This window comes from Myotis nattereri, assembly GCF_964212035.1.
Source record: "Myotis nattereri genome assembly, chromosome: 5".
In the NCBI taxonomy this organism is placed as follows: Eukaryota; Metazoa; Chordata; class Mammalia; order Chiroptera; family Vespertilionidae; genus Myotis; species Myotis nattereri.
In genome coordinates, this window is record NC_138080.1 from 91,344,780 (window position 1) to 91,416,868 (window position 72,089).

Consider the following 72,089-nt stretch of genomic DNA (forward strand, 5'->3'; position numbering starts at 1 on the left):
TGGGAGGTTATCACTATCATGTTTATTTTTTGATATTAGGATAATGCAGATCTTATACAAAAAAATGAAGAATTGTTCCCTTGTCTTCAGATGTTTTCTGGAAACATTCTGTAGAATTGATGTTATCTAGTCTTTTAATATTTGGTAGAATTTACCAGAGAAAACCTTTGGGCTTGGGGATTTATTTTTATGAAAACTTTTAACAATGAATTCAATTTATTTAATATTTCTAGAATTTTTCAGGCTACCTATTCAATTTATCTGGTAGCTTGTGTTTTTTGAGGAATTGGTAAATTTTATTTAAATTGTTAAATTTATATGTATAGTAATGTAATATTCCCTTACTTTAATGTTTGTAGAATCTATGCTGGATTCCCACTTTTTATTCCTGCTACTTAATCTGTCTCTCTGGCTATTTATGTCAGAGGTTTATCAATTATAAATATTTTTTTCAAAGAAGTAGCCTTTGGTATCATCAGTTTTCTCTATTAAGTTTATATATCAGTGACTTCTCTATTTGATCTATAGATTACTTAGAATTGTGTTGTAAATTCAGAAGTGAAAGTGAAGTTAGGTGAAGAATTATCAGTGGGGGAAGGGAGGAATTAAAGGATGTTTCAATAAGAGGATATAATATGAGCTGAGATATGGAGGTATATATATATATATATATATATATATATATATATATATATATATATAGAGAGAGAGAGAGAGAGAGAGAGAGAGAGAGAATGAATATTATATGGAGATTTGAATTTTTGAAGCTTAAAAGAGAAGGCAAGAGTGAGTTTTTCTATGTAGGTGCAGTGCTCAAGTGAGAGATGAAATTGGAAAAGTAGATCAATAGGTATCCAGGGAAGCAAGGCCTCAATGCATCCAGGTTTTCATTTTATGTAAATACCTCTGGGGACCATGTAGGAAAACGGTTAGAAGATAATACCAGAGGCCATGATATCATTAGGAGGCTGTTCCAATGAGGAGTCAGATCCATAAATAAAGCAGCAGTGGAAGCCACTGAGGATTCAGGGATCAGATTCAAGAGTATTTAGAAAAGCCAAGATCAGTAGGATCCATAAGGATTGATTAGCTGAATGATTATATTATATGTAAAGGTGAGAGAAAGATGAGAATTCAGGGATGACCCTCAGACTTACAGCCCTGAGAAGCTGTATTTCAGGCAGCTATGGGAGATCTCAATGATGCCCTTCAACATGCAGTTGAATATTTGTAATCAAAGGGTTAAATAGGAACAAGAGAGCAGCTTCTGGAGGGAATACCACAGTATGTTATTTTCCAAGACGGGAGGAATGAAGGTGAGGATTGGTATAGATATAGGTAAGTTAATGGTTGGGCTTAAAGTAAAATTGTTTCTATCACTGAGGGATAGATTGCAGTTCCCAGAAGTCATGGGGACTGATTCTACATACCTAACACATTTCATTCTAAGAAAACTGTACTTAGTTATGAACCATCATACTGACAAAACAGATATAAAAGAGGAGTACCATTTTTTCTCTTCTTTTTATGTTTTGGAGACATAAATTCATTTTGGCTTTCAGGAAAAGCACCAGAGTTAACAGTGGTTCCCTGGAGTCATTCTAGTGGATGTGTGGGCTTTAGAGTTGTTGGGTCTGGATTTAAATCCCAGCTCCTGCACCAACTATCTGAATCTCAATTTAGGTATTAAACTCACATCCTTTTAAATTGATATGTGGATACTTTCACATAAAATAAATCCCTAGGATTATTGTCAAGATTCAAACTAAGTTTTGTAGATGTTATTCTCTTTACAAATGAGGAAACCAAGATGCTATAGAATCATGCTCTGGAATATCAAGTAGAATTTTTCACTTAGAAAATATTAGTGTCATATGTTTCTCTGGATACTCTTAGTAAGGGTAAACAAAATCTAGAGTTGACTTATAGGTATCATTAAAAACATTTATCTATGCTTGACTGGTGTGTCTCAATGGTTGAGCATCGATCTATGAACCAGGAGGTCATGGTTCAATTCCTGGTCAGGGCATATGCCAGGGTTGCTAGCTTGATCCCCAGTAGGGGGCATGCAGGAGGAAGCCAATCAATGATTCTCTCTTATCTTAAATGTTTCTATCTCTTCCTCTTCCTTCCTCTCTGAAATAAGTAAAAGCGTATTTAAAAACAAACAAAAACATTGATGTATCTAAACTGTTGAGCCAGGTCAAGAAAATTAGAATGGAGTGAGGTTGGCATATTATGCCCTATAGGAAGTTTTATCTGGATATATGTCTCATTCCCCTCTGATTTGAGAGGTTTGTACTCTTGCCAATGTGTGTGCGCACACACACGCGTAACAGCAAGAAGCCAGGGGAAGCCCCATGACTCTAGCCAGGGCCACTATTAAATTCAGTGGCTCTGAGCTGACTCAAATCCATCTTCTTCCTTTGGGTGGGTGGGGTCTCGGTAGAGACCATGGCTCCGAGTCTGTGGCCTCATCTGGTACAAAACTGCTCTCTAATGAAAGGACTAGAGCCAAAGACCTCATTTCCTTTCCCCAGAGTCTTTACAGATGGAAGTTAGGATTTCTATTTCATGCAGCGAAAATCAGAACTACAGTCTGCGTCTCCACTCAATAAAGCAAATTCAAAATCTCATGTCCCCCGTTGCTGACCTTGTTACAGTGGCTGTGTTTTTCAACATGGTTGTGTCTCCTTTGTGACTATGTTTAACTTACTGCAGCGCCAGACATTTGCCTGCCTGCTAAGGACACCACACAGAGTTCAGGGCTGGTGAGCAGCGCCATGAGAGGAAAGGAATCTGCAGAGGGGCTGGGGGAGACTGGTGGCTGTCAGTGTATGGTTTTAGGGACTACTGTTCACCATGCTGGACATCCAGAAATCCATCCATAGCTCCACCGTCTGGCTTTATAAATGAAAAATGTGAGGTCCAGCAGATAACTTGCCTAATTTTATACAGCCACTGATAGAGGTAGCACCCAAATCATCATCTCACCCAAGAGTCTTCTTACAGCCTCAGGTTGTTAGTTTTCATCTCTAATTATCACTTATTTTATTATAAACTAGAGGCCTGGTGCACAGATTTGTGCACTGGTAGGGTCCCTTGGCATGGCCTGCAGGGAACCAGGTAGGAGGCGCTCCCGCTCATCCCAGTCAGCTGAGCGGTGCTCCCACTGTGGGAACACACTGACCACCAGGGGGAAGCTCCTGCATTCAGCGTCTGCCCCCTGGTGGTCAGTGCATGTCATAGTGACTGGTCACTGTAGATATATATATCCTTTAAAGCAGCAGTTGCCAACTGGTGGTCTGTGAGGTCTGAAAGGTTGGCAACAGTTGCTTTAGATCAGGGTTTCTCCAAGTATGATCCCTGAGAAATCTCCATCAGAACCTCCTGTGTGCCTATTGGAATGCAGATTCCTGGACCCTATTCCAGGACCATCATCCCCAGGTCTCTGGAACTGGAGAAATTTACATTTTCAACATGCACTTGAGGTGATTCCCATGGGATATAGGTTTTTATTTTGAAATAACTTTAGATTTGCACAAGAGTTGCAAAGTTAGTACAGAGTGTTCCCATGCACCCTTCACCCAGCTTCTCTTAATGTTATCATCTTTCCTCACCATATACTTCAACTATCAAAACCAAGAAATTAACATTGGAAAATGACTATCAACTAACTATAGACTTTATTCAGATTTTACCAGTTTCTCACTCATTTTTTGTTATTGCTCTGTGATCCAACTTAGGGCCTCATATCGCTTGCAGTTGTTACATATGCCAAGTTTTACTTCTCCAGATCATAATCCTATGTTTCACACTACAGTGGACAAACACTGGCTCTGAAGGCAGTCAGAGGATTAATTCAAATATTGGTATAACTTTATTTCAATTCAGACTAAAATGATAGTACTGTTTAAAAATGCTACAAAGACTCAATTAGAATTGGAGGAGACATAAAAGATCATTCAATCTTGACTCCTCATTTTACTGATGGAGACACTGCATCCCAAGGAAGAAGTGGAAGTGAGTTTGTAGGAAGATTGGAACTCAGTCCCCATCACTCGGCACCAAGTTTCCTGGCTTCAAAGACCTGTCTTTCTTTATATATCTTTTCTTTATTTTCAAAATAAGGATCATGAACAGATTTTTTAAAAAGTTATCCATGAGAGGAACATGGAAAGTCTAGTTTCTCCCAATCTGGGGATCAGAAAATAGGCTCAGAGAAGGTAACTGGGGGCCCCCAGGTCCTATGGCAAGCATACACCTGAGACATGTCCACACCCCTACACTCTGACTCCTGAATTGGTGCTATTCTTTGCTGCATTACATGCCTCTGGCCCTAAGTTTGTGTAGTCTGTGCTGATATGGATATTTTTGTATTCAAATAGAAGAGTTGGAGGAATGGTATTTGTTCACAAATTCGCATAGGGCACTCAAATGGGGGAAACTTTGCGAACCTGGCATATTTAGCAATTATAAATGAGAGATGTGATCATGGGAAGGGAACTGACATGAATCAGTGTGAATTTCTGCACTTGGCAGAAAGGACCAGATAATTCCAAGTTTTTTTTTTGTTTTTAATTAGGCACCTTGTACTTGTCTGTCTTGAGAATGAAATGAATGACTCCTACTGAATTTTGTCACTACTCACAACTTGGCATGCTTCTGGAAAAAAAATTGTTCATGGGAGAATAAGTATAATTTAAGACCCCGTCACTCACAGAGCTACCAGCAAAGTTGTACACAGGAAAGACCAATTCTATTCCTGTTTTTACCTCTAAAACTAGTTTTGTGCCCATAGGCAAATAGCTGTTTTTTCTGCTATGCCTCAGTCACCCCAAATGTAAATGAGAGGGTTAGGGTTGGTGATTTCTTGGGCACAGCCATAGCTAGGATCTTTATGGGAGGGTGGCCTTCGGAAGGAGCCGGCAGGTTGAGCACTCTCTATACTGTTGACTGATGGGGGTGTATTCACATGAACAGGTACCAACATTTTGCTATATTTTCTGTGATTCTCAAGGTCTTGCTTAACACTCTCTCCTCTGATATCTTTTCATCAGGGTATTAGCAAAGGCTATTTCCATGCATGTCTTTATTTTTATTTCTTTAAAGGCATAACTGGGTAAAGTTTCCCTTGCTTCCCATCCAGCCATGCCTCTGCTCTAGGGTCCTGCCCTGAATTCCTGTGCATCTTAAGTTTCTAGCACTGAAGTCTCTCTCAGCAATAGAACCAAGTGGTTTTGCCTTCTGCAAGGCTTCAGATAACAAGAATGTGTTGGTGTGGGAAGTTTCCTGGGAGGCGACAGCCATATGAAATGCACCTCTAGAGGCCTAAGTGTGGGAGGTAACCTTGGCAAATTGTGAAATGTGGCTTTTGTGTCCAACATCTAATTTTGTATTCCTACATCCCTGCCCCTAAATAACAAACAGAGGTTTAAGGGGTTGCCTTGCCAATAGGATTTGCCTTCTAACAGAAGAAAATTCTGTTCTGACCTATTAGCTCAGAATGATCGATCTTTAAATGTAAAATTTCTGAAGGGTATCTGGGATTGTGAAAGATAGTGTTGGTTGGCCTGGACAACCCCCAATTCCAATCGTATGGTGATTTATTTTTCATTATATACTTAAGGTTAGCCCCAGGAGTTGTCTTGGTAAGTTTACTCACACCTCACATACATGCCAAACAAAAACTGTCCATTGCTCTCCTATATTATAGCCTCCATAGTCTCCTATTTTAACCTACATATTTCCAGCCCAGGACCATAGCTACAGAATAGTGATAACACCGAACTCTCTATTGGAAAGTTTTAGATGGGCTAGAAACCTGCCTGGATATTGGCACACTGTTTTGACTCATATACTTATGAGGTATCTGGAGTAGAAAGTCACCTTGCCAAGGAGGAGACAATTAGAGATATTACTTCCTCTGCCCCTTCTTTAAATTGATGAGGACATCAAGGTGAAAGATGGGGAGTTAATTGCCCAGGGAAATAACATAAGACAATAAAAGGTTTGGGCTTGAAAATCAAATCTCAGATATGGAGGGAAACACACTCTTCTCTATAAAATAATTAACTTTGTAGCTTCAAGAGGAGATAATCTGCTTTTTGAGACGAGTAGCCTTTTCCAGGTAGCATTGCAACTGTATTGATTTTTTTTCTTTTTAATTAAATTTATCGGGGTGACATTGGTTAATAGGAACATATAGGTTTCAAGTGTACTTTTCTATGATACAAGATCTGTATATTGCACTATACTAGTATGTCCACTACCCGAAGTCAAATCATCTTCTGTATTGATTTTACAGAATACCCTATGCAATTCTCCAAGGTGTATGAGAGGTTTTCATTTGTTTGTTTTGAAGTTCTTAGCCGATAATATTTTCTAGGTATTCTGATGGGAAGTGTGGTTTCTATTTAGCCTAACAAATATTTTGTGAGTCAGAAAGAAGCAAAAGGCAATAGAGGAAAATTCTGTTCTCAGATTATAGCATTGCAAGGTGTTATGTAAAAGGAAAGGTTAGTGGAACTAGTAGATCAATGAAGACTAATGAGGCAGTCAAGTCTCATCTTAGAAGAGTTAGACTCTCAAGTCAATCTGTGGAGCAAAAATCAAGTTTAGTTAAAACTGTCCTTGAAAATATCCTAGGCAGGTGGCATAATACCTCAAAATTTCAACAGGACCATTTTTCCCCCTCTGGTTACAGAACATATTTCTATTTTTTTAATGAATAAAAAGTGTTCTCAGGGTGGTATTATATGAAAAAAAAGTACAGTGTGTCTTTAAATGTAAATCACATAAATCCTTGTAGGATGCTCAGTCAGTGAGGTGCAGGTGGAGAAGGTGACCTGCTAAGGAAACAGTCACTTTGTCTCCCATCTCACACTCTCCTGGGCACTCTGCTCATTGTGGGAATAGTGTGTGGAATCATGCTCTCCTGATCTCTCACCCTCTCTCACCTTCTCCTTTCATTCTCATCTCCACCTCCACAGAAGGGGTCTAATGGAATTTGCCTAAATGCACATAAGATATAGAAGAACTTAAAACCCAAGTTTCTGATTATTGTTAGGCTGACATTTCTCAATACCCCCACTCCTTCTCTCTTCCCTCCTCCCTTTATTTTTATTTTTTGAAATTTGTGCCAATATGTACCAGGGGCTTTAGAAAGCAGACAGAGTCTCATTCCTATGGAGTTTATAGACATTTATTTATTATTTTTTAAAAATATTTTTATTATTGATTTCAGAGAGAAAGGGAGAGGGAGAGAGAGAGAGAGAAACATCAATGTTGAAAGAGAATTATTGATTGGCTGCTTCCTGCATGCCCCCTACTGGGGATCGGACCCGCAACCTACACATGTGTTCTTTACCAGAATCGAACTCAGGACCCTTCAGTCCGCAGGCCAACGCTCTATCCACTAAGCCAAACCAGCTAGGGCTGGAGTTTATAGACTTTTAAAAGAGAGTAAAAACAAGAAGTAATTGCTGACATATTCATTCTGTGGAGATGAAATAGAAGTCTAGAGTACTGAAAGATCATGTAAATGGACACCTAATGACAGGCTTGGGCGTTGGGGAGCAGGCTCATGCTACTTCACACCTGTGAGACTTGAAGCTCACCATTTAAATGGCTTTAGTTTTCTCAGCAGTGGCATTGATAGGTTCTTGTGAGACTTCAACGGAATAGGGTGCGTATGTTTGGAAACCCAAGTTATGTGTGCTGTTATTGACCATCTATTCTGTGTCTACATTTGTACCAGGTTCTACTGGAAGTACCTGAGAGGCAGAAGGTACAGACTTGTCTTTTTAAACTTGGGAAATCAGATTAGTTCAGGGGAATAATGAAGAAATTGTATTGAAGGACTCAGCTATCTGTTTTATGAGTTCAAAAAAAGGAGGAATTCATGAAGGTGGATGGAAATATCAGGCAGTCTTCAAATAGGTGACTGGATTTCATGAGTTTATCTAGAGGGAATGAATAATTTGGAGTACTACAGGAAGTGTAGGGGAGGAAAATGTTTCTCTTCCAGTTTTGGGTAATTTGGCTGGTCTAATAATTAAATGGACATAAAACAAATTAACAGGTGAAAATCAAATTTAAATTTGTATATATAGTACAGGAGCCCATATAAATGACCAAAGCAGGCAGATTTTATGCCCTTTAGACAAGAAAATAATACACATGTGAAGAATTGACAAGGCAAAGGGATTTGGGTTTGGAGTAACAAATTAGTGAAGAGGTAACAAGATTAGTTTATATAGCCTTTTCATCCCTAAATTCCCTATCTCTCTATCCCTGGTGATAAGGATGCCTTCTACCCTCCTGCTACCTTTCTCATGGGAGATTTACTGGTTTCAGGGGCATAGAGGAGGACTAAAAGTCCTTCTTGTAGTGGCTCTTTTCCCAATGTGGTGTGTGCAGGAGGTAGACAATCAATGATTCTCTCTCATCATTGATGTTTCAATCTCTCTCTCTCCCTCTGCCTTCCTCTCAAATAAAAAAATATATATATTTAAAAAATAAGCTGAAGGAATGATTGAGGTTTGTCAAAAGACATGAAGGGACTCAACATGCCATGATCTTGGATATCTTCATATTGAACTAAAAGAAAGCAGTGATTATCTTTGGGAATGTACCTTTTACCTGTTCTAGAATAAGATAGTATGGATTTGAATCCCAACTCCACCACTTAATAACTGGGATTTTGTTTCTCTCAAAATGTGGACAATAATGGTAACTACCTCATGGAGTAGTGCGGATAAATGAACTGAATATGAAGTAATTTGCACAACTTAGAATATTATTAGCACTAATTATCTCATTATCTCATTCTCATTCTCATTACTTTCAAGAGTCTCATATATGGGATGACTTTATTTTTAATGCCTAATTTGATAGGGGGATTTTTCAACCCCTTATTTTCAGACATAATCATCAATCCATTATGGTTCAATTCAGGCATTTCCCCCTGAGGATCATTACAGTGGAGGACAAGAACTCTGTGGTCTTAATTATTACCTGTCCAGCCCACTTCAGCTAACTTAGAGCATTGCATGGAAATCAGTGAAGGCTCTCAATACCATGCCTTACATTTACAACTGACAGGAAATGGCCTGGAATTCCATGTATTTGGGCAGCTGTCTCCTCCTTATGAGCTGAGGGCTTAATGTTCCCTTGCTAATTGCAGGATGAACCAAGCACTCACTCACTCTGATTCTTTACTTGAATTTCAAGATCTAATCAATCAATATTTGCTGAACAAGAAAGGCAACCACCCTCCCTTGGATCATGGGGCCTAAATTGGTTCCTCCCCTTCAAGTTGTACTTCTTCAATGTGGAAGTCCTCAAGACTAGCCCAATGAAAACCTTTAGACCTATCTGCTTGAAGAAATGTTGTCTTTTAGCTTTTATTTCAGGCTTCAGAGGTATCTGATTGAGAAAACTTTTGGGTCAACTATTGGACAGGAAAAGAAAATAATCTCTATACTCAAAGGGTCTCAATTACTAGCAGCTGTATTCACTGGGGGAGTTGGTGGTTATTTGTTCACTAAGAATCATTACAGGCATGTAGTCACTCAGAAATCCTACTCAAGCATGGTGCTTGTGTTATGGGACACCGGAACACCAGAAAAGATGTTATCAGACTGCCCTTGAGTTCAAAGGGATAGGGCTGTTCCCTTCTCCATTCTTGTCAATCTCATAGGACAGATTTCAAAGGAGCGACACTGGACAGCAGCATTGTAGTAAAGCAAGCAAATTTATTAAGGAAGTGTGGCAAACAACTTTATCAAAATGCACCTGGCATGGAGCACAGGTGGGCACTCAACTAATCTGAGCGCCCTGCCTGGTAGATGTTTATAATTTTATACTTTTCTGTGTATAGGTTTCAAGGTTCCTCTGCATTAAGGTACTCAGTCACCTCTTACCTAATTTCCCCCAAACAATTCTTCTCACAGTAGATAAATGATCTGTAATAACATATATATCTAATAAAAAAATAGTGATGACTATCTTTGATACAGCATTTACTAGACACTAGATCCTGTGTGTTTGTTTAAAAAAACAGCTTTATTGAGATATAATTCACATGTCATAAAATTCACCTGTGGTGTCCTCAAATGATTGTAATGAAATTCTATTGAGTGACACATGCTCTGTGGTGGAGCACACACCGTTCATGTGGCCTTGGGCATCTTAAAGGGAATGGATTTTTCTCTACGGAATTACCTTGGAAATCACTGAAACATCTGTGGAACCATTCTTGCCAATGTTTGTTTTTCTCTCGCCCCCCTGTTAGGGAAGGGGAGCTGGAGGTCTGGCTGGGGAGTCTGTCCCCAGTGAGAATTCTTTACATTTTAAGTAAAGAGAATCCTATGAGTCACTCAGTCTGTTAACATGTGGAAATGCTTCTGTGTCTCAGATCAGCCATTCCTTGAAGGTACAATCTTGATTTTATGCTTAAAAGATATACAGAAAGCAACAGTTTGGAGAGCAGACATATATTTGTTTATTGCTTTAAGGAAAAGGTTTTTTTTAAAAAAAAAAAAAAAGAAAAGAAAAGAAGAGAAAAAGTAGTGCTGTGTTTTTTCAGATTCCATTATTGGGAGGAAACATTGCCCCTAGGCAAATGTTGTGTTCATTTAAAATGTAAATGAACTCAACCATCATTCACTCTGAGCCCTCTCAGCCTCCATTATGTGAAATCAAATGGGTTTTTATATTGAGAAGCTGTTCAGCTCACAGCAGGCTATTCCTTCTCCACACATTTGCCCGGTTTCAAATTCTCTTAGGCTTTCTGTCAAAGAGGAGCCCATTCTGCCTGGTGTAACCAGGGCCAGATCAGTAGGATGGGCACATTTGCACCTGCAAGAGTCACTCACATCAGCATCTTGTCAGTTAATGAGAACCTTCCAGTGCCTCCCTCTGAGGGAACCTAGTGTGCCCAGGGTGAAAAGGTCAGCAAAGAGAATGTCTTAATGAGGGACAAAGGCTTAAAAAGTGATGGTTTCAGAGGCTGTGGCTTCAGAGTAATTCTCATGAGAAACAATGGGTTAGACCTAACAGTGAAGTGAGGGAGGGGGCAGCATAGTAAGAAAGAAAGAGCCGTGAATTGCAAGTCTGAAGACTGGGTGCGAGGCTAGGTTCAGAATGGCCATCTGTGGAATCTTGTGCAAGTCATTCTACTCTTAGATCCTCAGTTGGTTTTCCTGTCTGTAACATGGGTAGTTTGGATGAGCTGACTTCCAAGCCTTCTTCCAGCTGTGATGCTTCATTGAACAGGAAAGGCCATGGATTTCAATTTCCATTTGGTTATGTGTTTGTTACTGTCCAAGGCCTTTGATGGTAGATTTCCGATAACTTGTATGTACAGGAAGTTTGCTGTCTCTGAAAGAACTTTCATACATCTTGGCACCCTTACTTATTTCAATCTGTGGTCTATAAAACAGATACATATATAAGGTAGACTGAGCAGTTATTACCTGAGGCCCGGATGTCCATGTATTTGAACAGCGCTTCAGGGATGAAGCTCTGCCAAGGGAGAACGAGGTGGTTACGTAAATGACCTTGAGAGTACTTCCATCCCTTTCAAATGCACAGAGGTGATGATACTTGCCCTGCCTGAAAGCACAGGATACAACCAGGTTATCATCATCGGGTCTGAAATAGCAAATTCTATGTTGTGGAACACATGTATTGCTAGTTGCTGCAGAGAATTTCACTCCACCGGTGCCTGGATGCCTCTTGCTTTCATTGAAGCCATCCCCATAACTGTCTTTTCAGTCTATCCAAAGAGGCAACATAGTGCAGTGATGGAGGCTAAACCCCCAAGTTTAAATGCACTATGCACCTGCCAGCTCTTTAACTTGCACCGCTTTGGACCCCAGTTTCTATTTTTCTAGAATAGGAGTTTCAATAATAGTAAATGTATGAGTTTTCCTTTCAGTAAACTGAAATCATTCATATAAATTACCCATCTCAGGATCTGATGCAGAGTAAGAACATAGTAAAAAAATATATATATAGTTATTATTCTCATATATTTCAGAGCCAACCTTAGGTGCCACCTTCTCAATTAAGGCACTTTTTATTCCTTTGACCCATAAAGATCTATTCAGTCTTAAATGATAGCAATTAATATTTTACAGCCTAATTCAGCTCTTGCCTACACACTGTCTTGGAATAGTCCTTAGGGGCAAAACTTCCCAATCATATAATAAGCTCCCTAGTGAAAGAGGAGGGGCCTGAGACAAGTTCAGTGTCTAGGTCAAAGTGAAGGAGCTAATGGGTGGCTCCATTCTTATTTTCTGGTTCCAAGGCCACTCTGTCCCCCACTGTTTCTCAGAACACTCCTCTACTTCTTGAAATGAAGTCTGGTTATGTGTTCTCATAGACAGTACTAAGAAGAGGGCACTTTTCGAGGAGTTGGTAACCAGACTTGAGAGATGTCAGTGCTAAATGGACTTTATTCTGGAAATAGGGGCCTGGAGATTTCCTTCTCTGAGCCCCTGCTTCCCTTGAAAATAGGATGCTAGTGGTAGTAACTGGTAAGAGCTCCGGTGCTAGAGCTAAGCAGAACGGGCCCCACCCTGGTGCTGTCTCAGCTGCGTAGCCCTGAGCACATGGCTGGATCTCTCTAAGCTCAATCCTTCTGAGCTTTAGGAAAGATATTGATATCACATCCCATGAAGAGCTATGAGGGTTCAAAGAAGTTGTGTGTAGAAAGCACTTGCCATACTGGTTGTATTTTCTTATTGGTGGTGGTGTTATCCTCAATAGCAATATTATTATCCCCATTAGCTTTTATAGCCCAGTGGGGAAGAACATAGGCTGTGGCGTCAGACTCTACTTGGATTTTAATACCACGTCCATTTCTCACTAGTTGTGTGACCTTGGGTCACTCATTTGTAGAATGAGAGGTGGGATAATGCCTACGTTACAGGGTTGGTAAGAGGCTTCAATGAGGTGTTTTAAGTGTTGTCCACATTACTGAGCTGGTATAAATCACAATGATAATATCTACTCAGCTATAACTTCTTGTGATCTATTAGTTAGAAGTTGAGGCTTTGGGAAGGAGTCGAATTTGTGCTGTAGGACTTGGTAAAGCCATCTGTGGGAGAGCGTGGAGTAAACATCCTCGGATGTAGCTGGCCAGACACCAATCTACAGCCAGTGCAGTGGCCTTTGAAGGGAAACAAATGGGATGTGGCAGATTTTGGCCTCCTTCCCTAGGACCGGCATCTTGGCCCTGCTGCACAGACCTCCGCAGACCAGCTGGCCAAAGGCAGTTCTGCTGACTCTCTCCCCACCCCGCTCCTCGCATGAGCAAATGGAGGAGAATGCACAAGAGGGTATTTGAGAGGAGATGTGATGAAGCCTGGGCCTCTGCTGTCAGTAATGAAATGCAGCATTGAGAAAGACTCTCTGGAGGGAAGAAGGGAGACCAGGAAGCAATGGCCAGTGGAAATATGTTCTTTGCAAAAGGACTTCCCTTTTATTAAAAGAGACTTCTGGTTAGATGAATTTAAAATACACACAAAATACCTCAGGTGGGTCACAGTAATGTTTGGAAAGCACAAGACTAAAGAATTTCTAAGGTCCCTTTCTATTATAACTTTTTAGGATTAAAAGAGCTTAAAAGAGCAAGAAACAAACACAAAACAGCATGGGTGATATTGCCATTTTATTCTCTCTGGGGAAAAAGATGCATGACCGATATCTGTGATATAGATTGCAGTACTCCCTACGGAGGCAGTCAATAGATTTTCTTTTTTGTTAGTTGAAAATTAGGAAGGCAAGTATGTCAAGGGATACAAGATTAGTTATTGTATTTAGTGATCTTGTAGCTCTGTTGTGGTGTCTCGCCATATCCTTTTCTGCTTCCCTGGATCTTCTCATCTGTCAGCCTCTCAAGGTTGCTTTCTAGAATTCTATTAGAAACAAGCTAGGGGAAGGAAGGTGACCTAGCGAAGGCAGTGCAAAGCGGTGCTGAAAATGACAGCAGTAATGGATGGCAACAGTACTCCAGAAAGAGTCCCCAAGTATATGAAGGATTTAGTTAAATGAAGCCTAGACCAGTAAGTGGTGTTCTGAGTGATTTATTGCATGGTTGAATAAATAAGGGGAAGGGAGTTACTTTATTCATATGTTTAAAACATTTCTCCCTCTTGTAGCCCAGTACCTGGACACAATGGGGCCTGTGACTAGTGAATTTATTTTTTCTTTACAAGTGTTTATTGGGCATCTATTAGGTGGCAGGCACTGGGCTGTGAAAAAGAACAGGGACTTAATTCTTTTCATTTTAATAGCTTTATCAAGATATAATTCACATACTATACAATCCACACATTTGAAGTGTAGGATTTGCCTGGCCTGTGTGGCTCAGTGGTTGAGTGTCGACCCATGAAACAAGAAGTCACTGGTTCTATTCCAGTCAGGGCACATGCCCAGGTTTCATGCTCAATCACCAGTAGGGGGTGTGCAGGAGACAGCCCATTGATGCTTCTATCTTTCTAGCCCTCTCCCTCCCCCTCTCTCTAAAATCAATAAAAATATTTTAAAAAATAAAGTGTAGGATTCAATCTTCTTAAATTTGTTGAGGCTAGTTTTGTGTCCCAACATATGGTCTTGAAATCTATATAATCTTATTAACCACTGTCACCCCAATAAATTTAACATTTTTTAAGAAAGAAAGGGTAGAATTTAGTGGTTTTTAGTACATTTAGCAATATATGCAACTATTCCCACAATCAATTTTTGAACACTTTTATCACCTCAAAAAGAAATCAAATACCAGTTATATATTGGTCCTCTGCCCCCCCCCCCCCCACCCCCCAACTCCCAACTCTAAGCAATCACTGATCTATTTTCTGTCTATATAGATTTATCTATTCTGGACATTTCATATTAATGAAATAATATAATATGTGGTCTTTTTGTGACTGGCTCTTTTCTTTTAGCATAATGTTTTCAAGGCTTATTCATGTTATATAACATGCATTAGTACTTCATTTCTTTTTAAGGTAAAAATATTTTCTTTCTCTTTTTTTTGTAAAACTATTTTATTATTTGGATATATCACATTTTGCTCATCCATTCATCAGTGGATGGACATTGGGTTATTTCTATCTTTTGGTTACATGAATAATACATTTGCATACAAGTTTTCTTTGTGGACATATGTTTTCATTTCTCTTGGGTACGTAGCTAGTAGAATTGCTAGGTCCTATGAAAACTCTATGTTTAATCATTTGAAGAACTATCAAACCGTTTTCCAAAGTGACTGCATGAAACTTCACTCTTGGTGAACTTAAAGAAATAGTCATATTGGAGGTGGCAGTGTGTGAGATGTTTGACAATATGTAGTCTGTCTCTCTTCACCCCATTCCCTTCATTCTTCCCACCTCCATCTGTATAGACTCCTTTGACCATCTGTTTTCAAATGTTATTTCGCTACTCAAGAATCTACTATGGAAATCCAATGACTGGTAGGATGAAACCCTCCAGGATGTGATACTTGAGGCCCCCATGTTATGACATAAACAAAGCAGTGCTTTAGACATAATTAACATTAAAAAGACTTAGGTTTTAATTCAGCATTGGAACTTGATTTGCCTTATGTGCTTGGCTATATAATTAATTTTGTTCTGCCTCAATTGCCTTGTCTTGTACATAGATTGCTATAATGATTTCAGCAAAGAACGTTTAGTTCAGTTTCCAGCACATTACAGGTACTCAGTAGTGACAATTAATATCAATATAAAATAATAAGTTGTACTTCTATTTATGAGCTGCAAACACTTGGAAAATAAAATTTTAATATAACATTTACAAGAGCATAAAAGGTACTCATAAAATCTAGGGATTAATTTGAAGACAAGATCTATGAGACCTCTCTACTAACAGCTCTAAAATTATCCTAAGAAATTTAAAGAAGATCTAATTCGATGAACATAATGTGCTAATGAACTGGGAAATTCAATATTGTTTTGATTAAACACAATCTCAAACAAACTTTCACGTAGTCTTTTATGTGGTAACAGATAGTCATCTTCTAAAGTATATATAAAAAGGCAAAGCATATACAACATTCAAAGACATCCTGAACAAGAACAAAGTCAGATGAATTATATTACTTGATATAAAGATTTATAAGCTATAGTAATCAAGACAGTATTGTATTAACAAGTATATACAACTTAATTAATGGGGCAAAGTAGAGTTCAGAAATAGATCAATACACATATAGTTAATACATGTATTAACTATAATACACATATAGTTAATACATGTATTAACTATATGTTTTATTATTCAATAAAAGTTCAAAGGCAATTCAATGAGAAAAGGAAAGTCTTAACAAATGGTGCTGGAATAACTGAATAAACATATGGAAAAAATGAATCCCAGCCACAACTTCACACCAGTCTCAAAATTACTTTAGATAAATTATAGACGTAAGCATAAAAGCTAAAACCTTAAAGCTTTTGAAGTAAACATAGAATAATATATTTATGATCATTGGGTAGGCAAAGGTTTTTAGAGATGAAAGAAAAAGCAGTAACTACAAAAAAGCGATACACAAACCCTGTACTTATTGAAAGAAACTGAAAAATTTAGCTGTAATCTGGGAAAAAAATATTTGCAGAGAATATTTTACAGTGAACTCGATTCAGAATAAATACAGAGCAAGCCAAAAATACAAAGACAAACAATTTTTTTTTTTTACAATTAGGCAAAAGATGTGGACTCTTCACAAAAAAAGATATATGATTGGTGAATATGCACCTGAAAAGTTATTGATTCCAGCAGTTACCAGAGAAATGCAAATTAAAACCACAGTGTAATACCTTTTCATTCTGGCAACAACAAATGGTGGTGAAGAGAGGAAGTGGGGGAACCAGAAACCTCCTATTGCTCAGGGAAGCATTCATGTACTGGAACAGCCCCTTTAGAAAACGGTTTAGTGGTTGCCCCTAAAATTAAACACATACCTATATGTCTACTAACCCAGAAATTCCACTGTTAAGTATTTACCCAAGCGAAATGAACATGTATTTTCACAAAAAGATTTGAACAAGGTTTATAGCAGTTTTACTACTATATAGCCCCCCCCCCAAAAAAAAAACAAAAAAAACAAACAAACAGAAAAACAACAACCCCACTTTACTAATAATAGCCAAATGGCCATAAACAGGACAATGCGTGAACAAATTGTGGCATATTCATACAAAAGAATACTCCTCATTACCTAAAGGCAACAGACTGCTGATACTTGGAAATATATGGATGAATCTCAAAAAAATTATGTTGAGCAAAAATCATGTAAGAAACAAATGAGAGCACACCGTCTGATTTTATTTATATGAAGTTCTAGTTCATGGTGATAGAAATCAGAACCATCATTGCCTATGAGGGGTGGAATGCCTGGAAAGGGGGTATGGGGAGATTTTCTAGGGAACGGGGATTTTCTACATATTGATTGCAGTGTTGGTTATATGGGCTTATCCAGTTGCCACACTCATGTAATTGTACACTGAGATCTATCCATTTCTCTTCATATATATTTTACCTCCAAGAAAAAGACAGATTTTAATTTATCTTTGGAAATTTATTAGCTTTGTGTACTTGGCAATATAATTTATCTCTGCATCAATATAATTTATCTCTGCATCAGTGTCTTTACTTAATGAATTGTTACAGGATATAAAGACAAATGCATGTTAAATGTTTAGCTATTTTTGGCACAGTATAGGTACGAAGAAGATGCATTGCCCCATCACGGCAACTAAACTTCCAGCTAGACCAGCGGTTCTCAACATGTGGGTCGCAACCCCTTTGGGGTTCAAACGACCCTTTCACAGGGGTCGCCTAAGACCATCGGAAAACACATATATAATTACATATTGTTTTTGTGATTAATCACTGTGCTTTAATTATGTTCAATTTGTAACAATGAAATTGGGGGTCACTACAACATGAGGAACTGTATTAAAGGGTCGCGGCATTAGGAAGGTTGAGAACCACTGAGCTAGACAAATATATGCTGTAATCAAATAAGAGTCTCGAAAACTTTTGCACATCCCCCTTTTGACACGTTCCCTGTGCATTTTCTTCAGGGCGTCTTCTAGGGTGGAGCTTAGGCCATTACTCATTGATAATGAAGGCAGCACGTGCCGCCTGCCAAGCGCTGACCATTTGAGCTGAAAGGGTCAGCTCAAATAGGAGTCTACAAGCTGAAGACATTCAAGACTTTGGTTAAGCCACCTTTTTTTATTATTGTTCTTAGTGAGTTTGCTGTCACTGAATTATATTTGCTTAGGCAGGACACGGAATTTCCAACTGGTTACCCGCACTGTGCCTTCTACTGCCTCATCCCCAGACTTTTCACCCATCTGCCTGGACCTTTAAAGTATTAGACTTTCTTATTTGTGGTTTTACGTGTGGTCTTCTAAATATGTTCAGTACCTACTACAAGGAAAAGATATTTTTTCTTTTTTAAGTCATTGTTATTTTTATTGTCCTCTTCTCTGAATGGGAGCCATGATCTTACTCATCTGGACAGGCAGACAGAAGTGATACTGGATTTTGAGTAAATCTCTCATCCTGCATTGCTCAGATGCAGCAAGTTGGCTAGAAAATTGCCCCACACAGCTATTGTGTCTCCTGCTGTATCAGCAAAGTAAGGCAAAGGAAATCTGAGACAAAACCTGAAATGCAGAAAGATTTATTTATTTTTTTAAAATCTGGAAACCGCAGAGCAGATGAAAAAGTAGCTTCATTCTTTTCTTTCCATGTATAATAAGATATTCAACTGTGGTGAGGAAGATGAGGTCACTAGCTACATTACAAATAGCTTGATCATGTGGGCTGATTTTGCAAAGATAATGCTTTAGAATTCATAGAGAATAGAATGGGATACTGGGGTTGCTCCTGAAGCCCCTTTCAATTCAAAGGAGCTGGCTAATGTTCCCCACCTGTGAAAAATGATTTGCTATTGTCCAATTTTTCTGAATGGCTGACAGTATAATCTATAGCTCAGAACCTCAGAAGTTGGTAAGGATGGGGCTTTTTAAAAATTTTTTTTGCTCTTATATAGGGAAAAATGAAAGTAAGTCCTATAATGATTAAAATAGGTGATATCTCATCTTAGCCATTGTAGTCCATTCAGTAAGGCGACATGCTTCCACTTTCCTTAATTTTGATGAAAAAAAAAAATCCTGTGGCTTTTTAAAAAAATTCTAGCCAAGGGGTAAGGATATTTTTTCCATTGATTTTTTTTGAGAGTAGAAGGGAGGGGTGAAGGGGAGAGAGGGAGAGAGGACAGAGAGAAACATGGATTGGTTGCCTCCCACTCACACCCCAACCAGGGCCAGGGATCTAACCTGCAACTGAGGTTCGTGCCCTTCAGTCTGTGTGAAGATGCTCTAACCACTGACCTAACTGGCCAGGTCCCCTTGGGCATTTTTGTAGAAAAACCCTCACTCCTCTTCCTACCTTGTGATGTCTAGTGCTTAGGAAACAAAGCATACCCAGTCTTTCAAACTGGTGCCTAGTTAAGGTGAATGTATATGGTTCTGAGTTGGTTGAATGTATGATTTTTAAAAGTCCCTTCTGGCCACCTGACATTAAGCATTTATAGAGAGATTTGTAAATGTGCTTCTTGAACAGTTCAGATATTAGTGGCACTCACTACTTCATAAGCAGCATTTAAAAATTTTTAGATAGGTTTTGGAACTTCCACCTAGCAGTCCTATGCTGTTCTCTAAAATTACATCAAAAAATCGAATCCCTCTTCAATGTGATAGCACTTTTCAGTCTTAGGTAAAACATGGTAACTGTTTTTCCAGGTCTTAAAATCTTGCTTATCTTGCTTGAAGCAAGACAGGGACTAAATAAATAGCTGTTGTTCTATTCAACACAGACTTGGATTGCATTAGCTTTTTTTGGCAACCTCGTTTTTCCTGTTCAGTGAACTCAGTCTCCGTGGCTGGTTAATTCTGTCAGTTGAGAATGTGATTCAAATGAAGCCAGACTGAGTGCCAAGCCATCTCAGGTTAGGGTCCACACCCTCTTTCTTGCCAGTCATCAGCCCATAGACCGTTGGTTATAAGAGAGATGGAGACATGCTTGGTGCATCCCATCCCTGCAAAGCATGCTCAGGGCCATGGGAAAAATAAGCTGGTTTTTAGCAGTTTGGAATAATAATTCTGGGTCTGCTCAGAATGGCTGGGTGAGCTTGGCTAATTTGATAACAGGGCTTGTGGAAGTTGTTGTAAAGATGACATTGACACAGAGCACTCTCTTTACCCATATCCATGTTCACTATTCTTTTAGGAAGGTGGGCACATGATTACATATTTGGACTGGTAAGACTCAGAAACCTTTTGAGCGTTAAGTGATAAAATTTCAATTGCCCTTTCCTTTTCTTTTCCACTGATTTTGTTTTTTTGAGTATGGAAAGTCACTGTAAGGGTCATGTGACTTTTGGACATGCATTTCATCTCCACTGTATTGTAAGCACACAGGAGAGCTCTATTGGTCATTGCATTATTTTCAGTAATAGGCATGGGGATGAGGAGAGTAAAAAACAAAGGTTGCAGCCGTATAACTGTGTCATAAAATAGAGGATAATTATCTAGAATCTTAGGCTTTTAAGCTGTTCTAATCATTTCGCACTGTCCTAGGAGTTCCTCAACGTGTGTTCAAACCCATAAAAATATTGTCAAGTAGTGACATTATCTTTGATTCCTCACTTTTCGTTTTTGGGCAAGATGACACATGTCGTCAGTGGTTGCTTACCTTCTGGAACTAATGCCCGTGTTGCCAATACTGACTGTGCATGTCTGCACTTCATCCACTAACCCCACTGCTCCTTCGTGTCAAGCCCAGGTACACTAAAGTACTTCTCTATGTGGCATTACAGACAGTTACTACCAGTTGATAGCAGGCATGGTAATGAAAGATCCCCCATCTTAGCTTAATATTCTAGAGTTAGATCACCTGGGTTCAAATTCAAGCTCCGCCTCTTCCTTAGTATACGATTTAGGACATTATGCATAATAGATCCTCAGCATAATTTCTGTTTCCTCATCCACAAAATGGATATAATAATAGTACCTACTTCATAGAGTTGTTGGCAGGATTACATGAGATAATGTGAGGACGTTGGCACAGAGTATACACATAGTTAATTCTTAATAAATGGTAGCTCTCAGGTGAACTCAATGGCCCTTTGCTTTTTGCAGCATCACCTGCAAATATGCAAGTAAAAGCCTATTTAATCCCTTGGAGCTGGATATGGGCAGTGGGAGATATATTTGACAATTACAGATGTTCAAGTGTGTGCCTGTATGTTTGTGTGGCAGTTGATTCCTATGTACGCTTGGGGAGATGAATCTAGCAAGATAGCAATTTCAGTTTCTATAACGTACTATTTTAGCTAGCATTTGAATAGGACCATTTGGTACACATGTCAGTAAAATATCCTTTCTAAAATGGGTACCAATCCAGCTAATGATAGTACTCAGCCATTAACCCCAATTTCTTCCATCCTCAATTCTATTTTTAGAAGTACAAAAAATTACCAGCTGCATCAGGAAGCAGGAGCTGATCATGGTGACCTTTCTATTGGCATTTGGCTAGGTCTTTCTGTGTTTCTGAGTGCCTCTTGGTCAGACAGCCTCTGTCTTTGTGTGTGTCTTTAAAGTATGCATGTGCTCCATTGCTGCACTTATGTCAGACAGCTTTGCTGAGATGCTGTTGCTGCTCTTATGGATGAAAGGAAATATGCAGGGGGGTGTAGTGTGTGTGTGTGTAGGGAGTGGTGGTGACGGTTTCTGACAGTGTATTTATGCTGTGCCTGGACACATGAGTTGTACATACTGAGGAAGATGAGGAGATTGTGTAGTATACAGGGTGGGGCAAAAGTAGGCTTACAGTTGTTCATATGGAAAATCCTATATAATAAAGGGGTAATATGCAAATTTACCATCATGCCCTCGCACAAGATGACCACCCCCATGTGGTCACAAGATGGCCACTACAAGATGGCTGGCAGGGGAGGGCAGTTGTGGGTGATCAGGCCAGCAGGGGAGGGCAGGTAGGGGTGACCAGGCCGGCAGGGGAGGGCAGTAGGGGGGGGGACCAGGCCTACAGGGGAGGGCAGTTAGGGGTGACTAGGCCAGCAGGGGAGCAGTTAGGCGTCAATCAGGCTGGCAGGGGAGTAGTTAGAGGGTGATCAGGCTGGCAGGCAGAAGCAGTTAGGGGCAATCAGTCAGGCAGACAGGCAAGCGGTTGGGAGCCAGCAGTCCCAGATTGTGAGAGGGATGTTCCAGATTGAAGAGGGTGCAGGCTGGGCTGAGAGACATCACCCCTCACCCCCAGTGCATGAATTTTGTGCACTGGGCCTCTAGTAATACAATAATAAGTAAATAATAATAATACAAGAATAAATTGTTTCACCTACTCACAACTGTAAACCTACTTTTACCTGCCCTGTATGCAGTGCCTGTGGGTGGGGGAAACGTGGACCTATGTGTGTCTCCATCTGTATGTTTGCAGGTGTGCACCTTTGGGAGTATAAAGAAAAGCCACTTTTCAAGTTGGTATTTTCTTTAAACTGAACCTGTTCACTGTTATCATATCTCTTCTTTCTTCCTTTCCCTCCTCTTTTCTTAGTTCCTCTCTCTCACTTTTCCTTCCTCATTTCCACAAATGTTACTCTCAGATAGTATCACCACTGAACAACTTGTACTGTACCCTCTTCCTATTAGAGCTGAGAGCCTGCAGAGGCCTCATGTATTGGATCTACCTAGTTTCTCAATGGTTCTGTGCAAGCTAGCTCGTGTTTGCCCAGGCATGCACCACTTTGGGATTTCTTGGGTAAAACATGCCTGAAATCTTGAATTTCAACTTTTCTTTTCTGCTTCTTGGCAGAGCATTCCCTCTCTTCTAGGTCTAGCCATGGAGGGCAGATGCTATAATCATGCCCTGTGATGGAGAGGGATTTGAGGCCCATGGTTGCAAAGTCAGAACTAGCCCCTGATGCTCTTTTCACAAAGTCCTTTCTGTGGAAGTTGGAGGAGGGCGTGTTCAGATCAGACACAAGTAGAGGGATCAATCTATCAATAAACTACTCCCAGAATATTAGTTCACATGCCAACACGGTTGAGTCTTCACCCATCATAGGCCTCAGTAGAGATCTGTAAATCGACTGGCATGATCTCTGGGCTTGAGTGAGATGGGTGTCCTTTCCTTCTTTAGTGGCATTCCTTGCAGAATTAATTTTTGAGCAAAGGAGTCTTTCTTACTTCATGCTTAGTACCCATGTTGACAATGTGCCTGGCAAAATTAATAGTAATATTAATCATTATGGCAGGTTGTGAACAAAATCTGTCAGTAGCATGAAAGACTCAAGCTTTCTGCAGCCCTTATGTTCTGCTTGCAGTTCTAATAATGAAGCATCTCAGAGCTCTGTTAGAGAAATAACAACTGAGTTTATTAATGATAACAAGCATGAATATAAAATTATACAATGTACCATTTACATAATGCAAATAGAGGGATTAATTACAAACCTAGAGAGGGAGAGGGCTACAGCTTGTCAGTGAACTCTAAGCCCACAATGCTGGCATTAGGAAATTTTTTTTTTCTCGTTTTTTCTGGCACCGGCATTGACCTGCCAAGTATCCATGGAAGGTGAACTACAAGTTGTGAATCTAGAGGATATAGGCTTAGATATGATTGCTTTACATCACATTCACAGGGTGACTTAAGTATTCAGCTAGTGCCTGAAAGATGTACAGCCCTTTGCCTCCCACAGTTTTTTTCTCCTGTACGTGGTATCACTTAAGACTTAAACTCACATGACAGAAGATAAGTCAGGTTTGACTGTTGAGGGCATGAAGTTATACAAGCTAACTTTGAAAATATTACCTCAGCTCACAAACAATCCCCCTGCAATGGGAACTGGTCCACCTTCTGTTGGGTCATAGAAATGAGCCAGGCAGAGTATCTGAAGTTGCTGTATCCTCTCCGCATGCTTGTGGGGCCTTGCGGAGAAAGCTCACACTAACTATCAGGTCATTGGCTGGGAATTTAACATGGAAACAAGCGTGAGAACTGGGGATCAGTCTTTCCTGGTGGTTGGACCTATACCATGAAACCATGGGTGATCTTGTCTCCCATCAGGCAGAATGGGAGGAAAAAATCTGAGAGAAGAGAAAGAAGCAGATTGACAGAAAGAAGCAATAATGAAAGAAATCAAGTACTCTCTTCCAGGCCTGCAGTGCATTTTTAGCTCCTTTATCCACAACCTTGAGACCCTGTTGTGTTCCTGCCCTTGGCTCCCATGAAATGCCTGTGGATCCTGGAAATATCCTGCTTGTATTATGTTTTTGATTAAGGTAGCTTTACTGTGTGTTTATTATTAATAAACAGAGTCTCAACTATGATAAATAATTCACCTAAGTCACAAAGCTAGTGAGGAGCACAGAGTGAGAGAGCACTCGGGTTTCCTAACTACTTCTCTGCAGCGTTTCTATAGCTCTGCAGCTGCTGCGCTGCTTTCCAGCCCCCATCCTGTAGTCCGGACCCTCCAGGCCTGTCACGAGAGTGGAGCCCTCTTCAGGGTCCTCAGCTCTCAGAGTCTGGGATGAGAGCATTCTGCTTGGCTTCTAGCATGTACAGATGTTCTCTATCAGGATGTTTCTTGATTCATCAAAAATCTACAGGACGGAAATGCAGCCAGCTGCCATTCTCCTTGCTCATCATCTTCCCTGGTGTCACTCACACCTCACTGCATGTGGCAATGCTCTTGTCATGAGTGACATTAGCCAGAGCACAAATCAGGCAGTATCTGCTGAGGAATCGGGGTGGGGGATCACAAAGCATTCATAAAAGGGAAAACAAAATCAGGTGACATCCAGGTTGTCTTTCTGATAGTCTGTTTCTGGATTCGTGTTTAGGATAGATGGCTCTGATTTGTAGTGTTCCAGTTGAGCTGTTCCTAAGGCTGGCTCTGCATTTATCGCAGAGGAAACTCAAACATTAAACAGAGAGAGTAGGGTTATAACTAGGATAGCCACATGGTCCAATTTGTCCAGGATGATCTCAATTTATAGCTGTTGTCCTAGCAAAAATTTTAGTAGGGCCCCTTTCCCTCTCAAATAGGTCCTGATTTGGATGACAGATTATTTGATCACCCTGGTCATTGTCCCCATTTGACAAACCACCAACCAATGATATTTACTGAGATCCTGCAAGGCATGACCTAAGGTGGTATGAGTTGTGTGTGTGTGAGTGTAAATGTAAGTATTTCATTAATGAACTTAATTGCAATTTAGGGCTACACAATAACAAAACAGAAGTATAACTACAGGAGGCAAAAATCTTTTTTTTTTTTTTTTTGAGACGAAATATTCTTAGTGGTGGGACTAGAGAGAGTCTGGAGATAGAGAACTCAGGTTCACATACCAACTCTTATATTTGCTAGCGATGTGACTAGGAGAAAATTAACTCATATTCACAAGCCTCTAGTTTCTTAACTATACATGTGGATGATAACAGTATCTTCCTCTTGGGGGTGTTGGGAGGATCATTATATGGGGAAGGTAATTAGCATAGTGCCTGTGGAAATTAAGAACTCTGTAAATGAGGGCTAAGGTGGGATTCACAGCAGCCGGTCCTTACTGGCATAAAAATTTTTGGAATCAGTCCTTGTCTCTGCCATTCCAACTCTGCGACATCTTAGATAGGACTAATCGTAGAATCCCAGTGTTGTAAGACTGTACAGTGACCCAGCCCCATCCCTACCACTCACTGGTGCGTGACTGGTAGGTAAACAACATTCCTCAGAATCATTCATCACATTTCTTCTCTACATTTTCACATAGAGTTGTGACAGCAAGGCAAACTGTGTGCCATGGGCTTAGGACAGATGGTGTCAGAAAAATCTAGCATGTGATGGAAAAACATGGTGCATTCCCATCCAGCATAGGGCAAGGCAGGAACAGTGTGCACTAACTAATTCCTCCTTCCAGGTGCTGGGGGTGGGAAGAGAACGGAGCTAGTGGAGTGCCAATAGCAAATCCCTTCACGGAAAAGTCTAGACTGCTGCTTCTCACGGATTTCCTCCCTGGAACTAGAAAAATACTAAGTTATGTTACATGCTATTTGAACCTATGTTTCTTAGAAATGTACTAGGGACTCTTTTCATGAGTTGACTGAGAAATTTGGGACATCTTAGGACCTTGGCCAAAAAACATGAACCCATTTATAAAAAGGGTTATAAAGCCAAATATGGTGCTAACCGGTTTGGCTCAGTGGATAGAGCGTTGGCCTGCGGACTGAAAGGTCCCAGGTTCGATTCCGGTCAAGGGCATGTACCTTGGTTGCGGTCACATCCCCAGTTGGGGGTGTGCAGGAGGCAGCTGATTGATTTTTCTCTCTCATCGATGTTTCTAACTCTCTATCCCTTTCCCTTCCTCATTGTAAAAAATCAATAAAAAATATATTAAAAAAAGCCAAATATGTTATTATTTAAATGAACAATTAGCATTCATTGAGCCCTATATGCCAGATCTAAGAGCTTTACAAGCATTATTTCATTAAATGTTTACAAATAGATTCTATCACAGGTGCTATGCTAATTCCCATTTTGCTTATGAAGAAACTGGTTTGGAGAGGCTAAGGGTCATGCAGTCACTAGGAGGAGAGACTACTTACCTGGGTCAATCTGACTCCAAACTTTGTGTCTGACTATTATGCCTTTTGCTATGATGAACTTGTCCTGACAATAATAGGTTATGAACTAGGCAAGCAAAATGTCTTTGATGATCATTGTATTCAAGTATGGAACACTAGTGAACAGAAGAAGAGGAATTAAAATACTGAGAGCTAAAAGGGCATTTCTGGTTTAGTTGAGTCTCCCTCCTGCTCCCAATCCTAGCTTACAACCTCTGGCCTTACATTGGGTGGCCAGTCTTGTTTCACAAGGAAGCTCTTTTATTTCTTCTTTGGAAAATATTCCAAGATTTTAGGAATACCAAAATGAGAGAAAGGTCTTCCAGATTTTGAACCTAAGGTGGTGGTGTGTAGTCTACCTAAATGATACGAGGTAGGAATTGGAACACGAGCTCTTTTTGCTATATTGGGTAACACACTGATTTCTTAATTTTTCTTTATTTGTATTTTTTAGTTTTGTAAATATTTATGATATGATTTCTGTATGCCAGGCTCTGTGGAGTCATACAGAAGACACAAAGGCAAGGGAAATAGACACAATGCTTATCCTCCTAAGTTTATCTTGCCTTTTGCTTGGAAAGCGCAGATTATGAAACTCTGTCAGATCCAATAGTGGAATGTATTAATTGCATTTTGCCAATAATCTATCTTTAAAATTCTTTGCTTGCATGTGTTTCTAAATGCACCCACATGCTGTCTCACACAGAAACATCAGTAATAGCATATTTAATGGTTAATTGCTTTGCTTCAGAAAGATAAGGGGGTCACAGCTTTGCTAAGTAACCCAGAATAAATTGTTACATTTCTCCAAGCTTATTTACTAATTTAGACAATGATCTTCTGCCCTCCTTTCTCTACAGGCAAGCCAACAATTTCACACAAAGGGGCACCTGTTCCAGAGTTGAACAAGCACCCGGATGGAGCCGGAGAACTCTGGAAGGCTGGTCATATAGAATAAGCTTCGACTCCTTTTCAAATGTCTGCTTTTGGGTAAGTCTCTTCATCTTTTTGTAAGTGGTAGTACTGTTCCTTGTTCTGCCTACCTTGATGAGGGTAGGATCAAGGGAGATGGATGCAAGGGTTTCTAGTGAAATGGAGCTTGAATCTGAGCCATTTAATTGATAGGCGCGAAACAATTCCCAACTGCATGCTTGTGTATCTTGCAATATTAGATGACTTCTTTGGGGGTTGCATGGGACAAGGAGATGGCAATGTGAATTATCCTCTGAACTCAGATGCCCCTGTAAACAGAATACCTCCTGTAATGCAATGTCTGAAGATGACCATGTGGAAATGCAGGCAAAGTCATCTATCAGTGCAGGAAAGAGTCTGAGGAATACGAGTCGGTCCTCAAAAACTTCCATTCCTCCTCTCTGTTGAGGAGAGATGTCTAGAGTTCCTAGCACCAAGTCCCCAAAGCAGCCTCCAGATTATAGCGTATGCTCAGCAAGGAGTTGTTCCCTTGTCAACAATGAGCCTTAGTGCAGCAGTTGGACTGGAAGGAAAAGCCTTTGTCTATTCGAAAGCCTGCAGAGCTTGGTTGCTAAGCAACCCAGTCTGGAGGCAGCAACCAGCGTGCAGCACAAGGGAATCCAAGGAGGTGGGCCTGGGAAATGGGAGAAGTAATTCTTAGAGTCAGCTGGGGCAGAAGAAGGAAAAACACTGCCTACTAACTACGTAAAGAACTGGTGCATACCCTGAATTAAGTTGTGCATGTTAGCACCAATGTGCTAAGTGCCAACACTCCCTAGGAACTACATGGTCTGCTGGAAAACTGTGTGACCTTGAGTAGGTGACTTTCTCCAGCCTTAGGTTGTCTGGCAAAAGCAGAAAGCTAAGGAGCCTGGTATCACTATTTCTTCCTATCCTTGCCAATGCAGCCACAGCTCCCCTGCACCGCCCCCCCCCCCCCCGCCCGCATCCCCCACACACCACCTTAAAGCAGAGAACCATGATTCTAACTCTTTATATACTGTACTTGCATGAAAGGATGGAAAGAGAAGGATATCATACTAAAAGCCCTGAGTAAATGGTCTTTGGGATTCCTTAAGCTTGAGGTTATAAATAAAGTGACTACTTCTTATTTACAATACTTATAACTAAGTATTTACACAGGACAGAATATGCCAAAATACAGATATGGGGGAAGTTATTGTTCATATAGCCAAGCTCTTATAGCTCCTCTATCTTAAAATATATTCCTGAGTATTCTGCCAGCAGATTTGAAAAAAAAAAATGCCAAGATTAGATACTTTGGGTGAAGGTAAGGCAGGATCTATTCCTAAGTTACTTGGGAGGTCTGACATGTCAAATAAACATTCAGTAATTCTTAGTTTAGGCCTGACAATGAATTCAAACTTAAAAGAATGAGGCACCTTCCAGTGAAAATTGCTATAAAGTTGTATCCAGGGTTGAGGGCTTATGGAGAGAAGGCAGCAGATTTTAATATTTGCAGATTGGCATATAGAGAGTTGAAGCAGAACTCCTTCCCTGATTTTTTGCTGTTAACCTTGGACATGTTACCTAAATGATTTGATGCATAGGTTATTCACTGGTATAATGGGAATAAGAATAGTATTTGCCTGTAAGAGGTGCTATGACCTTTAAATAAAATAATTCTTGGAAACCATTAGCACAGGGCCTGACGTATTGCAAACACTGAACAGAGACTGGTGAGCTGGCCATGTAGATACTTGGATCAGTGTCACAGAGTAAAACTGGGTGATATTATGTTTCTTTTGTTTTGTTTTGTTTTGTTTTTTAAAGAAAATGCATTCACAGTTCAGGGGCAGGGTGTTGGCATGGAAAAGTACTATAGTAGGAGTTGGAGGACCAGGATTCTGTGTAGGTCTAGGTCTAGGTCACTGCCAGGCATTTAGAATCTAGATGTGCAATAGTGACAGCTCAGAGGTTGCCCACAAAAAGCAGGCCTATGCCCCTGACCACATTTCCGAGCACCACTGAGCTCTAGTTCAGTGGAGTTCAGGAAAGCAGCTCCGCATGCAGGTGCCTCCAGTCTGAAATCTTATTTGCAGATATCACTTGCCTTTGAGTACATTCAGAGTATTTTGTATTCTTGCATCTGGGACTCCTCACACTCTCTGAGTGGTCTGCCTTCCAGAATAGAGCTTCTGCAGATTCGTTCCTTTTGTGCAGGCCTTGATTAAAACAACATGTCCTCTTACTCTCTGGCTTACCATTTCCTCACCATCCTCACCAATAACAAGAAAGATTGGCCTAAATGCGTTTTGAAGTTACTTCAGCTTGTCTTTTATACAGTTTTCCTAAACTTTTCTTAAGAATCTTGGAGCTTTTTATTCATTCATTCACTATATAATTTGTTTTATTTTATTTATTTTTATTTTCAGTCACTGGCATTTATTTTTTTAAATTTTGTTTTATTGCTTAAAGTATTACAAAGAGTATTACATATGTCTCCCCCGCCCCCCTTGACATTCCCCCGGCCTCCCCTACCCCACAGTGTCTTGTGTCCATTGGTTATGCTTATATGCATGTATACACGTCCTTCGGTTGATCTCTTACTGCCCCCCCGCTCCAACCCTCCCCGGGCTTCCCGCTGTAGTTTGACAGTCTGTTTAATGCTGCTCTGCCTCTGTATCTATTTTTGTTCATCAGTTTATAATGGTCTTTATTATCCATAAATGAGTGAGATCATGTGGTATTTTTCTTTCATTGACTGGCTTATTTCACTTAGCATAATGCTCTCCAGTTCCATCCATGCTGTTGCAAATGGTAAGAATTCCTTCTTTTTTACAGCAGCATAGTATTCCGCTGTGTAGATGTATCACAGTTTTCTACTGCTGATGGGCACTTAAGCTGTTTCCAAATCTTAGCTATGGTAAATCGTGCTGCTATGAACATAGGGATGCATATATCATTCATTCACTATATAATTTTTATTGAGTGCCTATTAGGTGCCAGGCACTCTCAGAAGCATGGAAGATACAGTGGTAAATAATCAGGCAAAAATTTTTATTATCATGGAGCTTACAATGGCAGAAGATGGGCAATAATCAGGTCAACAGGAATGCCTGGTTATTTCAGATGGTGATAAGTGCTATGAAGTATATTAAAAGAAAAAACTTATCAGTTGCAGTGTGAAAACCAACCTAAAAGTACCATCTTAGAACAGCAATGATTTATTAATTCTCTCGATTCTTGAGTTGACTGGATCAACTGAGTGGTCCTTCTCTTCCATGTGTGATAGCTAAAGTTACTCATGCAATTGCATTCAGCTGGGAGGTCAGTTGGGGCTGGAACATCCCAAGATGACTTCTCACCCTCTAGGGTCTCTTCACTTTGTCGTCATTCCATATTCCTCCCCACGCTTCTTTATAGAATGGCAGCTGGACACTACTAGTAAGCGCACAAGCCCCAATGTATAAGTGCTCTTAAAGCATAGCTGGGTGTCATGTTTTTGGATGTCCCATTGGCCAAATCAAGTCACATGGGCAAGCCCAGAGTCAGTGTGGGAGGGGGTCACACAAGGGCATGAAACAGAGGCATGGTTCATTAGTTGACATTGGAAAATGGATGACTTCTCAGAAGCAGTATAGTGTGAACTGAGACCGGAAGACTATGAGAATGTCAGAAAGAAGAGGGCAAGCACAGAGGTGCTGAGATAAGAAAAGCTTGGCATCTTTGAGGATCAGAGATTAGGCCTGTATGACTGGTACTTCGTGAGAAGAGTAGTTAGAAGGTTAAGTCAGTGAGTTTGGGCAGAGGCCAGATCATAAGGCCTGTAGGCCATAGTAGAAGTTTCAATTTTACTCTAGATACAGTGAGAGGCTCATAATATGTTTAAAAAAGAGGGTCAACTAATCTGATTTACATTTACAGCAACAAATGTCAGACTTCTTTGTGAAGAAAGGATGTTAAGAAAATTGGCTCAGTCTTTTCAGGAAGTCAGAAACATAAGAGAGGGACTATGCTAGGACTATGCTGAGTATGATTAAAGTATGGTGTTGAATTAGGAGAAAAGAAGCTGTAAAGACATTTCAGGATCATTGGAGAAATTTTAGAAATTACTGAAATGCACAGGTGATATTATCAACTAGAAAAAAGTTATAAAAGAGTAGGGGAAATACATTTTCAATTTGGTTAAGAAACAATGTATGTATATTACACATACACTCATAGAAAAGATGTATGAAGACATAGCGTTAACCATGGCGCTGATTTCTGAGTGTAAGATTATAATGTTTTTATTTGCCTAAAAATAATGGATGGCAAGGAGGCTAGAGTAATAATTGGGCGACCAGGGGGAAGCTGTTACGATGAGAGATAATTATTTTGTTTAAAGGCTGATTTGAGTGGAGTTGGTAAGAAGGTGATATAATGGAGATAAAATTTGGAGGTTGAGGGGTTAGGACTCACTGATGTTCTAGGAGAGGCATACATTAATTAATAATGACTTCTAGGCTTTTGGTTTGAGAAATGGAGAGAAGTGGTGATGTTCTGTGATGAGGTAGAACTAAATAAGTCTGGTTTGGGTGTCTTTTTCAGAGGGAGGGTCTGGAGTGACTAGACACCCTGTGGAAGGGTCATCTATAAGGAGATGTGTCATTTTGAGTTTCTCATTTTCTTGGAGGAGTTCCCTTCAGTCCCCAGAGTTGTACTGAGGCCAAACCTTGCCAAGCAGTCACAGGAACATTTAGTTCAGAAGAGGTTGAATGGATGAGGACATGTTTTGAAAAGTCACCTGGGATGCTAGGTGGAATATATTTAATATAGCAGAGGATGCTCTGTGGAACAATGGTTGCCTTAAGCCTCTCCATTTTAGAAAGTCAGTGGCCAGCACTTGAGATGTTCCAGTGAAATGCAACCCAAATGCAGATAAAAATGAGACCATTGAAAAACAGAAAGAGGAGTGAAGACTACTATGTCCAGAAAGTGAAATCGGACATTTTGGAGAGAGATTATTATTGTTTGGAAGAAGGTTTTGAGCCAGCAGTTACCTGAAATCCTCAATTATTCCTAACTCCTATCATCTCTCTGATCATGAGTTTACCGTGATAGTTTCACAACTTTGTACGGTTGCCTGGGAGATTTTCCTCTCTAGGCTGAAGTTAACGCAATGTGGCTTTTCCGTTAATCATAGCAAGACCATGTTAGGTTAGTTATGAAGAAGAGCTTTCCAAGTACTAAGTCAAGACTAGAATGGAGATTCTTTGAAAGGATTTTCACCCATTGAGACTGTTTCCTAACTTATGACTTTATGGCCAAATCTGTAAAGCATGAACAACCAAACTCTTGAAAGGCAACTCCATCCCCTGTATTTTTTTAACCTGGCTCATACCCAATCTACCCAGCTGAACCAACCCAGATGGTTCTTTGAAGCAGCCAAACTGAGCATTTCAGATGTGTCACAAATTTGGATACTGGGATTTCAGACCCTTCACTAAATAGGAAATCTGAGATGCCAATTGCAGATGCTCAGGGGCAACAAGAATGAAAAGGGTAGGGTTAAAATGTCAAGTGATGAGCAGATGTGGATTTTAAAGGGAAAAAAAACTGCCCAGCCTTCAGTTGATTTTGGGTATTCATCCAAGTTCTGTTAGTAATGTTTATTTAATTTTTATTAAAAAAATTTATACTCTCTGAACAATAGAGTCTCTCAAGATACATGCTGTTAGTGTTCTTATTTAAGAAGCAATTTCACAATGGCAAGAGGAGAATGTATGAAACACTGATTGTCTTAGCAGCCTGTGCAAAATATTTGGGTATATAAACTAAAGGTTGGCTTTCTGTAGCAGAGATAAACTATTAAATTATAACTCTTCTAAACATTTGCTCTAAAAAAATACCCACAGAAAGTAATAATTTTCTAAATATATCACTTAGAAAATACCTATCAGATATATCACATTTCATTCCGCAGTTATGAAATATAGGATTGGAAAGGTACAGTTGTGGAACAATAATTCATGGTATTGCATGTGAGCAGAGTCAGATTAATTACTAGAGCTCAAGCGAGTGTCTAAGGTGAATGGAGCACCAAGAAATGTGCCAGAATAAGTTAGAGGCTGTAAATGATGCAGATCTGCCTATCGATGCCGTGTGAAGAAGCCCAGAGATAGGCCATACATAGCCACTGTGCTTGATCATTCCTTGCAGGTAGGTCTGTTTTCAGAAGAGCAAAGAGCAGTGCCAGAGATGAAATGACTCAGGTCACAAAAACTCTCCTGGCAGAATCATCCAGAACTAAGTTCAATCTTTGACTCTATCAATTATATTCAAAGGAGCTCTATCAATTGAACCTAGTGCTTCATTTCTCTAAGTCTGCATATTCTCATCTGTAGAAGGGTTGATTATGAGGATTAAATAAGCTACTTCTATATAAAGTGTTTGTACAGTGTTTGGTATCTAAGAAGTCTCAGTGTTCGCTGTTTCTATTATAATCCAATGACAAGAGTAGAACCAAAAATCAAAGAAAAGCAAAGAATAAATATTACTGATTTTTGAATTTTATAGCAACCATGTTTCTGAGAATGCTATACAGTAGTCCTCCCACTCTCATCTCTCTCTCATAACCGAGACAGCTACCAAATGACTCCTGGGCAGGGAGCATATACAGTGTGGATATGGTGGACAAAGATATGGTTTCACGTCCGGGGTAGGATGGAGCAGGATGGTCCAAGATTTCAGCATAATACTCAAAATGGTGTTCAGTATAAAATCTGTGAACTGTTTACTTTTGGAATTTTTCATTTAATAGTTTTAACTGTTGACTACGGGTGACTGAAACCAAGGATAAGTGGGGACTATTGTATTTCCTTCAGGTTGGGTAGGGACTAGAATTCTGTTACTGCTCGCACAGGTGTGGCTCTCTGAACATTTATAGCCTGCCATTTATTTATTTATTTATTTATTTATTTATTTATTTAGGGTAATTCTGATTTTTTAAAAATATATTTTATTGATTTTTCACAGAGAGGAAGGGAGAGAGATAGACAGTTAGAAACATCGATCAGCTGCCTCCTGCACATCTCCCACGAGGGATGTGCCTGCAACCAAGGTACATGCCCCTGACCGGAATCGAACCTGGGACCCTTCAGTCCACAGGCAGACACTCCATCCACTGAGCCAAACCGGTTTCGGCCTGATTTTTTTTTTTAATCAGTAGCCCAAATGTGATAAAAAACAGTTGTCTTAAAGCTTTGTGGGAGCCTACAGAGATAAAAATGCCACTGTGGATTTATCCTTTGTGCCTTGATTTCCTGGTTTTGTTTAACTAGTTTTGGTTGAGGACCACTGACTTCAGTCTGGGAGTGCAAAGAGAGCCCAACTCTGCCCTGGGGCTGAGTTCCATCCTGTCCACTAGAGCTATTCTTCCTTGAGCCCTAACCGCCCCAAGTCTCAGTTTTGTATTTTCTTTGCATGTCAGGACTCTGCCTTCATCGTACATGGACTTAAACACCTATAACAAGTTGGCTCACTTTTTAAATCTGAACTGCATTCCTCATAATAGTCCTCTGATGGGCCAATCAAGTTTGAACAAACTACACATACTGCAAACAATGGGAAGACTATTACAAGGCAATGCTTGCAATTTGCTACAGCGCACATCCTTATGTGAGACCATGCTTTACTGATGGGGGACCTGAGGGCCAGTAAAAAGAGGGGAAGGAAAACATCAAGTTCTGGTGTTCTGACTACGAATTCAGTGTTATTTCAATTCTGTCATTCTGCCTGAATGTTTTGACTTGAGGAGTTCCGATACAAAGAATGATATGGGTGTGCTGGGGCTCATCAGCCCAATTCTGGGCAGAAATGAGTCTCAAAGGCTGTGATAGACAAAGGATGGGCCAGGCGGGCATTTTAAAGTAGACCAAGCCATGCATAGCCCAATTTGATGGTGATAATTCATACCCTGCATTTTGGGGAGGAAAATCCGAAGTCTCTCACTTGAAATTCGTTTTATCCTTAGGATGGTAATGTTATTTTCTAGTGAAGAATACTTTCCTGCCCAGTAGGTGGTCTGGCTGTGTTCCTAATTTAATCTTTCACTGAATATATATAGTCCCTCCAATACAGTATCTCAGTTGACAGTTATTAACCGCCTGGTTGACACCAGGCATCAAAGAATCAGGGAACAAACAGGCGATGCTGCAGATTCATTTAGCAATCAAAGATAACTGCGGGATAAATAATGCCCAGAGCACATGTGTTTTCAGGATGAATGGCCAGTTGCTCTGAATTGCAATTCCTGAATTTGTCCTCTTCATCAGCCTGCCAGAACACTCCAGAGGCACTTGTTTGAGGCAGTTCAGAGATTGGCTTTTAAATTCTCACTGCTGCTTAACAATCAGTCCTCTTGGATACGGAAATGCATTTTCCTCTCTCATATCTTTCCCCATGCACTGTGCATTGTGTTTTTCTGGTTATCCTAGCTGTTGTAGCATCTGTTACTTATGAATTCATGGCACTGAGAATACCAGTGAAAAGGGAATTTATCAATGATAGGGTCTTTCCCCCACCTTCCTTCCCAATTTCAGCAGCATAATTTTAAGAGCTAGGAGAGGCGTGTCTGGTGTGACTCAGTTGGTTGGGCATCCTCCTACTAGTGTGCACTGAAAGGTTGCAGGTTCAATTCCCAGTCAGTCTCATTTTTATGTGCATGTGATCCCCAGGACCACTCCCAGATAGACAACAATGGCTTGTTCTCTTATGCAAATGACTCAGAACTCAGCTCAGCTATTTAAAGGAGGCCAGGGCAGAGTCAGGGTTCAAACCCAGTTTGTGTGTGTGTGTGTGTGTGTGGGGGTGTCTGAACAATACATAGCATACATAATCTTAACAAGTAGGTCTAATTTCCCTCAGACTTCCTCATTTAGAAACTGGAAATAATAAGTGTAGAGGAAAAACTTTGCAAATGGGTAACTTTGGATCAAATTATAAGACCACTACTTTCAAAGTATGTGACTGTATAAGTCCTTTCAACTATGGCTCAGTCTCCTCCTTACCGGGTCTGCCTAGGGCGAGCAGGTAATGTGTTGGTTCTTCATGCAGGAAAAATTTCACAACACAAGTCCAGGTGACTATGAGGGAACATTTATTAAAGCCGGGGGCAGTAACACAACAAAGGGTTTAGCATAGACGAAACAACAGGAGAGCCTAGGATGGGTTGCCTTAACTCACTGGGAAGCCAGAGAATAGGGGCGCTTGGGATCAGATTCAGGGGATTAGCCTGGGACAAGCTGCTGCTGCCCATTGCTCTCCTGGTTGCAAGCCTCATGTGTCCTTTAGGGCAGCGGTCACCAACCGGTGGTTCGTGAGGTCCGAAATGTTAGTGACCGCTGCTTTAGGGTTATAGATCAATGCCTGTGAGGGGAGAGGGAATGACAGGGCTGCTCCCCAGAGGGAGTAGGCACAGGCACACTGGATCCCTTCTCTTGAGGTTTTAATCTCTTTCTCAGTGGTGAGAATCTTAGGTCTCAGGGGAGAGTTTCAGCAGAATCTTTGTCAGTTTTCCAGGTTTACTCTTTCAGGGTCGTGGTCTCCACTGATTGGTCAGTGTCAGGGCAGAGGGTCTTCAGCCACTGCAGCTGATCCTGGTGTTGCCCACCTGGTTTTGCTGCTTTTCTGGGTCTGGAACGGAAATACAGAGATCTACATGTTATTTCTATGGAGGTGACCTTGTGTACCTGTGTAAATTGCTCTGCTATCTGTCTTAGTTTCCCTATTCCACTTGTACTGCCTCATCCTCAGCCAGGAGTTGGGTGGCAGTAGTAGCCCGCTTAATGTTCTGAGGATAAAGGAGATGATGCATCTTTGTAAGGCACTGATGCCAGCAAGTCTTCAGTGGATGTTAATAATATAACCCAGTGGAATGTGGCAGGGGGACCATTCAAGGCCAGGCCTGTCAGACTGTACAAACTGCAACCTTCTATTTACTGGGGGGAGAGGGGTGCGGAGTCAGCCTCAGACAATTAATTTTACTGAATTTAAAATCAAGTTCAACTAAGCATTGTAGCAGGTAACAAGACTCAAACACCATAGAAAAATCTATGTAAATTGCAAGCAAGCTCACACAGGTCTGTGGACCATTGATGAACTTTATTTTTGATTCTGAACACCCCCTGGTGTGCCATTGTGGCAACATGAGGACGCCATCTTTCCTGCCTTCTGTTGCTTCTCTCAAGCCAAGGTTGGAGGCTCTCTCCTGCCCCCTCACAGTCCACATAGACTCATTGCTTTATGACTCAGTAATAGGAACATGCCCCCAGCAGTTATGAATACACAGTTAATAGTGTACGGGAGAGGAAGGTTCCATTTGTCGCTCGATATTTCTGTCTAAACCCTGGGATTTTAAAGGGAATCCAGGAAAACTATATACAGTTGATTTTCCCATTGGTGCCAATTCATTTTTTAATGGTAAAGCATAGTTTATTTTTAATGAACCTTTGAACTAGTTCACTGGACCCTTTAGCTTGTTCAAATTTCATCTGAAAAGCAAAATTTTTCCTCTGGTTTGTGGCAAGAAAGCAGTCTGTTGACACAGATCTTGCAAAATTCCAAAGGAAAGGCGTGTGACTGAATTGTGAAGTTCTAAGTACAGTTAGAGACAAGGGGAGCAGTTGAGAAGGGGAGGTGTGGGAGGAGTATTGATCGATGGGGAGTCAATTTTTCATCTGTATAATAATAAGGGAGGAAATGAGATGCTGTAATGAGAGTAAGGAAGGACCCAGGTAAATGGTATGTTATCTCCTCTGGAAGGAAAGGAATATATTCAATCAATCAGGTTAACAAGTAAGTACCAGGATATGACCCAGGAGTGGGTGACAGTTTACCAGAGAGCTGTGGACAAGTCGTCATTGCCAAGAGCATACTGGCTGAAATGGAGTAGGAGGAGCCAACCCATAAAGCAGGAAGCTCCTACTTTACGGCACCTCCCCTGACCCCCAGCCTCCATCCCGAAATTGCTCCTAGGTTAGCCCTGTGGGTAGGCGTGTGCTTCCGCATCCTCCCCAAAGGGAATATCTTATCACACGGGTGCTTTTCTTCAAGCTGAATGCTGAGGTGATGAATGAGGCCTTTGCTTCTGAGATGGATATTTTTGGTTGTCTTTAATTTTTTGGTTCCTGAGCTTTTGCCAAGATAACTCAAATGAAGTTACATGCCTCCTGCTGTGGTGTGGTAGCTGTCACCTGGCAGGCCAGGTGGGCTCCCAACTTGGTTGAACCATTACTCCTCCCTCTGGTTAGGAAGTCCATGCCACTGAAATCTGAGATGGGCACCTAACTGTCACTGCACTGGATGTGAGACATTAGGCAAGATACTTCTCCAGGCCTCAGTTTCCTGACCTATCTAATGGGGAACACAGCTGGTTAAGTCTCAAAGGTTAGAGAACTTTTTCTTTGTGAAAGAGTTGGAATACATTGGGTGCTAAAACCAGTTAAGTTCCTTCAAACCTGATCATGCAAATCTTGTAGATGATGGCTGCGACCTTTCTCTTCTTTGAAAGGGAACAGCATATTGAATGTATTTTGAGAAATAACTTAGACCCTGATGCTATCTATGTCCTTGGCATTCTGAAAGGAACAATGAGCAAGAGAAACATTGATGTTGCTAACCTGAAAATAAAGGAAACGTATGCGCCCCAGGGCTATTCCACTAATGGGTAATTTTCTATCTTTGCAATTTTAATACTAAAAGCCTAGATAATTTTTAAGGGCTGTGTCACCACATTTTTTCTCTAAATCCCAGAATCAGAATAAATTGTATCAAAGATCTGAAGTATCCTTAGTCAGGAGAGCGTTCAGAGTAATGTAGTGCCTGAATGTCCCCTCTGCTAACCTCTGTCTATTGTGCTTATGTACCACAGATAATAGGGGACTTGTTGGCTCTCAAGGTTGTTTATTCTCATCTGAACTTGGACAGCTTGGGCTGTTCTATGGAAATCCAGTATAAGAAAGATAGGCCTGACTCCTTGCAACTTCCAGAAAGTCAATTCTTGCTGTCACAGGTACACGATGAATTGTTCCTCAACAAGGTAGTCCCTTCCTTTGATTCAAAGAGGATACATAGACCTTAGAATCTTTTTTTCCCGGTTAAATCACCTTAGGTTGTCCAGCTATTCTACATGGAACACAGTTTGCAGATCTTTTGTTTCCTCATGGCAACTGCCCTCTTAAAACACTGACCTGGTGGTCTAGTGTCCTTCTAGGATGGCACCCAGAAAAAATGCACAGGCTTCTAATCTGAATTCTACATCTCAGGGCTCTCATAATCTCAGGTGCATTTCAAATAGTCTTAACCTTCTTTTCACAGAAGCTCCTGCCTGGTCACATCTTCCTATTTCCTAGGTTAAATTATGTATTTTAACTTGGTTAAGTTATGTATTTAAGATCTTTAGTCTTTCTGTTAGCTAGTCTGGAGATAATTTTCATCTGGGTTGTTTTTTCCCCCAGCCAGGAAAATACCTGCTCATCTCAAAGAATGTTTTGCACAGAAAAGAGTTTGGATTTTGTTATATTGGGCCAGGTCCTTCAACTCCTTGAGCCATTATATAAAATGGGCAAAAAGCTAAGACCTACCAAACAACCAAAAGTGATTGTTAAGAAGATTTAAAGAGTTATATACATCCTAGTGCAATGCCAAGCCCATAAGTAAGTACTCAACAAATGGTCCAAATTATCCATTAATAGTGGTAGATAGTGACTCCCAGAGAAGTCAAACCCATAATCCCTCAAGTAAATCACTTTTGTTTTTCTGTAATTTGCACACACCAGAAGTTATTTGTGTTTAACCATTGGCTTTATGGTCTCTGGTTTCATCCTAGGAGGAAAATGGTTACCAACCTCTGTGAATAACCCTCTAACACTTTAAGCTTTTACATCCTGCCCAGGTAGAATAAGTATAGCCATTGTCTTAAAATTCATTCGTTGATCTCAATTTTCAAAGCACATGAATTTCCAAGAGAAAGGAAAAATGGGAATGGGAATTTTGTCTTTAGCCTTTTGAGGTAACAGTGTTTCTCATTTTATGTGTCTTAAAACTTTAATGGATTTAAAAACATTATCAGAAGGAAATAGAACCTTCTTTTTAATTATAGTTTATCTACATATACACTGTGTTCAATAAAGAGATGATCTTCTGGAAGTGAATACTCCTGATGTTAATTGAGATTCAAGAGCCTGTGTTTTAGCTTTGCTCTGAAATTATGCAGCCTACTTGTGTGCATATTGTCAGAATTCTGTAAATACTGTTCTGCTTCAGACTACATGTTGGCTTACTCCATGGATCCTTGTGAAAAATGGGGTTGCATGCATAATCACAAATTATGTTTTTATATGTTCATAACACTTCACTTTAATAAGCAATGATATATACATACACACATATGTATATATACATGTGTGTATATATGTATGTATGTATGTATATATACGTGTGTGTGTATATATAGTAATATATATAGTAATCCTCACCCGAGGGTATTTTTTCCCATTTATTTTTAGAGAGATAGAACCATCAATGGGTTGTCTTCTATATACAACTTGAACAAGATTGGGCCTGCAGCCCAGGAACATGCCCTAGACTAGGAATTAAACCCAGACCCTTTGGTCAGAGGTTTGATGTTCTAACCATCAAGCCAAACTGGTCAGGGCAGCAATACCACATTTTTAATGCAGTATTTATCTTACTCTTTGATTATGAGGAGTTATGTTCCCATTTTACAGCTAAGCAAACTGAGCCTACTCTAATGTCTTAATCCAGAGTCTTTAGATGGAGTTAACTGTTCTCTTCTTCTAAAGGAGAGAAACGATGACTATTAAATGAATAAAAGAGCCGGTAAAGCAATAGCAATCTGGTATGATAATTCAAGGGTGATAGAAATGTTCCATGTTCATAGGACATGTGCTGTGGATGATAAGGATTGGTTTCTCTGCAGCATTTTTTTCAGTTCCTCACCATCCATAATAGATATTAATAGACATAACAGAGCCATGAAAGCAAAAGGAGTTTAAAAACATCTATGGTGTGTGGCTGAGCAAGAAGATGTTTGATGTTCATGGTACCCTCATCCAGTCCCTTTATCCTAGCTGAAATCACTCTTCCTCTTCACTAGGCTACAGTTTCTCTAACCCAGTGGTTCTCAACCTTTGGGGGTCGAATGACCCTTTCGCAAAGGGTCACCTAAGACCATCGGAAAACACATATATAATTACATACTGTTTTTGTGATTAATCACTATGCTTTAATTATGTTCAATTTGTAACAATGAAAATACATACTGCATATCAGATATTTACATTACGATTCATAACAGTAGCAAAATTACAGCTATGAAGTAGCAACGAAAATGATTTTATGGTTGGGGGTCACCACAACATGAGGAACTGTATTAAAGGGTCGCGGCATTAGGAAGGTTGAGGACCACTGCCTGTTTAGAGAATGGTCTTTACACAAGTGTGAAAATCATGAAAATTTGCCACATGGGCATTTCTCACATGACAGGTTGAGTTGTATAAGAAATCTGCCTTGCCCTGAGGCCATCCATGTGGGGTGCACTAGAAAAGATTGTAAGCATTCTGAATGGAAAATGGAGATGGTGTGTCACCCCTGGGAGAGCTGCTATTATTTCAACAAGCTAACCTTTGGGAGGGGGTTCTGGATAGGGGAATATACATTTGGTAGTCATCCACATCTAGGTGGTATTTATAAACAAAAAAATAGGTAAGATCAGCAGCGGGATGAGTGTAGAGAAAAAAGAGGATGGAGGCATGGCTTAGTCCCACAAGAAGGGGAGAAAGCAGCCTAGGGGATGAAAATGGAAGGGAGTAGAAGCAAAACCAGGGCCGTGTGTTATCCAGGAGGACCTGATTTCATATGCAATGCTATGGATAGGGCAAGAAAGATGGGAAGGGCCATGCAACATGGATTTGGCAACAGGTCTAGAGCAGTGGTGATCCTGAATAGCAAAGTTCTGTGAGAAGGGAGAGTGGGTTCCAGAGGAAATGAGATAAAATGTCACAGTTTCCAAGATTACAGTGGGATAGAGTATGAGATGTAGTCTTTTCCAGGCTAGCAGGATCTGCCTCTGCTTCTTCTGAACTCTGTCCCAAAGGAAAATGGGGATATTTCTCATCCATAGGAGAAGCCAGATGAGGCAAGAGACTGAGGTTTGTAGTCTCATATCCCTACTAGTTTTTTCATTAGGCTCAGTCTAAAAACATCTATAAAAGATTCGGCAGATGTTTACCTGCTTTTCATATATGTTATCCAATTTCCAACAACCCTGAGATAAATAGCATTCTTTTCCAAGTGTTATAGGTAAGGGATCAATTGGGAAGTCAGAGATAAGTCCCTTGACCAAGATGTGACATAGGTGGTCATCAGCGCAGTGGGGTTGTGAACCTGTGTGGTTCGATTTTCCTGCCTCCCCAATTAGTCTGTATGTAGGTTCTTACAATGTGCATTGTGCTTTCCTGGTCCTAGACATTCCCACCTGAAATTTCCTATGCAGAGGAAAACATTAAATTAACCATGCTATACCTTTAGCAAAGAAGGGAGCACATTCATTAGTCATTAGCAAGTGAAACAGAAGCTAAAGAAGGCTGGGGGAAGAAAGGAAAATAGAATGACTCACAAAACTTTCCCCCAAAGGATTATATGCAAAAGAGAAGAATTGTGGAGGAATTATTGAGCAGTAGTTTCCTATATTGAGCGAGGGTCTCTTCCAGAAAGGCTTGAGTTAATCATTCAGTGACATTTAATTAAGAGCCAGGAATCTAATCAATGGCTGACCCTTAGAAACATTGGGGTGCTGGTCTGGCTACTTGCCTGCACTATCCAACTGTAATTAGCAATTATCGCAGCTGGATAACCCTGTGCTCCTGGGAAGTTTGAAAAAGGAATGGCTATTTGTGAGTGGGAATTCCACCTTTTGCCTCCATCACTTGGTATTAGGCAGTATGCTTATTCAGTTTTCAACGTCTCATTGATGGAAAGAGCTTGCCTTAGACCAACAATTACTGTAATTAGGAGAAATAATGAAGCTCTCCCAAAGACAGGTCCAAGATCTCAAATGTCCTTCATTTTCATCTTCACAACTTCCTACCTTCCCGTCACTCTGAAATGTGGCATTATTTCATTATATTAATTGTAGTTCTTTCTTGACTAAGTGGAAAAAGAAACCCAACTCAGCATGAAGAGGAATTTTTTTGCCTCTACTCGAACCTGAGAGTCTTCAATGAAAATTGTTTTCTCAGGGTAAAGAGAAGCCTCCACTCTGACACTTTCAATGTTGTCTTCTTTTGACCCCCACTTTCAAAGGTGTAGATTCAAATTGCTGCTTTGCCCCTTTGTGTCCATGGCCCAGTGATTTAATCATTTTGAGGCTATTTCAGAGGGGATGGTCAGGAAAGGCCTTTCTGTAGAGGTATCATCGAACTAGGAGCCAAAGGATCCTATTTCATGATCATTAGGAATGAGAGTGAAGAGAGCAGCTTTGGGCCGGTGTGGCTGAACTCATAAGCCCCAGGAAGAATGGCACATGCCGGGTCAGAGAGACAGATGGGGACAGACCACACAGGGCCTTGTAGATAGAGAGGTGCAGGAGGACTATAGTCTATATGCAAGGGCACTCTATGACACGAAACTCTGTTGAATTTCTGTGTAGATGACTTATTAGGAATAAATGTAAGTTGAGTGCTTAGCACAAAGGCTGTCTTGTAGACTGAGAAATGTCAGCTGTTATCTTTCTGGTTGTTCTCCGTGAGGAGCATCCCTAAGAGGGTCTGTCAGAATTTTCCATGAGAGCAGGGCTTGGCCTTAAATCAGTATTTCCTTGGCCCCCAAAGCATCTAGTCCAGTTCGGTAGGAAGATGTGCTCTCACCATTCCCCACCCCTGCCCACCCTCGCAACCTGTGGGATAATGTCAGTGGCCACGATGTGTGTTGTCCATCTTAGGTGTGTTGGGTGGAAATAACAGTGAGGACTTCTGCATTTCTATCTAATCTCCTTCTGCAGAATTACACTGCCCCGGGATCAAATCAAATTCTGGTTTGGAATACAGATCATTAGAGAACCCATTTCTAAACCAAATGGAGAAAACCAATATTTGCAGATAAGGCACTTTTCAGGAAACTCATTATAACCTCAATTGCAAAAGCTGTGCAACGGAAAGCAAGTTATATTTTCTAACTTGTTTATTTGCCACTGTTAATAATGCCAAGAAGTGGCCTTGGGTGACACTGGATGCATGGGCAAGCATCCCAAAAAATTTCATCTCATTTGACCTTCTCTGCATTCTGATGACTTCCAGCTTTGGGGGAAATCATAAAAATTGTGTGACATGGCCAGCCCCACAAGTGAGCTCGTAACAGGGACCCATCCTTACAAATCACAGCCTGGCATGATTTTCCTTATCCCCAATGGCTGCTGCCACCACTAGCTTTATGGAGGGCAGGGATAGTTCAAAGTGCTACATAGAGCTGGGATATCTAAAATGCCGATTGGAAAGTGTGCCAGTATTAATTTCATGGTATTCTGAGAAGGCAAGAATTCTGAATTTGAGTTCTTAACAGAGAAGAAATATAAGTATTCATAATGTATGAGAAGCCTAGGTTTCACTTAGAAGCTAACTGAGTTTGGAAAGGATTTGCTCTCTCGCACATGAAGGTGTGGGAATGCGCGGCCAGATTTGTTGTGTTTTCAAGCTATACTGTTCATCAGTCTTTTTAATGAATATCCCCATATAAAAGCAGAACTAATAGTATGAGAAAATTTAAGGAATAGACCACAATAGGATTCTCTCTGCTAGCATGAGTCAATGTCCTATTTGTTTTTTATTTTGTGAAGTATGTATTCAAGTACACTTATAGGGCAGCCCATGCATTTTAAGTCAAACATTTAAATAATGTTTATCCAGTGAATATAGTTATGCAATCACCATCCAGGTGAAGGGATGGAACATCTCCAGCACCCAAGAAACTGTCCTTGCGTCACTCCCAGTCTCCACCACATTCTCAGGAAACCACTATTCTGATTCTCTCGCCTCAAATGAATTTTTCTGATTTTGAAGGGGTGCATGTGATGTGGTAGGACATTAGCAGTGCATTTTTTACCCAGCTTCCTTGAGGTACCATATACATAACATAAAATGCAACCATTAAAAGTATGCACTGAATGTTTATGGTAAACCTAGAGAGTTGGGCAACTTCCTAATTTAGTGTCAGAACATATCTATCTTGAGAAATTCCCTCTACTTGCTTCCAGTGAATCACTACTCCTAGTCCCACTTCTGACCCTAGATAACCAGCAATCTGTGTCTGTGAATTGGCCTTCTCTGGAAAATTTGTAAAATAAAAGTTGATAGTATTTGGTCTCTTATGTCTGGCTTCTCTCGCTTTGCATCATGGTGTTGAGATTCATCCGTGTGTAGAATGAGTCAGTAGTTTTTGTTTTGCTTTTCATGTATCCATTTATCACATGATACACATTTGGACTCTTGCCACTTTTGGCTATCTGGAATAGTGCTGCTAGAACACTTCCTGCACAAGTCTTGGCAATGGAAACACCTGTCCTCATTATTTGAATCAACTCCTTAGAAGTTGAATTGCCGGGTCATATTATATCTTGAACATTTTAAGAAACACTACTTATAACAATGCCTGTACCATTTTACATTCCCATCAGCAAGTTATGGGGGTTTTAGATTCTCCACATTCTTGCCAACAGTTAATCTTGGCAATCTCTTTGAGTAGAGCCATACTTGTAAAGGTATAGGGTTGCATTATAGTGTCATCTGCATTGCCCTAATGACTGATCCTATTGAATATCTTTCCCTGTGTTTACAAGCCATTTATATATTGTCTGTAATGAAATTTAGACTCTAAAAGTTTGCTCATGTAAAAATGTAATCAGGTTCTTATTGGGTTGTAAGGATTCTTTATGTATTCTGGATAGAAGTCATTTATTAGATATATAATTTGCAAAGAGTCTGTGGCTGTTTTCCTACTTTGTGGCTTTTCTCTTTATTTACCTAATGATATATTTGGAAGAATGAAGGTTTTTTATTTGGAGAAAATCCAGTTTATCTTTTTTCTTTTTTTGTCTAAGAATGTGTGCTATGCTTTGTTTCAGAAGTTTTACATTTATAGCTGCACATTTCTGCCTATGATGCATGTTCAGTTTCTTGTGTAAAGTAATAACCCATGTTTGTGTATGAATATGCAATGAGCCCAGCATCATCTGTTGAAAAGACTTTCCCTTGACATGAGCATAATGTAAGGGTGATTTCTTGACTTTTTGCTGTCCTGTGGGTCTGCATGTTTATCCTTATGTCAGTACCTACTGCACTGCTGTGATTGCAGTACCTTTATAGTAAGTTTGGAAATCAGGTAGTGTTGGCCTTTCAATGTGCTGTTCTCTTTCAGAATTGTTTTGGCTATTCTAGGTCCTTTCATATATCTATTACAGTCAACTTGTCAATTTCCCTCACTACTCTAAGACTAAAAGAAAGGGTCCCAGAAGTGTGGTAGGAAATGCATGGAACCTATGGAAGCATTTGGGTAGAACTGTCATCTTCACCATATTCAGTCTCACAGTCCATGAACTTGGCATGTCTCTCCAGTGAGTTAAATCTATTGTAACTGTGGTGGGCAACATTCTGTAGTTTTTAGAATAGAGGCTTTTTATTGTTCCTAACTACGTTCCTATGGATTTGATTCTTTTGGATTCAACTGCAAATGGAATAGCTTTCCTAACTATATTTTCATATGTAATTGTTAGGGTATAGAAATGGAATGGAAGCAACACTAACATCACTTTCAGATAACATGCTGCTGTCTGCCAGTTATCTGCAAGCATCTTCATGTATATATATATATATACCAGACCATGAAAACTACATTTCAGATACGTCAGAATTCAGTGACTACAGTGCAGTTGGTGGATATGCAAATCAATCGCAATTTCATACACAAACAACAGTTAGCAAATACATATTTGAAACCATTCACATTAGAATCCTTACAACATTACATCTCTAGGAAGACATCCACCGACAGATGCACAAAACCCATCCAAACCACAAAATATTACTGAGAGAAATGCAAGAACACCTACATAAGGAAGGGTACTTCATACTCATGAATTCAATGCCCACTGTTCCACCAGTATCATTTCTCTATTTCATCCCAATAAAAATGATTTCAGGCATTTTTCCATGGAAATTGACACTCTGATTCCAACACCTGAAGAGTCCCAGAGGCGTGCTTACAGACATCAAAATTAATTCTCTAGCACCAGAAATTATAAGGAATGGTATTGATATGGGATAGATATATAGACAATGGAATACCCTATAGAACCCTCAAACCAGTGGATACATAGGCAGTTACCCGATTCATGCACGTGCATTCTAGTGGCAAAAACATCACCTGCACAGTGCCAGTACAATTGCCTTAAACAACACAGCTCATCCCCTACCTTACATCACACACACAAAGTCAGTTTGCTCTCTGGTCACTCCCAAATTATCAGAAATACAGCAACCAAGTTCCCACACAAAAATATACAACAGAACAACTTCATGACCTGGATGTAGAGAGCGTGGTCTAACAAAAAATTCTTAACAGGACCCAAATAACACTAATTATAACAAAAAACAACAACCCATTACATTGGACTTCATTAATATTCTGCTTCAGGTTCTTCTGTTTGTCTCCCCACCCCCATCTCTTTAAAGATTCAAGAATCAAACATAAAATACACTAGTTTTCAATCCACCCTGGTACATTATTTACCAGTTTAGCACATTATAGAATTTAAAATGACATTTGTGCTTTAAATGATTACAAAACATTGCATATCTTTGCATAAAGCCATTCAAATTGCATTACCATATAAAGAACATCTTATCAATTTCATACTACTACATATTATGATGTAGAATACTATTACAAATGTATTAATATAGTTGCCTTTAAACCATGTTCTCCTGTGCTATTGGACATCTGACCAAATTCAACTAAGTTTTCAAAATTTATCTCTGCATTTGTAAAAGAAGATTGCAATTTGACAATATACTCTCTTTTATCACAACATACCCACATACTCTTCTTTCTCCCTCTCTTCTTCCTCATTGACTGCCCAGAAAACAACAACAACAAATTTTTCCACAACAACCATACTTGCTATTGATTATATGTAGTTTGGTGATTCTTCATAAGCAAAATCATGCTCACATTTGTTTATTTATTTTTATTTTTTTCTTTATTGATTAAGGTAGTACATATGTGTCCTTCTCCCCCCCCACCTCATGCCCTCACCACCCTGGTATCTGTGTCCACATGCATACAAGTCCTTTGGTTGATCCCTCCCCTACCTTTCCTCTGAGTTTGATGGTCTGAAAGATGCTTCTCTGTCTCTGGATCTGTTTTTGTTCATCAGTTTGTTTTTTATTATATTCCACAAATGAGTGAGATAATGTGATATTTATCTTTCTCTGACTAGCTTATTTCACTTAGCGTAATGCTCTCCAGTTCCATCCATGCTGTTGCAAATGGTAAGAATTCCTTCTTTTTTACTGCATCGTAGTATTCCATTGAATACTCACATTTAGAAAAGTAATTGGATGACAGTTTCCTTGAAGTCATGCACTATCTCAGATATATTCAGGTGATCAATCTGACATGGCCAACAGTACCATTCATCACAGACTTAATCTGCAGGACTCCAAACAGGACCACCGCTAAGCAGGAAAGGTCTTGTGAGTAGCAAAGTGAGCACCACTGGTGCCTTATAAAGGCCGGCATCTACCTCAAAGTAACACGTACACCACTGAGTATTCTGTAGGACCTTGGCTAAGAATGGGTAAGGCAACTGGGACTAGAGGCCACAGGAGCCAAACTGAAAAGATGGGCAAATGATCACATTTTCTTGTAATATAAGAAAAAAAGAGCACCTCACAGACTAGAATTAGAGGAGGGCATTCACAGCAGGGGAAAAGGTACTTCATCATGGCATAAAGAATGATGGAATGCTCAAGGGGAGAGATGTCCTGCATGGTGAAGGGGGAAAGTATGGGAAAGATTTGACCAGGAGGAATAAGGAACTGGTAGTAGAGGAGATTAGTGGAGTAAATTCAGATGCTGGATTAGGAAAGGCTTTGTATAAACCTACTTGGATTTCATTCTAGAGGCAAAATTTTGAGTAGGGGATTACTCCTTCTAAATCTCTGAATCTGATCATTCTAAAAACACAAACAACCTAAATCAGTGGCCGGCAAACTCATTAGTCAACAGAGCCAAATATCAACAGTACAATGATTGAAATTTCTTTTGAGAGCCAAATTTTTTAAACTTAAACTATATAGGTAGGTACATTGTTATTAGCTTAATTAGGGTACTCCTAAGGCTTAGGAAGAGCCACACTCAAGGGGCCAAAGAGCCGCATGTGGCTCGCGAGCCGCAGTTTGCCGGCCACGGACATAAATGAATGCTAGAAGCTGATGTGGGACACTCCCTTTACTTTGATTGACAAATAGTGCATGCTCATTGCAAAACATCACATGGGACATTGATGTGTCAGGGAAAGTGAATGACATCCACCCTCCCACAGCTGTACCTCTTAGCTATCAGTGTTAAGACCTAGGTATTTATCATCGCATGCTTTTATCTACAATGAAAACATATCAAATATATACATGTCCGCATACAGTTCATTGTATAAAAATTGGATTTTACTATAGTCATTGCCCTCAAACTTGCTTTTCAACTTCCCAAGATAGTAATTACAAACAAACAATGATACTAGTGCCTGATATTTTTGAGATTTCATAAAGTACCTGGTGCTATTCTAAGGATTTCATTTGCATTATACATATATCTCCTTTAACTCTCACTGCAATCCTGTGGTTAGTGCCATTATTTTCTCCATTTACAGACAAGGAAACCGAGACTCAGAGACATTATGTAACTTCCCCTATGTCAGGCCCACCAGCTGGTAAGTGATGGAGCCAGACACTGAACCCATGCCCTGAACTACTAGACCAGCGGCACCATTCAGGGGGGTGAGGGCTGCCAGTGATTATGTAACAAGGAGTCAGAAGAGAAGAAAACAATCATGAAAATTGTTGAGGCAAAAATCTCTGCAGCCCAGTAGTTCATTGTATGTGTTGGGCAGAAGGAGAGGAGCAGGTTGAAGTTGAAATTCCAGGTTTCTAGCCCCGTGGTAAAAGATGATGATTTTCAAAGAAATCCATGAACTGGGATCAGTTTGAGGGGCACGTCTGGGGCTGGGAGAGAGGGCCATTTTCTCCATTTCCCTGCATTCCTGGGGCTTTCAAAACAGAACCTAGGGATGTGTTCCAGAGAAAGGGCCTATCTTTTCCCTCTCAGAATTTCTCCCTTCAAAAAGAATATCATCTGCTTTCTTGTGGAGATCAGACAAAGAACTTCCTGCAATGCTTGTGCTACTCAGCATGGGTCTACTAGGTAGTTAAATATAATTTGGGGTGTCTGAGGGGGTGAGAAATCCCATCTGGGAGCCCATCCTAGGACTCCTTCTCCTAACCAACTTTACCAGGAATATGCTAATATTTTTGGCTTCCACCTATCTTTTTTCTCCACTAGTTCTGACCTTGAAGGGGAGTCAGGGTGGAATAAATTACTGCATTCAGAACCAAATAGTGGTCCCCTGATTTGGGTGCTCTCATAGAACGTTCACATGGAGGAAATAGTCTTATAAGAATCTTCCAACAAAGTGCCAGGTGTTGGCCCATAAGGACTTGGAAATATAGGTCTATAGTTTACAAGATATACATGAACAGAGAGAGACTGTGAGGACAGAAGATGGGGGGTCCAGAATTCCCAAGTAAGTTATCTGGAATATATTCTCTGGCCTACTTGAGGACAGGAAGGTTCTAAGTCAACGTATATGTTGAAATGTACATATGTTGGTTGATTTATTATTATGTTCAACTGACATCTACTGAAACTTGGAGGTAATATAGCAATGGTGGATTTCTCTTCTTTATCCTGTACCATGGGCCTTTCTCAGGGCTCCTATAAACATATCTCACTGTGGCATTTAGAGAGGTGGAAAGAGAGGGCATTTGTGCAGATGTCTGAAGATGAATTGCTATAATACTGCAGCTGTATTAAACTGTCATAAGCAATATTCCCATCCGGCCCACGGATACAATACTGGCTTTAAAGAACGCCTCAGGACTCAGTCCAGGACCCTAAATTATGTCTGTCTTTAGCCACTTGTTACAGAGCTATGATGGATGTATGGGCATTAATCATGCCATTGGAATCCCTCTGGGATGTTGATAGACATGAAACATGTAGATACCATGCTACAATTCAGATTGATTTAGCAAAAAATGGATTAGCAGGAGAGGCAGTATGTCTAGATAGAGCTTGGCCTGGGTTAATTCCCTATGGCCTTTGAAAACTAGGCAGAACCCTCAAGCTTTTCCACTGCTCTTCTCTGGTATTGGGCTGAGTTGGAGATCAGAAACATCATTGCTAGGCCCATGTTTGTAATGGTAAGTCAGTAGCTTATGACATGTCTTCTCACCAAGAATGAGGGTTTTAAAAATATAGGAATTCTGTGGCACCTTACAGTTCTGATAGGTTTGGGTCAAATGACTGTTTTCTATCAAATAAAGAGGGCTTTCTGTTATATTTTGGGCTCTCTTTTCTATAAGCCTCAGTCTTTTATTTCTCTGCCAAACATAGCTATAAGAAACTCAACATTAGTTAAGTGTTGTTAATTTTGTCGCCTTTGATAACAATGGTGTGTGGTGTGCTTATGTAAGAGAATAGCTTCTTATGTATGCTGGTGTGAAAAGGTGGCTTTTATTTTTAGTGGGAAATATAATGTAAGATATGTAAATAACATAACTATTCATGCTTTAAGATTTGCAAAGTAAGACTATCACTTTCACATATATGATCTTATTGGCCCTTGGCTTTCTAATGCCTTTAGGATTAGATTTAAGATTCTGAAAATACCTACAAGGTGCTACATCCTCTGGCCCCAGACTAATCCCTCAGTGTCCTTCTGCGCCACTCTCTCCTTTGATTAGGAAATTTCAGCCTCTTAGAGAATATGACATCTCATGTTCTTTGCCTCCTCAGAGCCTTTGCAAATGCCATTCTTTCGAAACCTACATTACTACTCTTTTCGACATGTTTTCGCAGCCATTCAGTAGCCAACTCTTACTTATAGAACTCAGCTTTGACTTGGTTATGCGCAGAAACAAACACGCCGCCCCCTCCCCCCGCTCCCCCCCCCCCCGATCATAATAGCTTACAGGAATAATGGTGCATTTCTTGATCTTCTCTCGACTCTCACAACAGCCTTCTATGGACCTTGGGAAGTGTATTGCCTTCACCTGCCTTTCTCCCTCACCTATAAAATGGCTGAATGGTATATTCATCCTTCCCATTTCTTAGATCTTTCCATTGTACTAGGTTATAATCCAAAGTCCTTAAGCACGACCTATGTCACCTGACCCCATCCCAAACTCTGGTCTTACTTTGAATCCCTTTCTCTCCTTCTGGCTCTTTGCAAGCACTCCATCTTTCAGGGTCATGTGATGTTTCTTAGTTCTAGAAGACTTTGACCCCCACTCCACAGCTAGCAAACTTCTCTCCAGGTCCCAGCTAAAACATTCACTCACAGAAAAGCCTTTTGAGTTTTCCAGTTTAAAAGAGCTTTACTGTTCATAGGAAGTGGCAGTGAGGATTGTGGCTAGCAATGCAGGCTTGGAGTCAGACTGCCTGGGTTGAAATTTCAGCTCTTGATAGTCTTTCCTAGGTGACCTTGCAGAAGTTATCTGAACTTATTTTCCTCATCTTTACAATGGGTATAAGAACTGTGCCTGCCTCAAAAAGCTGTTACAAGGATGGTGTTCATTACTATAAAGGGCTGAAAAATATTACTTAGTAAATAATTTTCATAATAATGCTGGAGGCCCGGTGCATGGACTCGTGCAGGGCATGGCCTGTGGGTATCTGCCTGCTGTGGGAGCACACTGACCACCAGGGGGCAGCTCCTGTGTTGAGCATCTGCCCCCTGTGGTCAGTGTGCATCATAGGGACTGGTGGACTGGTTGTTCTGCCATTCGGTCGCTGGGCATTTACATATATATAGATTTCTAATAATTTACTATCATAGTATTGTGTGTACATTTCCTGAATACTGCCTTTTCCAGTTGAAAGGCATTTTAAAGATCTTAATGAATCATTCCCCTACCTCTGAAATCCTTTCTGATATTCCTAACAGTCACCTAGTTCTTCTTTGAACAATTCCTTGAAAGACTTTACAATATTGCAAAGCAACCTTCCATTTCTGTAGATTTGTGTTCCTATAAATTCCACTGCTTAACTCTAGAACAAAACAGTTACATTCCCTTTTCCAAACAACAAATGTGGCTTTCCTGGCAGCCCAAGGAACACTATTACTAGTGCCAATATCCCTGGTCTCTCCACTATCACCCTCCAGTCAACTTTCATATTTGGATTAATCTTGAATGCCACCTTCTCCCCATATGAGTCTATAAGTTTGTTTCAGTGATGAATACGTGGACATGTTGAATGTGTGGGTTTGAGCTGTTGCAAGTGAGCAGGTGAGGAGGGGCTCTGCCAGCATAGAGAGGTGGATCTTTCAGACAATGCCGACTACGTGCGGGCAATGCAAGCACATTGACACAGTCTGTGGACATACTCTCATCTGGATTCCTCCTCCTCATTTGTACATTATCATCCAGGACATTAATGGGTTCCACTTGCTCAATCAGTACTCGCTTGATGTGCAAGGCAGTGTTTAGTATGGGGGAGCAGACACCCTGTCCTCATGGAGACTAGAATCATGGAAACTTCCAGTCTAGATTGCAGGGAATGCATATGTGAACTCATAATGGAGTTGGGGGCTTTTGCAGGTATTGATTTTTATCACAAAATTATTGAGTTTGTGTCAGGATGTTAGCATGCAGCCTATATTAATCGAGTACATGCTGTGTGCCTGTCATTGTTGGTGCTGAAATGAAATAAGGAGCAAGGAGGAAACATAACAAACTCAAGTCAATACAAAGGTGAAGAAAAAAGTCAACATGTGAAATCTTGAGGACTATTCTTCAGGTGTGGCTAATGCACAGGAGGAAAATACCTCACCTGTCATGTGAGAAGCCTAGACCTGAAAGGAGCACATGGCTAGGTGCCTTGTCCACCCCCAGCCTCCAGGAAGGTGAAAACCTGCTCATTCTTGATCTGAGGACTGTGTTCATTTTCATCAGGATCTCTGGAGACAGATTCTAGACTTCTGTGGCTGACTTACTGATTCCATCCCTCTTCCTCCTTTCTATCTTCAATCTCTTCTGCCTCACTTAGGTCCCTTTTCTCCTATTTTGTCTGACAACCATCTAGACCAGCAGTTCTCAACCTGTGGGTTGCAACCCCTGTGGCGGCCGAACAACCCTTTCACAGGGTTCGCCTAAGACCATCGGAAAACACATATATAATTACATATTGTGTTTGTGATTAATCACTATGCTTTAATTATGTTCAATTTGTAACAGTGAAAATACATCCTGCATATCAGATATTTACATGAAGATTCATAACAGTAGCAAAATTACAGTTATGAAGTAGCAACGAAAATAATTTTATGGTTGGGGGTCACCACAACATGAGGGACTGTATTAAAGGGTCGCGGCATTAGGAAGGTTGAGAACCACTGATCTAGACAATCTAATCAGCACACTTTTCCATTGCACAACTGCCAGCTAAAAAGGCTCTGACTGGGCTCCTGACACTACTTGCCTCTTTTATCAACTTTGGTACAAAAAGGTTGCCAATAAGAAAGCCCTGGGAATAACAGCCACCTGCTCATAAGCCCTGGAGCCCTTGATGAAACTCCATCTTTTCTCTCCCCAGAGGGAAGAATTGTTGCTTTTCTCTCTCAATTATTTTTCCAGCCTATTAAATTGACACAACTCCCATGTCTTTGTGAGAGGTGGGTGTCCTGTAGCTCATCTCCTAGAGACAGGGAACAGTGGTGCCAGAGGAGATGTTCTCCACATCTGTCTCCCACCAGAGATAGGAAGATGCTGATGGGAAAGCTTGAAAGCTATAGCATTAGATGTCCTGGAAAGATGGCCGAGACAATGCAACAAGCGGAATCAGGATGGGTGCACCATCGGGTTATATAAAATATGCAGCTCTAATCCTCTAAGCAGTTTATCTTTTCCTGCAGCTTAGTTTGCTGGGATAATTACTTTCCTGGGCAGTCCATGTCATGGATGAGGTGGAGTGTGTGCAAAATGCACTAATCTGATTGTGCCGTAGGAAAATATGGCAGTGGGAGGCGTATTAACTCAAGGTTTGGACAAACATGCTGTAGTCAATTAATCCAATCTGGGAAGTCAGCTGCTCAAAATTTCTCTTTTGTTGTGAGCAAAACTGTTAAGCTTCATTTTGTCTCATAAAAACAGCTAATGGAGTTCTGTGTTGAATATTTTTCAAGCACCACAGGGGTTAAAGAACAACGATCTCTAGTGAGGGCATGTCTGGGCTGAGATTTGACCCCAGATCTTTGCCCCTGAAATGAGCCCTCTGTACTTCCATGAAAACCCAGCCTTTAACTGTGCACCCGGCCCCATTCCCTCCTGAAACATGTATCTCCCTTTCGCTGTTGGGAGCATGCACAATACTGGTTTCCCCCACCTTGAAGAACCTCTGCTGACTTCATTTTCCCTTTCAGTTATTACCTCATTTTCCCGCTCTTCTTTATAGCAAAACTATTTGAGACTTGTTAATGCTTCTTGTCTCCAATTTCTCTTTTCTAATTTTCTTCTGAACCCATTCTGATGAAGCTTTTATCCCACCACTCTGGACACTGTTCCTCTAATGGTCACCTGTACATTGCAGCATTTGACCACTATTACTCCCTCTTTCTTGCAACATTTTCTACATTTGGCTGCCAGAAATATATTCTCTCCTGGTGTTCTTCTTTGTTCACTGCCCATTCCTTCACATTATCCTTGGCTGGTTTCTCTTCAATTCCCTGAATTTTTATGAAGTCATGGAAACTTATTCCTAGGGTGACTTCTCTTTTCTGTCTATGCTTACTCCCTTCTAGAGCTGACTCTAGAATATGTTCCTTCAGCATGAAACCCTCCCGATATATATTTTCCTTTGAGTGCCGAATAGCCATTTCTAACTCAGCATAGCTCAAACTCATCTGCTGACATCTACCCTGCCCCCCAATTCTTTGCAAAATCTGCAATTATTTACATCTCAGTTGATGGCAACTCCATCCTTCCAGTTGCTCAAGCCAAAACCATGAAGTCATCTTTGACTCCTTTCTCCCATACTTCACCTCTACTCTTTCCAGAATTCTATTGGCTCCATCTTCAGTATATACTGACTCTCACTACTTACTCATCACCAGTGCTGGTCCTACCATTAGCAATGTCAGGAGCACGTTTTTACCTAAAATACTGCAAATGCCTCCTACATGTCTCCCTGCTTTCACCCTGCATCCCAGTCTCAATACACCTGTCATATGATACTTGAACATTTGCCAGTCAGATCCTATCACTCCTCTGCTTAAAACCTTTTGATGGCTTCCCTTCTAACTGAGAAAACAAAAGTCCCTTGCAAAGGTCTACAAGGCTCTACATGACATGCCCAATTCCCCCTCCAAATCTCTGGTCTCATCTCTGAATCACTCTGAGATGTAATAGCTTCCTTGCTAGGTCTCCTTGCTGTTCTCTCTGCACACAATCCTCTTTAGGTCTTTGTTCACATGGTTCCATCTCAGTGATGCTGTCTCTAACTATTTAAAACTGACCGCCCACATATCCATACAAAATTTATTCCCCGAGTTATTTTCTTCATACCACTGTCCGTTAACATAACTCATCATTTATTTATGCTCTTGGCATTATGCCTGCTCTCCTAAATGAGGATAAGATGCCAGTTCCTTGAAAGCAGAGATTTTGTCTGTTTCCTTCACTGCTATACCCCAGAGCTTAGGCCAGTGCTGGAAACACTGATAAGTGACATTTGTTGGGTGACTGAATCTTAATAGTTGTTGTCACCAGAGATTGGTGGACATGACATCACAGTCGCAGATTCATCTTCTAAGTGGGTAGTGTGCTCCCTGGATTAGGAACTGTAGGTGTAACCCCTGAAGTTATAATGTTTATGTTTACTTGTGAGATGCGTAGAGTGCAGAGGTTATGTGTGCATTGCTGAAGCCAGGAGAGTTGGGTATGCAGAATCCTACCTCTGGCACTTACTAGCCCTTTAAGTTTCTAAAATAGCTTGTGCCTCATTTTTTTTCTCATCTGAAAAAACAAGGTAATAATATTACTACCTGAGAGGGTGATTCAGCAAGTTAATATGTACAAAGTGCTTAGATCAGCACCCAATAAGTGGTATTAATTATAACAGTGGCAATGAGGATAAAGATAACAATCACATTTGTGTTCATCAAGAGAGATCAAAGATTATGGTCAAAGAGTGAAAACTTTCAGTTAGAGGATGAATGAGTTCTGGGGAATTAAGGGACACCATGTGACTATAGTCACTGGTACTGTATTGTACACAGGGGAGTTGCTATGAGAGTAGAGCGGTGGTTCTCAACCTATGGGTCACGACCCCTTTGGTGGCTGAACAACCCTTTCATAGGGGTCGCCTAAGACCATCCTGCATATCAGATATTTACATTATGATTCATAACAGTAGCAACATTACAGTTATGAAGTAGCAATGAAAATAATTTTATGGTTGGGTCACAACATGAGGAACTGTATTTAAAGGGCCAGAAGGTTGAGAACCACTGGAGTAGAGCCTTAATTTTCTAACCATAACAACAACAACAACAAAATGGTAATTATGTGAAATACAGACTGTGTTCACTAACCTTATGGTGGTCAACATTTCATAATACATACATGTATCAAATGATCATTTTGTACATTTTAAAAGTACACAGTGTTATATGTCCATTAGATATCTCAACAATACTGGGACCAAAAAAAATCAAAGAGATACTATGGATGATTCTGTGAAAAATCTTCCATTTCCAAATAAAGCAACTTAAAATGTATGCTATAGCCTATGAAATACATCTTAGTGACATTATATGGAAAATAAAACACATCTGCATCATAAAATGACTTGTGAGTATAGTGATGTTTATACCAGCAATGAAGATTTATTGAGCACTTATCCATTACTAGGCACTGTTCTAAGCATGTGACATTAACTCAATCCTTACAATAAGCCTATGATATATACAGAGTAATTAGGCTCATTTTTAAAGATGTGAAAACTGAGGACAGAGAAACTAATTTGCCAAACTATAAAAAACAAGACTATTAAGTTGTTAAGCCAGAATACAAACCCAATGTATTTGCGTAGTGACTGTAAAAGAAAAATCTTCCAGGTATAAAGAAATGTATTCAAGTCACTACCCAAAAACGTCAGGTTACTGATAACAAACAGAACAGGTCACCAATGCAAAACATCATCTGTAGGCACTCTGGTCTATCTCCTCAACTTTCCCACCATGGGAGCATTCAATGTGTGGTTATGGCACTGATGTTTTCTAACAATTGTGAGATGGGCTCTTGAATAATGTTTCCTCACTGCAAAGTAGTGACATTTAAAAATGATTTAAACAAATGATTAGGATGGACACAGGGTAATCACTGAAATTATGCCACTCTTACTGTGACATGCTTTCTAAACAGAATGAGAAAGGAGGAGAGTTAGAGCTAGGATGTTGAGAATCACCCTTAATGGGCAGCACCTATGCCACAACCACCTTAGGTTAGGAATGATGGCTGGTGCATCAGTAGTAATTGTGCTGATTACTGTAGCACTTACAAGGTGTCATCAGAGTTATATCGATTTTTGAGGCCTCATCAAGGCCTGAGATACCCATGGGACACTGTCACTCACTGGAATAGCATGTGTTATAGCAGAAGAGGTTGATACCTGCTAGACACCTGCACATTTAAAATGTACAGGTGGTGAGATGTCAATAATTATAAGAAATTGTATAGTTAAGGCTGCTCTCTGCATGCCAGAGGTTTGGTATTTAGTTGAAGAACTCTGGTCTCACATTCAGAGAATCCACAAAAGAAGTGCTGGTTGTAAGACCAGTTCAGACCAAGGAGAGCTCATAGCTGGGTGATGGTCAGTGAAGATATTGTTCTTGCTTGGGTCTTGTGCTAAGTCCAGACACAGGAATAGAAATATATTCTATTCTCCCAGGAGTCATTGGGAACCCATTTTCCTCCAGACCCTAATGCCCATGTGACTCTGGTTACCTCAGCTCCTGCCACCATCTAACTGAGCCCTTTGGGCTTCTCCCACAGACTCCTTCAACGTCTTCAAGAAATGTGGACTTCTGTTCAAGATGGCGGAGTGAGTAATCATTGTTGATCACCACCTTCCACAAACACATCAACATTAAGAATGTTGTGGCAATTAAGAATCAGAGGGGTATCTTGGCAGCAGAGGTCCCCACACCGGATTCCTTAGGCAAGGGTACCAGTGCTGGGGAAAGGTTTCCACATACCACGTGGCTGTAAAAACAAGTGGGGATTGCATCCAAGGAGATGAAGACTTCAGGACTCCCAGGTATTCCTCTTTAGGGGCCTGTGCACAGAACCACTTGTTTAAAAACCCAGCCCCTTTGGCTCCAGGATAAGGACTGCAGGGGTAGCCCTCACCTGGGATGGAAATGCTGGCAGGCACCATTGCTCCTTTGTTAAACGCTCCTCCCACTCAGCTGGCATCAAATCTGAGCTATTCAGTAACCTGGGTAACACCACTCACTCCACCCAACTCAGGTGCCTGACTGAACCTCTTCAAGTGGCTTTTCTTTGCAAGCACTCCCGCAGCATATGTGGCAGACTTTCAAAGGTCCACAAACCCAAAACAAGAAGGGGCTGGCTTCAGCATGCCCTGTGCCTCTGGCTCAGCGGTCCCAAGCCTGCCTTGAGCAGTCTCAACTTGTATTGTCACTCCAGCAGGTAGCCCCCAAGCCTGGCATAGCTGTAGCCAGTGTCGGCTTGGAACCCAGCTTCAAGTAAGCAGCCATGAGTCCAGCAGCACAAGTGGTGGCTGAACTCAGCTCATATCATAGTGCCCACCAAGGGGTCCCAAGCCTGGTACTAGTGGCAGCTAGCCATGGTCCATAACACAGCCTCTCCCAAACATCTCCAAGCAGCAGCCCACCACAGATTACTATGTAGCTCCCACCAGGAGGTCCCAAGCCGAGCACAAATGGTGGCTGATCTTGGCCTGAACCGGAGGCCCTCCTTAAAGGCTGCAGAACCCAAATCCCCGGAGGCCTGCTTCAGACACTAGAACACCACCCAGCTCCTCAGAGGACAGACTTGGCTGGCTCATTTCATTTTGTAAGCTGACTTTGTCATCCTGTGGATCCCACAGTGACCTACAGTCCCTGCTCTTAGTAAAGGAGAGTCCATTTTGCATTATCATTGTGAGCACACCTAACTTCACCGGTGCCAGAGAAGAAGTACATGGGAAGTGAAAGACAAAGGACAACAGCAAAAATGGCAGAGGAAAGATGCCAGAAGATCTCCTCCTCTATAGAAGTAGCAAATTGGTCAGAATCGCATTTCCAGAGTTCTGAAAAAGTTAAGTAGCATTGAAACCATAGGGATGTTTATTTTAAAACAACAGCTGAATGTAGGTAAGAAGAGTGAGCATTATGGCATTTTCACTTGCCCTATTTGCACCACAGCAGCCTTCAAAACCCACAGCCTGCAATCATGGTAAAAACTGATAGCCGCTGGAGGGAAAAGGATGAGATTGGAGCTCTTTCAAAACCCCATTAATAGAGAATTTATCATTGTTTGACCTGTTTGGTGATTTCCTGAGAGACCCCACTAACAAGGCGATCTTTATTTGATAGAAATGAAGCTCAGTATTTGAGGCAGTAGATAACAGTTGGGGCAAATAATAGGCTAACCAAAAAGCTTAATTAAAAGGAAATCTAGGGAATAAGTCCAAAGGGGGCTTTGCAAAGTGCTGATGTATTCCGCAGAATCCGGGCGCACGCGCAGGGCTATGTAAACACTCAAGAAACACCTGGGAAGGCCCTGTAGCAGAAGCAGGAGGGTAAGTGAGGGTTGTTACCTGCCTGGAAGAGCATTCAAGGTGTGCCCCAACATGTACACAGAGCTCCTCAGCAACAGCTGGGAGACTCATCGGGTCCAAGAACTTAAGGAAATCTCTATCCAAACATTTAATCAAAGTGAGCAGGGGCTGCAGTGCCCACACAACAAAGAATTAATTCAGAAAAGTCACTAAAAAAATAAACAACAAACTCTGGGCAAGGAGAGAATCTGATTTCCAGAGTTTCCACATTTATTTTAAATGTCCAACCTGAAAGGAAAGACAAAACAAAACATGAGACAAACAGAGACACAAAAAACTATAGCCTGTATATTATGTTGAAGATAAAGTATTCAACAAAGACTGTCCTTGAGGAAGCCAAGACATTGGATATAGTTGAAGAAATGCTGCATAAAAATATATCTAAGAAGTTCAATAAACTCTTACAAGGATAAACTCAAAGATATAAGCTCAGACACAGTAACTGAACTGTCAAACATCTAAGAAAGAGAGATTCTTAAAAGCAGCAAAAGAGAAGAAACTGATCATTTACAGAGGATCTTCAATAACAATTACAGCTGATTTGTCACTAGAAACTGTGGAGAAGGCAGTGGGATGACAGCTTCAAAGTGCTAAGAAGACACGAATTCCATACCCAGAGAAAAACCTCCAAGAATAAGAACTGTAGACATTTCACATGAAAAAAAATTGTCAGAATTCATCACTTACTTCACCTATCCTGCAAGAAAGACTACAGAGATCTTTTAGGCTGAAATGAAGGCACTCTAGAAAGTCACTCTAATCCACATAAATAAAAATACTGGTAAGGTAACTACATATATACGTATACCCCACCCCCCTTGATAATTTATCTATTTGTTTGTAGCTCTTTTTCCCCTCTTATCTGATTGAAAAGAAAACTGCATAAAGCAATAATTATGTACCCATCAACATGAATGCATAATGTGTAGTTCTGTACAGAAATACTTTGTATGACAATAGCAGCACAAAGAAGATGGTGAAGATATTTAGGAGCAAAATTTTTGTATAGTATTGAAATTATATTTGATTAATGTAAACTATTTTAAATTGACATGAAAATTATAACCCCTAAGGCAACCACTAAGAAAATAACTAAAAAACATAAAAAAAAATTATAAGGGGATGAAGATATACATTAGAAATATCTATTTAATACTAGAAAGGCAGTAATGGAGGAAGAGGGACACATAAAAGACATGATACCTATAAATATTATATAGGAAAATGGCATATGTAAATTCTACCTTATCTGTAATCCCGTTAAATTTGAATGTCTTAATTTCTCAAGTTAAGAGGCAGAGATTAGCAAAATGGTTTGAAAGGAACCTTAATCCAACTGAATGTTGTCTATCAGACACATACTTTATATTATCACCCATATAGGCCAAAAGTAAAAGGATGTGAAAAAAAAACAGTATGCAAACAGTGACTAAAAGAGAGTTGGGGTGACTATACTAATATCAGGCAAAACAGACTTTAAGACAAAAACTGTTACTAGAGATAAAGAACAATCCTATATAATAAAAGCCTAATATGCAAATCGACCAAATGGCAGAACAACCAGTCTCTATGATGCACACTGACTACCAAGGTGCAGATGCTCAACACAGGAGCTGCCCCCAGCCTGCAGGCTGGGTGCCCCCTGATCGCCAGCTAGGCTTAGGGACCTTACCCATGCACAAATTTCATGCACCGAACCTCTTGCATTTTATAATGATATAAAAAAAATTATCAAAAATATACAGGGAAGGCTATAAAATTCAACAATAATAGTTGTAGACTTTAATATCCCAATTTAAGTAATAGATAAAACAAGATCAATAAGGAAATAGAAAATCTGAACAAAAAACTAGACATAAAAGACATCTATAGAACATTCCATCCAACAATGGTTAGAATAAGTCTATTCCTCTCAAATACACCTGGAACATTCTCTAGAACTGACCTTATGTTAGGCTACAAAACATATTTCAATAAGTTTGAAATGACTTTGGGTGGTAAACACACATTGTTATATATAGATGAACTGTACACTTGAAACCTATATGAATTTATTAACCAATGCCATCCCAATAAATTTAATAGTTTTTTTTTCTTCAAGTCCCTTGAGTAGAATCCTCTTTTAACAACAACAACAAAACACACCTTGTGTTGTGAGGAGCCACACTACAGTGAACAACAAAAGTTGAGCTGCTATGATTACAGTGGGGGCTGGGTATGGTTGGAGCGAGAGGCTGCCCATCCTATGTGACCTTCCTCTTTCTTCTCTTCCTGCTTTACAGTGGCTCCTGAATACCTCAGCAGAACTCGTGGCCTCTCTGTGACATGACTGAATAAAAAGGAATATACCAAAACTCAGAATGGCACGTTCGCTCTTGTAAGTGGGTTGGTTGTACAATGAGCTATCTCATTATTCCAACCCACAATACACAACCGCCTTTGAAGGCAACTCCTATTCTGAAAAAATGGAAAATTTTGAAACAAAAGGCATTGAGCTTAGGAAGGTACTCTTTCTTGTGATATAAATTTAAGTTGGGTAGCCGCCACTGATTTGAAAGTACCCATGGGGTTCAGGCCAAGCTTCGGAAGTTTATTTCCACACATAAACTAATATGGAAAGAAAGCTGCTATCACTCTGGAGCAGCGGATCCTGCAAATCGCACACCTGACAAAGCAATTTACATCTGCCGACCCCCTTCCTTCCCCTTGGAGCAGATAATGGGCTCTCCATTTACTAAGGTGGCAAGAGGCACTGGTTTTGGAATGAATTAGATTACCCTCTGAAATGTATATTACACTTTATCTCCCGAATCCTTACTGCATAAAAGGATTTAAATACCATTCTGTCTCACTAGCATGACCATTCCTCCAGAATGAGTCGCTTTTCAGAGGTGACCATCACATAGCCCAGGAAGCTGTAAAGGCAGTCAGCTGGCCACCATGAACCAACCGCGGGTCCTGGGTTTCCCATCGACTGCTCTCTCCTCTGCTCCACCTGACCACCCCCACCCGCTCTTGCCACCAGGCTGACACCATCTCAACACTGGCCCATCAGCCTCTCCAGAGAGATGCTCAGAAAAATCATATTTGGTGCTTCTCAGTCTCACGAGTCAGAAAATCTGATTAGATTTCCATGCCTTCCAAATACAATACTGCATGTGGTTCACCAAGCAAATCACTGGGCACTTTTAATCAGTCATTTCAGGTGAAGTTCTGGGGGCCCTGGGCAGTGGCAGCCTTCCACGAAGGAGCGTAGGAACCGCTCACGGAGAAGAAGCCAAGGCTGTGGGTGCATGCTTGAGGACAAAGCAAGAACAATTTCAGAGTGCTTTACAATTTACAAAGCACACTCATTCTTATTCATTTCAGGCTCTAGACTGACCAATGAAGTACCACAAAAATGAATATGCTCCTGAAATCCATTTTTTTCAGTTAAAAAAATGTGTTCACAAATATAGTCGTTAACCCTATTCCATGCAGTAATTGACAAGACTCGCAGCAGGGATTTTATGATCCCAAATCTGGTGGTGGCATTTTTCTGCACAATGCTGACACCCATCACCGTCGCTCACGCAGCAGCTAGTACTTGGTGAAGTACTACCTGCCAGGGGCTCTGCACAATGCTTTTCCTGCATTATCCTCACAGGCACCCACCCTGGGAGATGGATACTGACAGGTCAGAGGAGCTCAGAGAGATTGCTGTGTGTCTAAGTTTGCCTGTCTCCAAGCTAACAAGCAGTCTTACACTCTGATGCTTAGCTCTCTTTACCTGTAAAACAAAACCTTCCTGAACCTCAGGGAAATTAGCTTGACTCACACATGGGCTTTCTCAGAATTTGCAAGTTCACTATAACTACAGTGCTTAACTTTCCATTCCTGACGCTAATGTTTTCAGACCTAATTTCTTTCTAAACCTAAGACTTCTGAACACGTGTACCTTTCAATATTTGTGGATCACATTTTATTTTCTATACTGATCAGGAAGCCTGCCCGAGCAAATATTATGTCCTAGTCCAAATAGCTCCAATTAAAGCAGAAGCCCTTAGTTAAACAAACTGGAAAACAGGCTCAAAATACTTATCTTTGGGGTTTAATTCACCAACAACTATATTGTGGATTAATTTGTGTCTACAAAGGGAGAAAAAGGATTATTGTTGAATTTAACAAGTACTTTACATTTCTCAATTTCAGGGACCATTTAGGAAAATAGGACAATGCAGGAAATATTTGTTTTAAAAAGTAGCCCAAGAGAGAACATACCAAGGCTAAGTGTTAATTTGTTATTGTCATTCAGAATATACAGTCTTGGGGCCATAGCATAAAAGATCTGTAAGAAAGAGCTGGGCAATCTCATGTAACAGGTGAGGACACTGAATCTTGGAAATGCTAAATGACTCACTCAGGGTCACATGATTGCATATCTAGCACATTGGTTCTAGTTTCAATCCCATCTCCAATGAGACTGAAGCACTTTAGGAATACACAGATGACAGATATTAATGTAAGGCTGAATAGTCTGAGAGAACCCGCCTAAGTTTTTCATTTATTTTTATTTACTGTTTCTTCGAGGTAGGGGGAATGATGGGTCTTTTCAATTTTGCAAATTGTACCACCCAGGGTATTAAAACACTGTAGTAAATAGTTTGAGTGCTGAAAAGGCAAAGAAGGCCTCATCCCTATTCATCAGATGTAAATGTAATGATTAGACTGCAGTTGTCATTAACTAGCTAATAACTACTTATGACCTCAGGATGCAGTTTCTACCCAGCTAATGGGCTACATAGTAAAGCTATGATTTTATCTCAGCTGTTACAGCCCTCCATCTCAGTTGCTCACATTAAGGGATGAGCAGGTTCTGCTGATTATCTACATAATAAAAGATCATGTTCTAAGGGCCTTCAGTAAAACTCTCATTAAACAAAATTGGAGTTGTGCCTGAGAACAAGTCTTGCAGAATAACTTGTTGATTGCCCCAAATAACCCCCACGAATCACACAGAAAATGGATCATGCGTTTTCTCAGCTGCATTTTCCAGCAATTGGGAACCCCTAAGTGGGCACTGTATCTGCTGACACTATGCAAACAAGGTTTTTCCATGCTGCTTCCACTTAGCCTTAGAGATGGCACCCACTTCCTGTAGGCACAGTTTGAAGGAACATGCAGAGAGTCACTTGTGGCTGAGCTGGGCTCAGAGTGCAGAGGTTGCCTTCAAGGGAAGAATAAGGTTTGGCAATGCCTACATCTGCTATCCTCACTGTTCTTCAAGCCAACCTCCACCTTCTCCTCCTCCCCTCTTTTTTTCTCCTCAAAAAACTGTTCTTTACTCTCAGGTGATAGAGTAAGGACATCTGTATATGTTTACTAAATTGTGATTAGTGTACATAGATTTACAAATATTTCTACATATACCCATATGTATCAATATTAACTTAAATATTTATTAGTTCAGACTGATGTCTTCAACTCTAATCCATCACCACATGGGTCATTCTCACTTCTCCCCTTGCTTATCTATAAACTCCTACTCCTACAAGGAAAAACCTGGATGCCCACCATCCACCATCCATTTACTTAATTATTCGGTTTCAGTTTACATGTATAACAATATCAGAATTGTTAACTTATTGACCTGTGAGAAACAACTCCATCAGTTAGAGGATAGTCATTATGATGGCTCCTTTTGTCTTTAGACTGGCAGACCCTACTAATTTTTAAGTTTCGTAGGCCAGTACCTTTTTGCACACCATCTTTGGTGAGGTGGTTTTATGCATCTATGATACAGTTAGATTCTCCTGTCAAAGTTTTCATTCCTTCCTGGAATCACTCAGCCTCCTAAACAATTTTTAAAAATATCTACACAGATTATGTTCGCTCTTTTATGTTGTAAATTTCTTTGGGTTTTGACAAATGAATATCATGTTTCTATAATTACAGTTCCATACAGAATATTTACACTGCCTTAAAATATCTCCCGTGTTTCACCTGTTCCACTGTTCCCTTTCACTGTCTCTATAGTTTCATCTTTTTCAGAATATTATATAATTTGAATAATACAGTATATAGCCTTTTCATATGGCTTATTGCACTCAACATTATGTGCTTAAGATTTCTCATTATCTTTTTGTGGCTTAATAGCACATCTCTTTTTATTGTTAAATATTTCATTGTATGAATGTGCCACAGTTTATTTACCCATTCACCTATTAAAGGACATCTTGGTTGCTTTCATTTATTGGTGACTTTGAATAAAGCTTCTTTTAACATCTAATACCTGGAATTTTGACTTGAGCTGTGCAAGAAAATGAAAAACTGTCCCAGTGGCCATAGCATTTGCATTCCCACCAGCAATGAATGAGAGTTCCTATGGTTCCACATCCTTGTCAGCATTTCGTATTACCATTTAAGAATTTTTAGCCTTTTTAATAGACGTGTAGTGGTATTTCATTGTTGATTCAATCTTCATATATATATGATTGACTTACCCACAGGGAAGTCAATCACCTTGGAGTCTTTAAATTCTTTATTGTTGAAAGTATTACATATGTCCCCTTGCCCCCCCATTGTCCTCTGCCAGCCTGCCCCCAGCCCAGGCCCTCACACCCCTCTCCCCCACTGTCTGTGTCTATTGATTATGCTTATATGCACACAAGTTCTTTGGTTGATCTCTTATCCTGCCCGCTCCTGCCTTCCCTCTGAGAGTTGATAGTCTGTTCCATGATTCTCTGTCTCTGGATCTGTTTTGTTCATCAGTTTATGTTGTTCATGATATTCAACAAATGAGTGAGATCATGTGATGCTAAGATTTGGAAAAAGCCTAAGTGACCATCAGCCAATGAATAGATTAAAAAACTATGGTACATTTACACTGCTATAAAAAAGAAAGAACTTTTACCATTTGCAACAGCATGGATTGACCTGGAGAGCATTATGCCAAGCAAAATAAGCCAGTCAGAGAAAGATAAGTATCAATCTTCTTATATTTAATGCCCTTCCTCACAATAGGGCAACTCTTTCCTTTACTATGTCATATGTCCAAACCCTTCCAAGCCAATTTCAATGCCATTTACTCCATAAAGCACCTCTCAAAACATATATCTTCTTTACCAAAGAAGGCATCTTTCTTAAAATTCTAATGCCCTTAATCCTTAATATTTAAAGAGTCCATAAGATCTTCAAGAATGTCATTATATCACTTTTCCTCAGTCAAATTTTTAAAATTAAATATGTTTCAACACTTTAGGTGCTTATTGATAGTTGCTACATATATGCCAGTGAATTGAAAACAACAAATCCATGTTGAGGTGGAGAGAAGTCGGTTTGGTTCATTTACCAGTGACGTGATTCGTTCCCACATACCAGCCTTACCCACAGGGAAGTCAATCACCTTGGAGCCTATCATGCCCTGGGCCATTGCAATAACTTCGGAATTGTTGAAATAATGAATATTAAATCTGTGCATGAGGAGTGTCTACAGAACCATTTTTAGGGCACACTCTTTTTTTCTGAATTGTAATTTCTGCTCCTGTCCTATTTTCCTTCTAGACTATTAGCTCTTGAGGATAAAATGTTTCTTATTCATTTTATATTCATGAAATATTTATCAAATAATAAATACAAACAGTAGTTCTATAGCATTGAAAAAGGAAAAGATTACTCTTTCTTACAAAAGAATTACCTATAGCTTAATTGATTCCTTGTAATTTTAAAGAAACCTGAAAGAATAACAAAACTCTAGGATAGACTCCAATTTGAGGCAATCTGTGGAGAAGGCAGTCCTGGCATTGATATCAATGCCCTCAAGAGGGACATGTGTGCCCTTTGTCTCATGAAGGCTGTGGCTATGGAGTGGGTGATGGTGTTCAGCTTCCTCGTTGCCTTGGTGATTTAGCCACCCTTGCTGCAGTCAGCAGGTCTCCCTGCTCTGCCCCTGAGGAGTGAAACTGCTCACCTGTTCTTTCTCTGCGCTTTCCACCCGGCAGGCTGCCTTTGATGGAACACAAAGCAGGGTTGTGAACTTCTGTCTATGCTGTGGAGTCACCAGGTGCCAGAATACGGGTAAGTATAGAAGGGTGGCCTCGGGGCAGGGAGGCTGATAACCTCAGGGGATTTGAGGACATTATCTCTGCCACACAGCTAGGGATCTCACTGTGTCTGTCTTTGAAGAAGCAAGACATGTGCAAGGAGACACTATTCAAAGTGTGGCTCTATCATGTGAGTGTTTCCAGAAGACACATGCAGACACAGGTGAGGCCACAGGCCCAGGACAGTGCTGAGGGGGAGGTTGCTGCTCAGTAAAGAGAGAACTGTGTCAGTAAAGTCAGAGCTCCTGGAGGTCCCCGATGCTTTGCGCATTCAGGACTGGTTCTGCTGGTGGGAGTGAAAGTGAATACACCTCAGGTGGCAGTTGAGGATTAGTAAGTCATGGACTAGTTAGCAAAGGGCTAGCATTTCCTTTTCCAGTTTAACAGAATTTTTTAGCATCTACTTGCTATCAGGCACTAAGAATTGAATATAAATCAAGACAGATATGTCCTGTTCCTCAAAAATCAAGTAGATCTTTAAATTCCAATTTGCTAAGCTATTCCTTTGATACATTATTTTACTTAGAAAGCATCTATTACAATTCATGTATTTCCTGGGAATAATTATTAACATTCATATCAACATAATCTCTCTATATTTATAGTACTTTATAGCATTCACAAAATTCACCATCTCCCGACAACCACGTGGTCAATGTTTTTAGATCAGTTTTGCAGTTGAGGAAACGGAGGCTCAGAGAGCACCTCACTTGTCCAAGTGAAAACAGTATTTCAAGTGTGGTCTGAGGTTCATTTACATTAAAATTACTAGGAGAGATGCCTATTGAAAAATGGAATTTGGGGGTCAAACCAAGAGCTACTGGACCAGTCAATAGGGGTGGGCTCAGGGACTTTCATTTTTGATAGTTCTAACTCTCCACTAACCCACTGCCACATACCTTGGCTCATCCAGGATTTTAACTCATGCCTTCTGAGCTTTTTACACTATCTACCGTATCATGCTGACCAGAGTGTGGTCTGGAAGAATTGCTGCCTCTTGCTAACCTGAGACAGGTTTGAGACTGCCTGCATCTTTCTCAGTCCTTTCCTAGGTAAATGCTTCTGTGAAAATGGAAAGGAGGCCTTCAACATGCTGATTCAATGTCCTCATCACTCCCCTCCGCCCTCAAAGGCTGACCCCTCAGAGCCCAGAGCTGCACAGAAGTGCTTGGATCACCAAGAGCCTCTTTGTCTCTTAACTGGTGGCAGCACTTTGTCCCTGATGTTTTCTATTTTGACAGCTCATCAGCAGAGCTACTGGAAGGTGGCAGGAACCTCACTGTTCAATTAAGGTTTACGTGTCACCAGAGCATGTGGAGGAGGAGAAAGAAGAGACCTGTGTGGAGGCAGCCGAAATAAATGAGCTTTAACAAGAAGATTAGCCATCCTTCAGAAGTCAGGGCCCTCCCAGGATTTCAAGCGTGGTGCCTACGTGCGGTGGGATACAGTGTCTATTCTCAAGGCTCCTGTTTTCCTGATTTACACATACTGCTCTTTGTCAATTATTGTGTTCTACAAAAGGCCTTATCATCAACAAGTTTGTATAGAGCATTCACTCTGCTATAAATACACAGACAAGGACCCTACCCTAGCAGTGTAGCACACCAATTAGCAGGGACTACAGACTTAAAAGAAGTCATTAAAAACAACAACGACATATAATAAGGGTTCCACAGAGAAGTTAAGAAAGGTATATCACATAGCAAGGGAATCTACCATCACTCAGAGCTTCCCAAAGTGTGGTTTGAGAGTGACCTGGTCAGTAACATTTGGGGATATTTGTTAGTAAAAAATGCAAAATGCCTAGATCACCCCACATCTACTCTGGGGACGGGCCTGGCAAAGCTACATTTTTGACAACTCCTGGGGGTTGTTCTTTACACACTGAAATTGAGAACCTTTGGGTGCGGAGGGGGTGTGATGCGATTTGAGGAGAGGCTGTGAAGAAAGGTCTTCGTGAAGAAATACTATGTGCAAGACAAGGTTTAAAGTAAGGGGGATGGGCAAGAGTTTCCCAGGGAGAAGCAATCTCGTATATAAAGGTCCAACGTGAGAGGAAGAAGGCACACAGTACTC